The sequence below is a fragment of the Manduca sexta genome, chromosome 6 (assembly GCF_014839805.1).
Source record: "Manduca sexta isolate Smith_Timp_Sample1 chromosome 6, JHU_Msex_v1.0, whole genome shotgun sequence".
Taxonomy (NCBI): domain Eukaryota; kingdom Metazoa; phylum Arthropoda; class Insecta; order Lepidoptera; family Sphingidae; genus Manduca; species Manduca sexta.
Genome location: NC_051120.1, coordinates 881,653 through 942,600, shown reverse-complemented (window position 1 = coordinate 942,600; position 60,948 = coordinate 881,653). Strand labels below are relative to the sequence as shown.

The 60,948-nt window shown below is 34.7% G+C and overlaps 1 protein-coding gene across 1 annotated transcript; it reads right to left on the bottom strand.

Moving 5' to 3' along the window:
- Positions 1–882: 882 nt before the first annotated feature.
- On the bottom strand, positions 883–55,648 carry LOC115440954 (homeobox protein Nkx-6.2). The gene is made up of 3 exons (XM_030165486.2): positions 54,977–55,648; positions 40,645–40,844; positions 883–3,639 (listed from the first exon to the last, which is right to left on the bottom strand). Exons 1-3 carry the CDS (start codon positions 55,284–55,286, stop codon positions 3,436–3,438), a joined length of 714 nt encoding a protein of 237 aa, XP_030021346.1. The 5' UTR covers positions 55,287–55,648; the 3' UTR covers positions 883–3,435.
- Between the last annotated feature and the right edge of the window lie 5,300 nt (positions 55,649–60,948).

Sequence of the window (60,948 nt, the reverse complement as noted above, 5' to 3'; positions counted from 1 at the left end):
CGCTGGCCTAGTGCGGATCGAACTTCACACATCTTCGAAAATTCCTATAGAGAACTCTTCATTTGCAGGTTTCCTAACGAGTTTTTTTACCGTTAAAGCAAACGATAAATTCACAAAAAATCATACAGATTGTATAAAAGTAATACTTACTACTGAAACTGGGTCTCGGCAGTCCGCTCCACACTCAACTAGGCTATCGCCGCTCATCAAACTCGTATTATACTAGAACAAAAATGATGTTATCTATGGAGCCTACGGAACCGCAACCAGACAACATGAGTATAAATGCAGGGTTCGAACCTACAGTTTCCCTTTTACCACCACAAACTCTTTATCTGCTACGCAGTATTATAGCTTTATGATGACTACAAATAATCATATCAGCCCTGTAGTATATAATGCTCATTACTGACCACGATCTAGAGCGCGTTGGCAGACTTCATATACCCACGAAATTCTTATAGAGAATTCTAAGGTGTATAGGCGTTTTAAGATGATTCTTTTACTGTTAAAATGAACGGTAGTTAATCCATTATATAAACATGTAACTTCGAAAAGTCACAGGTAGCCTTGGGTTTTAAATCTGCGGACATTCGTCTCGGCAGACCGTTTCATTGCCAAATAGGCTATTGTCTTCATCTGTACCAAAATTATAAAGAGGTAAAGTTTGTAGCTCTGTTTGTTTGTAGGGATCTACTCAATCCATTTTAAAATTAATTTACTAATAGGAAGCTACATGACTAGACTAGACTAGACATCCCGAGAAAAAAATGTACTGGAAAAGATTTTCACGCTGGCGCAGCCGCGGGCAAACGCTAGTATATGATAACTTTAGTTCATTATAATATGTATTTTATCAGGTTGGTAAATAAAATAGTCTAATATTTTTACTAACCATATATTTCAACCATAGGTTCACTCACGCTGATGAACAGTCAGTTGCAGTTAGTTACTATCCCTCGAGAAACAATTCAGTAACTTTTGAAACCGATTTAAATGAACTTATGAAAATTCAAAATTCGAACAGTTTTAGTATCTTTTGAAAAGTATATTTTTTATTCTGTTTTTAAAATAAATACACGGTTGGTTAGGATAATAGGCTTTTTTGTTTCTCTAGGGATATTAATGTACCAATACATTAGGTGGGTTTATTCACAAAGCTTCCGACGTATAACTATTTATAAATTGTATTTTCCGTGCATTTACAAGCGTATTATATTACCGAAGCTCATTTATATTTTAACTTACATGATTGTTGTTAGTGTAACATTTACGACTTGTTGCATTAGCGATATTCTACGCCTAATAAAATTTTCACGGTATAGTATGCTAATTTGCCATCTGCCAATATTAAAGATAATTTTTATATAGTTTTATAACGTTACCAACTGTGATAAATTATATATTATTAGATTATTTTTTGTAGTTACTAATACAAAAAGTCGTAAGATCTGTTTGTTCAAGCATCGTAGTGTGTGAAGTCTACATTACATTCGTTAAATTCGTTTAAATAACTATTTACAGTCACTTAAATATAATGTACAATACATATTGCCTTCCATTCGATCTCAATAAAATAGTTTACCGCCTTAAAATTAATATATTTACAGTAACATAAGTAAAATAATTTTAACTGTACAAGAATAGTTAAACATATTAGGAAAAAATATATTTCGATGTTGTTTGATAATGTTTGATTGGCTTGAAAGCAAATGAACCATGATGTAGTCATTATTAGGTTAAACAAAGTGTGTTTCAGTAACTTCTGAATTTCTCGACACAAATTATTCTAGTAACTGTCAGAAATATCTGAGTAGGACAATTTTTTTTCAGTAACTATCGACAGCAGTCAAAAACGAGGCTCGTTTTATATTGCAGCAAACAGATTAAATTTAGTTACTATTCGATGAAACGCAAAGAAAAAAACAATCAAAAAATTTATTGAAATAGTTCGATGTTGATCTGCAAAATATAATATTGTATTTAAAATATGATAAACATACATATTTACATACTGTAGCTATCAGATTAATTGGCACTGGAAGTATATTCCACACATGGGAGCCGATTTAAAAGGAATATATCAAATCATATAAAACTTATCTCCAAGGAATATTTGAGATATGAAATTACGTTCTGTGCCAATAAAATAAAGAAGCGAATAAGAGTCATGGTTCTTATTCCGACGGCATCAAGAAATTTCAATTGTGCATACATTATTTTAAGAAAAACGTGGTTTTAGTATCATTGAATGACTTTTAAGATGTGGATCAAGAATTTATGACTCTTAATTTAGAAACCTATAGATCTATTTTTGTAGTGCTTTTTTATATGTGCGGCAAAGTTACTTCAATGCACCTGATGGTAAGTGGAGTGGAGTCCAATAGAATGTCGACTGACGAGAGATGATTACCCCTCGGCAGTTGACACAAGTATGCCGGCCTATTGGACCCGGATATACACAGGCTGATCCCGGAACGCGACACACTTACGTGGGCCACTATAGCGGGTTGTAACACCTTGTGAACGGTGGTCGCTATCCGGGCGGATATACAATATATCCTACCACCAGCAAAGCTATCTTCTGTCCCTTTAAAATCAGCTCCAAGTTTACAATATTTCAAAGTACGATGTAAAAGCTAAATTTAATAATAAATTACTTATTTATCACATCACTACTTATATAGATATATTTACAATTTAACTCTGTTTAGTATACTGATTAATCTTTAAGTGGTGTTATAAATATAAAAGGATTGTAGAGTTTTATTTTCCTTCTGCACATAATTTAAAATTTGAAAAATCATTCATCTAGAATGTAGATAGATAATTATATGTTTTATTTTCAAATTTAATATACCAAAAATAGCATATAATTTTATATAAATTGATTCAACAAATATAATTTCAGAGAACAATATTTATAAACAGTAACAACTAAAATCTTTCTCAGTAAATGTTATTCTTCTTAATCAGTATTCCAAACAGACTCAACTATAACTCTAACATTAAAATAACTGTAGTTATATTCGTAGATGTCGATGAGCCAGAAAGAAAAATTAAGATAATAAATTCATTATGATAGCCTCTTCTTAAATGAAACTTGATAAAATAGCTTATAAAATAACAAACACGGCTGTTAACAGACTAGCAATGAAAGATAAAGAAATCCTGTTGTTACAAAAGAAGAAAACAAAGAAAGACTTAAAAATGATAGTAAGCGAAATTGATAGGCTGATTATCATCGACGTTAAGTTCGGTATGTTCACTATCCACTGACTCGCTGGTACTCGGGACCTCGTCGCACTTCCTCACATACGAGAGATCGCACGGCGTCTCCTCGAACCGTCCATAGTCATACACATTATAATACTCATTCACTTTAACATTGTCCGTAAGTTCTGTAGCACAGGCCTGGCCGGTGCCAACAAGAGATCACTGCCGGTGATGCGGTAGATGCATCTGGTGGTGAAGGTCGAGCCGTGGTCGCTTGGCTTCCTCCTCGTCGCTGCACTGGTCGTTCTCGTGCGTCTCCTGGTCGTCGCACTCCTCGCCGAGTTCCTCTTGCTTGCGTTTCGCTGTTGCCATCTCGGCGGCGTGCTTTTTCCGCCATTTTGTTCTTCTGTTTTGGAACCATACCTGTGGAAGAAAAATATTGTTAGTTTTTGTATATTGAAAGCCAGGTCATCGTCACTCACGAAGTGGTTATGAAAAACTAGGTTAAATTTAGGTATTTGTTTTATGTCAAACTCAGTCTTTGTAATCGAGTAAATAAATTCTCTGAATTAAAATGAAATCATTCATAGTGTGTAATTCTCCGTAGTTGATATTACGTAAAAGGTGAATCAAATGTATGTATATACTTAAAACCACATATATTTCGAAAGGTTAACAGCGGAATATAGTCGAATACCTGCACTATTTGTAAGACAAACTCAAACATTGTAAAACGGCTTCAAGTTTGCCCAAATGTTTGTTCAAACGAAGCCAAATATAAAGAGAGAGTAAACAATTTTCAGCGCCATGTGAACCTAATCTGTACGGGCGACATCATAATGCCTCATTAAATACCGCCTTTTAAGTAGCAACACAAACTTATCGCCGTCCCGCTCGCACTCACGCAAACTTCATTATTTAGATAAAGACGGGCATAGTAGCCGTGTTCTACGGTAATTAAGGGTCGTTTTGCAAATTACACGGTACTTAACCAGCCATATAACGCTCATTAATCACTGGCCCGGGTTGCCGTGCGTCTCTTTCACTCTCGTTCGTCGGGCATATCTCCATCCCTATCCCACGGGGCCGGTTGCCCGACGGCGAACTTTAATTAGGTCATAAATACATTTTCATGATTAGGCTGGAATCTCTGGAAATTCGGTTGTTTCAGGGAGCAGATGTCGACGCTATTATGGACGTGGTAGAGGTTACAATTACACAGTTTAATGTTAATTTTTGGGAATTTTACAGTCGTTTGATGCGTTATGAAAATTTATGTTACTTAATAGGATTTTGTCTTGGGATTTTTGTGAGGGACAATGTGGGACTATGGTAAATATGAATTAAACTACACGTTTTAAAGTCTGAGGGCAGTAGTGGTGTACATTATTAAGAGAGACATTAGTCACAAATAAATAAAAAAGTGCGTATTTTAGCAAATTATGTAGAAACACAGTTAAATCAGTGTCCGGGCCATTTAACTAGACTGTATAATATATCTTTATTAAAATAACGCTGTATGTGACAAACTGAAGCGAGTGCGGCAGCGAGAGCGATAAGATATTGAGAATGCGACTGGGGCATATTTCACAGTTGAATTCTAATATGGAATTAGTTATATAAATTTGCCCTTGAATCTCGTTCTAGCTATTTTCTGTATCTTTTTGTAAAACAAACTATGCCATAAATGGATTCCTGATCAGAGCTAGTACACACAATAATCGTTACAATCACATTGATTTGTTCAATAGCAGACTTGGTGGATATAAAGCGCTTGTCAAAATTGTTAACAGATGGCATTGTTTTTTTCTGTGTAAGCAAACCTAATGTATATTTTCTACTGGTATATAATAGCTTATATGTAATTTTATTTCAACTAATTTTGAACACCTGAATGCTGTCCTCATTTTGGAAAAAAAATTGGCAAAGTCCAATATGGCAAATGACACGTGTGTGGTCTTTGGTACTCCAGTACATTATACGAAAATTAAGAATTGTAATCCCTTTATTACTTATATTACCAGCGCGATTGTAATTTTGTCTCTTCGCATTAAAAAATCTTTAAATAAACTAATAATGAGGGGACAACAACCATCTTTAAGTTCTCACAATTACTCCGAAATCTTAACACATCAGCACTCGTTAACAGACAATCTAATTTGAATTTTGCACCATAAACAATTAAATCACAAACTTAATTGGCAAATCTAACACATCTGATCAAAACCTTTTTTAGATACAATAAATAACTGTGAAGATATATAGCAGTGATCGATAAGTAAAAATGCAATCCGAAGTTCCAATTATAGCATATGTCATAAACAATACAGCTCAATCAATAAGGGATGCGGTCGCAGAACCAATTGACGATACAACAGGAGCTAAATCTGTCTCAGCTTTATTATCCTTATAGTTGCAATCTGTTGGACTTTATATGGGGCAGAGGGCTCGTAAGTTTTGAATTGATGATCTTGATATTTAATTTTAACGCAACAAATTTATATACCGACTTCCAAAAACGGAGGTTGTCATTTTATGTTGTATTTTTTTAATAAATTATGAGAAGAGCTAGCACGTCTATCCTTTTGGTGGTTACCAGACCGAATACGAAACAAAAATAGTTTCGTATAGCTCACATGTCACAGAAAATTATACGTACATGTTTAGTTGGTACAGTAACCGGTCTGCATACGTAAGAAAAAATATCTCAGCTATACAAGTTAAGATAATAGAACTCAATTTAGTTTTCAGTGTGCAACTCGCAATAGACGACTGTAAATACAATCTTTGAACCACAAACTATTACTTGCAGTAGATATCGCTTGCTTCGTCTCCAAATTGTTACGACTTAGTAATTAGGAAATGTAATACACAAATTTCTTACTTTGTAACTAAGTTCTGTTAAAACAATGCTTCTTAACAAAAAGGACCTTTGATAATTGAGCCATATTCGTCCGCCAACCGCTTCTGTTTTCACCAAGCATCCCAAAACGAAGGCATTAGCGGTGCAAGAGCGTTTGTAACGAGGTTCAGATGGCCGCAAGTTGGCACGCGTGTTAATTAGAGCCGTCCCTTCGGGCTCAGTCTACAGCGAGATATTTAGATCGGTGTAAGGCATTACGTTTGTACACGTATTACGAGATTAATTTGCAAGTAATACAATATATCGTAGGATGTAGACATGTTTGACGTAAATTCCGTTGAATGGCGACGGATAAAATCTCTCATTACAACTCTATCTCAATGGAACCACTTCACCGTATTTTTATATAAAACGGGTTGACGGAGTAGTCCACCCATTTTTCTGACCAAGATCTGTCAAAAAAATTATGTACTAGGTATAAAGATACCATTGCGTAAATTGAGATTTTCGAAGTCTCACACTCACACACCTTTCTTTAGTAGTCCCTATTAGTTTTTTTATAGCTACATACACTTTTATAGATTTTTCGTATAGTTATATATTGAAACGGTGACGTAGTGATGTTAGGTTGCGACTGCAGTGCTGGAGCAGTGATCTTGGGTTTTTCTACTCAATAGCCTAGAGTCTGAGGTTTATGCTCGATATGGCGACAGGTTCGTTCCCTATCACATCATGGGACGGAACAAGGAAAAGTGGGTGCCCTAGTTGCGCCTCTGCATATATTCCCTTTGTGGATAAAAGGCGTGAGTGTGTGTGTGTGTGTGTGTGTGTGCGTGGGTATATATTATGTAAAATAACATATAGTACATAGCAAATATATAGCCTGATATACCGAACATTATTTTTACATACATAAATGAAAAACAAACAAACAAAAGTGATTACAGTTCCTTGTAGCGCGACATAAAGTCGGCGGAGCGCGCGGAATAAACCGTCACAATAAAAAACATCATCTTGCGAAAACAAAACAATCGCGATGTACACATTATGATTGGGCCATTTGCTTTTATTGTAAATCTGGACTGTTTTTATCTACACTGCCTATATTGTGAAAGTTTTTTAACAAAGTAATAGGCAATTTTGTTTACAGCAAACAGTCGCGACTGATTTGGTACAATGAATACAGAATTAACTTCAAAACACATTCTTATTTCAATTCCTAAAGGTTGATAATGCAATTGCTAATTTATCGGAGATATCTATAGGTAACGGTGGCTTATAAAATGTATTTTATTTATGTTATACGCCATCTCCATAATACCCTCATAATTTAGTAAAAATGAAATGTGTTCAGTGTATTTATGATGAGATAGACATGGTCATCTCTAACAACTATTTAATTACGTATGGAAAGTGATGTAGAAAAGATCCTATTAATAAATATTATCAAATTAAAAAGATATATCAGTATCCAATTAGAACTAAACCACAAAAAAAGGAATCAAAAGTTTCACACAACAGGTTTATTACAACTCATCCAAATTAATTAGCAATAAAACAAAATGGCGGACATGTTAAGACGTCTTTATACGTCGCCACTGAAAGCGCATTAACTACGGCCCATAACGTCTCTCGTGAAAAATAATAGTTATACACATAATTACCGACCCTCCTCAACGAGATAGCTATATACATTACCCTCGCGGGGAAAAGGGATGGATATACTGAGCCAACGCCGTCTTCCAGCACTTAAGTAATTGAATAGAGTTAGGGTAACTTGGGGAATGAAAGAAAGGAATGTACAGGGAAAGGGACCGTAAATATAATGATGAACATACGTCAATGTGTTTGTACGGAGTTGTTGGGTACTTGTGTACTTAATGTTAAGTACATTAGGTGCTCGACTACTTCCAAACTTCGAATGTATATGCTCCGAATGAGTGTTTGAAATATTTGTGTCGTAGGCTTGTAACATCGAGGCATGGAAAGGAAACATTTTTTTAGTATCAACTTGTCCCAGAATTTTTAGAACAAAGAAAAATTTTAGTACAACGTTTATAATATGCTTACGATATTAAAAGGTTAGATTGCTGTATTAACACCTCTTTTACCAAAATAAGAGCTACCTGGTGATGAATTATCACAATATTGTAAATATAAGTGCACGGTAACCTAGTTGGGAATAGGATGGACTGTAGGAGATGGTCCGTAGGTTCAAAACCCAGGTCAAACCTCGAAACTTTTCGGAGCTACGTGTATTATTTGTATCGATCCCTTTGACCGCATTAAGCAAACGTAATGGACTGAGGCCTAACACCCTTTAAGTAATAAAGGAAACCCGTACCATAAATAATACAGGGGTAGGATTTTATTATTACTATAGACTCATAATTATATATTTAAATAGATTTTTCAATAACTCCATAAAACTTAATCTATACATATTACAAAACAAAGACCCATTTTCTGTCTGTCTGTACGTAATCGATTTTCTCAAAATCTACTGAACTGATTTTTTGAAATTTGGTATTGAGATAGTTTAAAACTCTAGGAAGGTTATAGGCTACTTTCTATCCCGGAAAATATAAAACGGGAATTTTATCCTAAAACTCCTGTTCGCTGGCGAAGGCGCGAGCAAAAGCTAGTATCTCATAATTTATTGTTCTTGTACTAAATTTCAATACAACAATGGCCACGTTTTGCAGCTCACACGCTGTCAATACCGCGATAAATCCCACTCACACCTGATCTATGGGGTGAACTTTAACTAGAAATCTACGTGACTCGAAATAATGTAAATATATAAACTTCTGTATGACGAATAGCTTTTGTGTATAACTCTTTACTATTGATGTGTTTTATTACGAAGAGTTTAAGGTAAATAGGTATTTATATTATTTTCTGCTTCTTTGGTGTATTTTAGGAATTTTAATTTTGATAATAATTATTTTTCATAATAGGCTATTTTACTATATGAGATTTGACAATAATCCTATGGGTAATAGCAAATAATATAATAAAGAAGCCTTTTTGTAGTTTAGTAAGTTTGTATAGCGCGCTAATTCTTTCTTTTGCGCGCGTCCCAATGCCCGATGACGCCACTAGATATCATTCCGCCTCGTTCTCATTTTTGACATTTACCCCGCCTATTGGAAATCAAAGACTCTCGACGCTTTTTTGGTGGAAAATTGAAATCGTGCTTTTAATGTCAGATTTTAAGCTATATAAATTTTCGATACATATAATTAAAAACATTAGTAAAATACTTTGTAATGAATATAAAATAAATCATTAACATAGCGTACTTTTATATCACGTCATATCTACGAACTTGTAATAAAAACAAACAGTCGAACCAACGACTTATCGTCCTTCTATCTTTTATTAACCTATCTACAAAATTATATGCTTCAGCTTATTCTAATGGTGACAAATTTAACCCCCTGTCTACCCTTTAAGGCGTGAAGCGTGAACACACATCATTAGCGGGTCACGTGCCACGATGTCATTTGTCAATACTATAACACTTTGTTTTTTTGTGTGAAGTAAGTACTTCGCCTACTATTCATTGTTAGAAGAAGAAACTAAACGTTAATGTTGTCGAGGTGTTTTCGTCCTTTTTTGTTGTTAAAGTTATCTTTTTGAGTCTTTATATGATTGTCCTTTGGCTAAACATTATAAATAGAGCGGCATGCTGAAGATATTTTTAACTACAACATGAATGGTAGCATTGACTGATGTAATAACAATATATCATTTATTTCAGATTACATAATCCATTAAAATTATTGTTGTTACATTCGCTGAAAATAAAAATTGAGTGAAATTGTTACTTAAATAGCATTTGAAAAGGTAATGACACTGACTTATCAAAATATTACAAATTGTTAGATTTCCCCGAATCCAAATACCATCTCCCTTATTTCCTCAATTCCCAATATTAAGATAGTTCTTATATTATGTTTAAATATCACCATCAGATGATCCATTCATTTGTGGTCTATACAAAAACCCACCCAGACAGAGCTCAGGCGATTAAACAAGGCATTAACTTCTGTGGGAAGCACAGCAATCAATACTGCATCAAGACCTCGCCATTGTACGTATATAATAATTATTAATCAGCTTCATGCTTCAGTTGGTCGATGGATTATGCTTTGAAATATGGCGCAAGTCATAGGCGATGCGGTGGTACAAGTGATGATCGGTTATCGTAAAATTAACTATTGTTTAAAATTGTTCTTTAGTCATTAAAATAAAAGTATTTTGCGGATTTTATCGCGGTTTTGATATTTAATTTTCTCCTGTTGTTTCGAAGACTGTAGCCTTCGTGGTTCGCCCCGTGACCTTCCAACGTTCGCGTAACCATAACAAATCATTATAGTTCTTTAGTGTCGTCGAAATATTGGTTAAGGAGGTTACTTAGTTGATTTGTGTCGTTAAGTTTGTGTGTTATATCATCTGTGAATATTTAAAAACAATCATGCCTCAGACTAAGTACCTACAATGTAATGTAAAATATACCTTAATAAGATTTACAGTTCCTTGAAACATCGTTAATTTGTTATACAATTTAGTTTCCTTCCCGAAATCAAGCATAGCCTTTTGAAGTAATACTAAATGTCTTGTAACCTCCACTCAGTTTTTAAAGTCACTCGCTTAAAAACGCTGCCGCTATCTCTCCTAACTTTAACCTTAAATTCCAACACGCTTCCGCTCTCTCTAGTACCCCACACCATACATAACGGTATATACAATGTATTTCGACGGTCGTTAGAGAGATGACTGCGCCAATGAGCCGACAGCCTTTATACCATCCGGTATTAGAAAACATTGTTAATTGCAATCAATTTGATGTCTCGTTGAATTGCGAACATTTTTGGCAGGTTTCAATTTCTCTACGTCACATCTCACGTCATTCATAACGCATCAAGCTGTCATTTGCCATCGGCTTACTGTAAAGGAACATACCTCGGTCGTTGTATTCATGTGGTAAAGAGTAGTCATAAGCCTAAAATATGGCCGTACCACTTCGATGGCTTCTAAATAAAATAACATATCAGAAATTCCGATCTTCACTTTTTTAGCGTTACGCTGTTTAGGTACTGTTTACTATGAAAGCCATTTAAAAAAAAATTGTGAAGAATTTTTTTTTGATACGATAGTTCACTTAGGAGCCATTGAGTCTTAAACATATACTATTATATAGAAAGGGAAGTGGGTGTACTAGATGCGCATCTACCTATCCCTTCTGAGATAAAAGACAAGAATTTGTGTGTCATATTATACTATATTTTCTATTCTTTCTACACACACACATATTTTTTTCCCGAAGAGATAGGCAAAGGTGCAATTAATGCCCACGCATTCTGGCGTGTCTCTGTCCCGTGATGTGATAGAGGGCGAGGCATCCCCTATATCAGCACAATTTATTGACTCCGGGCTAATATTGAGCAAAACCCAATATTACTATTCCCCGAGCCAGGTTTCGAAACGTCAAAGCAATGGTCGTACCGCGCATGCCACACAACTATGCCACCTAAACAGTCATATATTCAGTCAAATCATTATTGTTGAATGGGTCCATTTATATTTGTTTAGGGTAACATTTTTAAATATGTAATTTGATTTGTTTTTGTGGCAACACGCCTCCTCTTCCTTCTTCCTGTCACGGGCTGCCGGCGAGCAGCCACAATAATGTAGTTCATTAAGTTTAAATAAGATATCATATTAAATAATAGTGATCCGTCACAGTGGTTTTATTAACAATTATTACAATAACCTTAAACCCTAAACCGCGAGTTAAAAACACATAGTCGAAACGTTCACAATCTACAATGCAATTTGTTTTTTATCTTCGCTGAACGAGATCGGCCAGTCGTTTTGAAGAATTTGTGGCCGATGGGTAAATTGGAATCGTGTGATCGATGGCCCACACTAATGGACGTGGAAAAAAACAACGCACGAACGGACAACGCGTTCAATTGATATGCAAAAACTGTTTTTTGAAATGGCGCAGTGTTTGCTCAATTTGTGCGATATTTTTTGCGTTACTTTAAAAGACGAGGAATTGTGTTTTTCATTGGTGTATTTATTTAAAAGTATGGTATGTGGTAAGAAATTTATTATAGAAGCCCTGTTCCCTGTCCCGCTGCTACAAACGGGTCTAGTTTAGTACTAAGAGAGTTAAACCTTAACTCACTACGCTAGGCTAGTGTAGGTTGAATTATATTAAAAACGGAATAAAATACACTTATTTTATGAACACTCACATAATTATGTGAGTGTTGTTTGTGAATTATCGTTTGCTTTATCGGTGTAGGAAAATATCGTGAGGAAACCTGCATACCTGAGAAATTATGTATACGATTTTTTTGTGTGTGTGAAGTCTACTAATCCACACTAGGCCAGCGTGGTGGACTAAGGCTTAATCCCTCTCAGTAGTAGAGGAGGCCCGTGCGCAGTAGTAATACAGGGCTGGTATTATTTTACAAACACTTTTCTCAAATTTAAAATCTTTTTAACCCAGTTTCCGGCGTAATGAGTGAAGTCAATAAACAGTTTTAAACCAGCGAGAGTTTTGGCACTCGACTACTTTACATTGGCTTTAATTTAGAGTTATTCAAACCAGGAATATTACAGATATCCCACAATCATACAAAAACGATTACAATTACAACAATATACAATACTAAATACAGCTTTATCAAAACTAGGAACTCATACATTCAAAACAAAACAAATTAAATTAAACAAGAGCTAGTCCAAACAAAAACAAAGGGTTAAATAGAAAAACACCAATTTAATTATCTGGAACGCGTCGTAAATCTCCAAAGGATTACTCCGGCCTACAAATTTGGCGTTATTAAAAAAACTCATTTGCAAATTTTAAAGACAAAGAGATATTAAAACGATAAAGTGAATCGTCTGAGTCCTCGGTGGAAAAAACACACCCCTTTAGCGGGATCACTTGGAGTTGGCATAAAAATTTTAATGGAGGCAGTTTGCGCCAAGCAATAAAGCGCTGCTGTCCTATCTACGAAGCTTCTTCGCTGTTGTTCATAGATGGTAAATAAGACCTCTATGATTATGGACCTCGTTCCATAACAACCGAGATTAGAAGAGACGTATTGTTAGTCCAAAATTAAGCATACAGGTTTTAATATCATTTGCAATTTCATAAATTATAGATAGCTTACTTTCTTGGGCTTCTTAAGTTTAATAGACAATGCTAGAGAAATTGATTCAATACAGCCGATGTTTGCCTCTAGATTCTACTTAAAGAAATTGCAGTATTGAGTTATCTAGTATGAAGATCTAAGCTGGTTATATCTATTTCATAGTATCTTCGTTAGTGTAATATCCATTAACCAATTAGCCTTTATATCATAGCGGTGTAAAAGTAAAATCAAAATTACAATGTCGCCATCACATCACACAAAAAACATAAAATCCACCCAAAAAACAATTAAATGTAAAAAACGTAAAAACAATTAACCAACTAACTCAAAACTTTATCAAATAACATAACGCAACACCAACGGTGTGGGGAGCACAAAAAATTACTACAACTCCAAATGCAATCCAAACGAGTGGAAACTTTGCAAATTAAGAAAATGTAATTAGTTGCCACCCCACGTGCCCGGCGGACATAATTAAGGCGAATCTTGTTGTAATTTTGACATTTAATTTTTTTCCCGCCGTCACCCTTAATTAATTTAGAAAAAGTGCCCTTAAAATTTAATCTGTGCTCTTTCGGCGACAGTTTTCTTTTTTTGTATAATTCAAAAGATTTTTTTGATAGCGGCCACCCTGTACTTGGAGGTTGTTTTTTTTTTTAATTTTTTACTTCTCGCGGCTGACTAATGGTTTCTGCCTATTTTTATTAATTCGTAAAAGTTTGTTATTTTTGTGATTTCGCTGGCAACTTTTTTCTGAATTAGAGGTGTTTTTTTTTTTATTTATTTAATCCGGACACATTTACAGAATTGTGGAAGTTACCTTAAACGTATAACAAAATAAATTACTTTGGTTAGAAATGAATTTCTTAAACTACATAATTTTTCGGAATAATTTGTTCCTAACATTCAAGTTCCTCTAGTGACACACAGATTGAGTTCCTTTTTTGTTTTTTACAGAAATTAATTTACAAACTAAAAAAAGTAACTATAAAATACAAAAGATAAAGTAAAAGTAAAATTATACATAATGTTATATACACCAATCAATTTTGTGAAAATATTAGTTAACTTTAACGGAATAAACAAACTATTTATGTATATAAATCAGTTCAAGGAAAACAAATTAAGCATACATTTAACCAGAACATATTTTAATACCAAATTCATATAATCCGTGTACGTTATCAGCATATCTACAAGTTTAAAGCCGAGGGTGGGTAGAAGCCGGCAGCCGCAAGCCGCCGGCTTCGTGTAAGCCACCCTTATCAACGTGTAAGCTTTCATCGGCAAGAGCTTATGTTTTTAAATTGATCGCGCTGTGCCGCGTCATCGGGGGTCGCTTTGACAGGAAGTGTCTGGTTGTTTAATTGTATGTATAAAGGTATTAGTTACTTGTTAAGGTTTAAAAAAAATTGTGTATTAAGTTTGAATTTATAGAATTCACGACAAAACAAACAATTGAAACGTATGGTAATTGTGTTCATGTTTTAGGATCGAATAATAAAGTTTTTTTGTTATGTTATAACTGTTTCCAACTAGGTAGTTGCTAGGTAGTTGTTAGCAAAGCATGGGAAAACCAATACTGGTACATGAAGGTTCATGTACCAGTATTGGTTTTCCCATGCTTTGCTTTAGTCACTTATGAACAACTAGTTTTTGCCTACGACTCCGCCCGCGTGAAACAATTTTTCCAGGATAGAAAGTAACCTATAGCACTTCGAGTAATGTAGCTTCCTATTAATAAAAAATGTTTCAAACTAGGTTTATTAGTTCTTGAGATTAGTGCGTTCAAACAAAAGAATTCCTCAGCTTTATTAGGTTTATCGCCTTAGAATATTATGAATGCTCAAAAATTACCCGTACAATTTTTCGCATTAAATGCACGCACTCAAATCCGCTGCAAACATCTCGATGGGCGGTGCGGCGGGGCGTATCGTAATGATGTGAACGGTTTTATCGCCACACCACCGTCCGAGCTTAGATGTCATTTAAATTTAAATTAAGGTATTACAAAGCTATTCTGAGTGAGCCGGCGCCGCTCGTCTTATCAACGCGGGGTGACTGTAATTGAGGGTAAACATGTTTTTTGAATGATTCGTTTAAATATTAGAGTCGCTGTGGCTATTTGTTGAAGCTCATACAATACAAAGAATAATGAAGGAATTAAATATTTTATTCTTTATTCAAATTCAAATATAGATAGTATTGCTTCGTTCGTCATTACGATATAAAGAATAATGAAGGAATTTTAACATTTTATCCTTTATTCCAATTCAAATATACAGTTATCCATCCAAAATCAAAGGTTGTCTGAAATAGTCGCCGATTGCCGAAGACCGCCATTTTTACTTCCTGTTTGTTCATAATGTCTATTGTTTATATATTTTTCCATAAGACTTCATGTACAATAAAGAGTTTAAACAAATAAATAAATATAGAAATTGTTTAAATAACGGGCTTTCTATAACTGACGAGACGAGCCAGTATGTTACTATCTTTAAATAACGTCTCAAAAACAGTAGCACACTATCCAAACAATAAACAACAAAGTAGATACTTGAGTCTTGAGTTATTCGCACATAAATAAATAAATACTACGTTATGCCACATAGCGCTCGTTACCCTGAGATATTGAGGGCCTATTTCATAAGTTTCAAGTATATTTTATTTAGAAGCGGCGATAGCCTAGTTGGGTGTGGAACGGACTGCCGAGACGAATGTCCGCAGGTTCAAATCCCAAGGGCACACACCTCTGACTTTTCTAAAAAAAAAAAAATCATGTGTGTATTCTGTGTGAATTTATCGTTCGCTTTAACGGTGAAGGAAAACATCGTGAGGAAACCTGCACATCTGAGAAGTTCTCTATAGGAATTTCGAAGGTGTGTGAAGTCTACCAATCCGCACTAGGTCAGCGTGGTGGACTAAGGCCTAATCCCTCTCAGTAGTAGAGGAGGCCCGTGCTCAGCAGTGGGCAAGTATATAATACAGGGCTGATATTATATATATATATTTTATTTGACAATGATTATATGAAACAGCTAATGTAGACAGTAGGTACTCGTTTTATAACAGCATAGATTAGAGTGTGACTTGTATTTGGTCAGCTAACGGCTTATACATTTATGTGATCAGCATTTACTGAGAAATTGTGAAACGGGCTCTTAATGTCGATTCCTATAATACCTCCTAACTAACCACAATATATTATGCTTGCTGCTTAGTGCCGAAAATAGAAATAGCGATGATGTCTAGCCACACAAACTCTTGTATAAAATCTATCTAGTAGAAACTGCTTCCTATTATATGGAACATAATAAGCTGGCAGAATTTGGATACACCTCTACTCTTGAAAATTAAAAAACCGTGATGCTATGTAACATCTCCAAGAAATGGTAAACGTTAATATTTACATAACCACAAACCCAATCGATCAGGAGCCCCTAGCGGAGACCCCAAGGAGCCAAATCCGATAAGGACGAATCGCGGCCTCAACAAATTGAAAATTATCGATATAGCCGTGTCGGATTGACCGCTGCGCTAACCGTTAGGGTGAATTGATTTTGAGTTTTTAGGTATGTTTATGCTTTTTGATTTTATGTTTAATAGAACAAGTAAATAGGAATTGGGCAGTAGTCTAGCGTGTGTGTAATTGCCAAATATATATTAGGTTGGATTCCAGAGCGTGTGTAGTCCTTTCCTAGTTCTTTTATGTCCGTTGTTAATTATCGTCCGCTTTAATGGAAAAGAAAGGAATCATCTGAAAGTATTCTTATTTAAAAAAGGGTACGCAGCAATATCCTATTAAAGCAGCATGGCGAATTATATTCAGGTCAATTTAATACACAACTATTTTGCTAAATTTACCAACAATTTGCGTAGTTTCCAATTCATTTAGTTAGCAGCAAACAGTCTCAACAAATGACTATCTAACGCAGCAACTCAATTAAAAACAAAACCCAAAGTTCCACATATGTGTACATCACAGAATTTATTATTTATCAAACGCATTAATCCGGCGAAGCAATAAATCTGCGGGGACAAAATAAAAAATGTCGACTTTTTTTTGCACGGAAAAGAATCGGTCGCGGAAAGCGGGAATGAGCGGCAGATTAGGCCCGGATAAAGCCGGGTTATTAATGTAGCCAGATACAGTATAACAAATGGATTTGGCCTCGTGTGCGCCGCGCCTATTTTTTTAAAAATACCTCACGTGGACAGTTTGGTTCCATCGGTGATTCGTCATTTATTGAAGGCTGTGTTGATTTATTGTTTTTTATTTTCAGACATTTTCTCATTTGTGTACAAACTTGGCTAAAAATAATTAATAATATATTATTCCTAAAATTTTTAAGTGTAAATTTTCTCGTGTGCTATAGACCATTGAAGTAAACACTAGATACGTACTACATATTTCACTATTTTTGTTGCGAAGTAGCAGTATAAAGGTACGATTGTGTTTCGATTAAAAAGTACCCCTTATCAATAAACTACAATGTCATTTAATTTCTTACTTCAAATAATTCTAGAACAGATTAAAAATATTTAAAGCTATTTAAAAATAATTCGCATTAAACTAGTTGTGTGCTCTGTGCAGCTTATTCTATTCAAATGGAGTTTGAAACCAGTGCAATTTGCAGTTTATCCGACTGTAACAATCCGCAGTAACATTAGCATACGGACGTAATGCAGGTTACCGGAGCTCTATCGCGAGCGAATTAAGCGCTCTGAGCGTTATAAGCGCTGCGAGCGACCCGCTATTATAAGTTTTTCAATAACATTCCAACTGAATGTGGAAAGTATGTTTATTGAATTATGAGGCGAGTGACGTTAAGAAACACTGTATTCAACTTTATAAGATATCTTTCAAAACTTAACGTTTCAGTACTTGCACTATAATTGCTTGGCGGTAGAAATAGACAAAACGGTGATGTTTACATGCTATCATATGCTAAACATACTTGGTAAGTAGCAAACCCTATCATCAATGTAAGCATTACCAACCAGACTTTAACTAAATAAAACAGTAAAAGATTTACGCGCCCATATTCATAAAAACAGCGAGGTACTAGGGTAACATAAACGCGAGGATGATACGGCGCTACATCGTGACGCACTAGCTACAAGTTTTCCAATATCATTGTGTAGTCGGCGATACACTCGCGGCCGAACTGCTTGGACACCTCTTTGTTTTTATGTTACTTTAGTGTGGGTTATTGGGTTCTATATTTTATTTTGTTAAGATATATTTTTTGAGTATTTTTGAAGATATGCCCTGTACACAATACACATCAATATACTATAGTTTAAATAATAATACTTTTACGAGAGTCATATGTCGGCCTCCTAAAATAAAGGTAGAGTCAAAAAAAAAATTCACTTTGGCTTTTAAATATGAGAGATGATGACTAAGAATTTTTTATGATCAATTAATCATACATATAATACATAAAAACATTTTTTTATACTTAACTCCAAAAGTAACTTATTTTTACATCAATAAATGCCTGCTATGACTAAAAAATTATACGTCGCGAAGCTATTGACCGCGAGTGTATGTGAACCACTGAGTTTTGATACTTTACAGGATAGTGCGTGGGCGGGGCTCTCACTCCACAGGCACTCCCTTATGTTACCGCGACTGTACAAGGGGATCTACTTTGTACTTTAAACTCTGACACAAGAGGGAATAAATGGAGATTAGAAACGTCGCTATATACATAATGATTGCAGTTTGTTTGATCGTTTGAGGTTAAACACTTATGTAATTTTATAACTTATGTAATTCTATAAGCACAGAACTGTGAATTGTATGATCTAGTGTTAACGTATTTAGACTATGGATATTTTAAGGACCTTATTAATAAATAAACTAGTTTTTGAGTAAGATTTCAAGTGGACATTTAATTTATTGAACTATAGAACTTAAGAGCGGGTTCAGCTGAGTGGCTGCTGTTATAAACAAAACTCAACTGTCAAAATCCGTCATATGTGACTTGACATAGCATTTGAGAAGTTGTTGATACATGTTTATGAAATAGCGACAACCTTAAGATGCTGACTTTAATTTGACAGCGTCTGAGCTTATATCACACTTAAGAGCGAAATTAGGTTGCATTTATTAATAGATTAAATTTTATTAATTTTGATTAGGACTGGAGTCTTAGGACTGGAAACCGATTTATATGTTCTACTCGGGAAACATTTTGTATTCATTTTTAAAGTCAATCATTTATCTCGGAAAAGTTAGCATAAGGCCTTTTCCATATTTTGTTTTATGTGACTTTTATCTCCAAAAAGGTATTGAAGAAGGAACCACAACACCTAATATATCTATGTCTGCCAATATCCCAAACTAAAGGCTCGACATCAAAGCCATATCAGTGTTACGTCTCCACCGATATCAAGCGATTCCGACGCGGGGCCAAATAGACCCATGAATATATATTGCGTGTTCGCTATGTACTGCTCTCTGATACATATTATTTTCTATTGTACAAAGATTATTTTTGACAAGACTTTATCCGCAAGTTCTCGTGTAATTTCGGGAATATCTCACCGTATATTTTATAGAAAAACTGAGCTAAATTTGTTTCAAATCTATGCATTGGTGCATGTATTTTGTCTTAAACGTCGAACATTTCCACAAAATTTCGCATACAAAATAAATATTATTAAAATATGAATATAAATTATTTTGTAAGATTACTTTAACCCTTTCTTGTTTAAAAAAAATTAAGGAGACGTCAACAACATATTAAAAGAACAATAATTCTAACTTTTAAAATGAGATTTAAGTATGTAGGTGGATAGATTTATTATGGATTTGATTTTTATTTTTATATGTTAATTTAATTTAAACCCAGGGCATGTTGTGGTTGCCTGGCATTCAAATTGTAATTAACCAGTATATCTTTTTATTTATTTGTATTATAATATTGTTAATTTTGTTAGAAATCGTTATTAAATAAATTAAAATAATGATTAAGCTGTATAAAGTACTTCACAATAATTCAAACCGTTGTTAATCAATCTGAAATATCAAAGAAGTCGTAATCCAACAATCCATATTCGACAACAAACACTAACTTAAACTATCGATGTTATACCGATAATAACACGATAATAAACCGATACGTATGCGGCCCGCGCGATCTTTTATTATTATTTCCACATATTGACTTTGCGTTGTCTATCCAGAGCGTCCCCCCTATCCGCGGGGTGGTGGGGGAAGGGGGGTGTATGTAGTCGAGAAGTAGACACATGTAGCGGTCTCGATCGATCGGCTAATGTGTTTAGAATTGTCTTTGTGCAGCGGGTGTAGATTATACCGTGGTCCGTGTGATTTTGTATGTTTATGTGAAGAGGTTTTTATAAGTTGTACGAGTGAAGAAGTAGCGTGAAAGGGTACAGCAGGGAAGTATAAGGTCACAGAGGCGCTCATGAAGTTTTAGGAGTGTAGTAAAGGTGTGATAGCGTGAAAAGATACAGCAGAGAAGTACAAGTTCACAGATAGTCCGCACAAACGCATGAGTTACATAGGTTTATATTTTAGTCTGTAAAATATTGATAACGAATTTTATTGAATTATTATGTTTTTATTTCTATTCATTTATTGATTTATTAAAGTCGAAGAAAGTTGCTGGTCGCTTACAATAAGTCGATCTAGAAATCTTTGGCAGAGGCCCATGTTCAGCAGTGGACATCCTGCGGCTAATGATGATGATGATGACGATTATGTTTCTATTAGATGTAGCCAGCAAAAGTAAAACGTACATTAAGTCAGTGCCGGATCCATATTTTTTATGAGTGTTGGCCATTTTATTTCCGCCGCCCCGTGTAGGTAGTTTTATGTATGTATGTATGTTTCTAAAATACTTAATAATTTTCCATTTGTTTGTATTAGGGAAGACACTAAAGTTAAATAAACGAATGATTAGTTAAATCGTGTGTGCGTCCTCTGAAATCTGCCGCCCTAAGAGGCTGCCGCCCATAGGCCGTGGCCTAACCGGCCTATTTATAAATCCAGGACTGTATTAACTAATGTGACATAATGACCAATAAAAATAAACTAGGTCATTTTTATGATGTATCACATAACACATTAGTTTTACAACATTATTTCATGGTGTAGCGAAGCGCCCTAAACCAGTAGCCTAGTTTCTTTAAAAGCAGCCATAATTTAAATAATATAGAACTGAGTAACTTGAACATTGTGGCAAAACTCTGGTTAACTTCCATTAAGGAACTTTACGATAATACTTATTATATGTTATTTTAGACTATTTTTGTGGGACAGCCAGTACGTTGACAAACAATAAGATGTTGGCATATAAACATAGATATTATATACTGTCTTGAAGTTTCAAAAACCGTAATTTATTGCCTCTAAATTAGGAAATGAGTATTTCTTAAAATAAATATACGTAACGAAATAGTTTTTACGAAAATGTTTGTTTTTTTTTCTGTTTTATCCGGTTTTTTTTTTTGTTTGTCTTAATATATTAATTCTATGAAATAATATATAGAATGAATGTAAAAAAAGTCCTAATAATATTTCATAAAAACTTTTTTATTAGATTGAATATAAAACTATTTTCCAGATTTTATTGCTATTTTCATATTATTATTTTCTTCCGTCGTTTCGGAGACTTTCTAACCTTCGTAGTGACAGGGAAAATCCGGGATAATCGTTTTATTTCAATGTCTAACATTCGCGTAAACATAAGAAATCATTATTTTATTACATATTTAATTTAAGAAATAGTCAGTAACAGTCCTACTATAATACTGCATATATGTATAAGACATATATCACTAACAAACGTTAAACGTATAAATACTTCATAGTTACCGGCTTAATAAACAAAATAGGATAATATTAAAATATCCCAAAATTATAACAGTTGAGAAAAAAAATTAAGAAATCTAAAACCTCAAACATTAACACAATAATTTTGAAGGTCTCGCAACAGATACGTAGTGGCTTAAGGTTTAAACCCTATCAGTACTCAGTAGTAGAGGAATCTTTTACCCAATATATAATATAGGCAGTGTTTTATTGCTTTGAATGACGAGACGATCTTGTTTTCGGTAAGATCGCCTGATTGTTAGCGATATGACCGCCTATAAACAATAGAAACCCCATCTAACACCTTGAATTGCAAAGTATCGTTTAGTATTCCAGTGCATTCGCCATCTTGAGACGTAAGATGTTAAGTATTATGACATCCAGTAGTTACACTGGCTACAATCTCCTTCAGACCGGAACACAACAGTGACTACACACTGATACTCGGCGGCAGAAATAGACATTCGGCCGTACCTATCCAGGCAGACACACAAATGAGAGAATAGTAGTAGGGATAACATTATATTAAAGATATTTTAAACTATTTTAATTCCTTGAATCGTCATGACTAAACATTTACTTACATTAACAACTACCCAACGTTTGCCTTACACAACAGACAATGTAAGGTGGGTGTGGTGTGCGGTGGTATAAAAGAGAATAAAGACAGATAACACAATATCGATGCGGTGTCGCGACACGTGCGCAGCCCGCTCTACGGAACAACAATGGCGTAGAGATGCTTAAAGCAATAAAAAAAAGGTTTTTAAAATTGTTGGGTGGAACGGCCTGCATCGTAATTCACCCCTTACATAACTGTAATATCAGTATTTGATATGTTAGAAATTGGACATGCTATGAAAATATAATCTAAAGATTTTTGGATTAATTAATATGATATCCCTACAAGTCATGTGCAGTTAACAGCGTAAACAGCTAAAAATTAATGCTTATACAGCGTAGTAGGCCTTAATACAAAATTGCAGTAGCAATGTCACCAAGCTGAATCGTCTAGGTGTAGCCTCTCAAGAATCCTAATGTATTATACCTCACTCGCTTGATAAAAAAATAAATCTAATCTACTTAGTCTGGCCATAAATACTGTTACACTTAATTATAAAAAAATATTACATTTGAATTTCGAATCTGTCATTTTTATACGATTGTTCATTGTGTTTTCTCATTTTGGCGCCAATACATTGTAAAATATTTTGCGATATTAAAATGGTGTGGGGTGATAAAGAGAACCGAATCGCTGTGATAGCATTACACAAAGTAGGTATGGAGCCAAATGCAATTTTTAAAACTCTCCATACACTTGGTATTAGTAAAATGTTTGTGTACCGGGCTATTAATAGGTACAATGAGACCTCCTCTGTTTGTGACAGAAAAAGATCTGGCCGTCCACGTAGTGTTCGTACGAAAAAGGTGGTCAAAGCAGTAAGGGAAAGAATTCGAAGAAATCCTGTCCGAAAGCAAAAGATTTTATCTCGGGAAATGAAGATAGCACCTAGAACCATGTCGCGTATTTTAAAAGATGACTTAGGACTTGCAGCCTATAAGAGACGCACTGGCCATTTCTTAACTGATAATTTAAAGAAGAATAGGGTGGTAAAATCGAAACAACTACTGAAGCGGTACGCAAAGGGAGGTCACAGAAAAATTTTGTTTACGGATGAGAAAATTTTTACAATTGAGCAACATTTTAACAAACAAAATGACCGTATTTATGCTCAAAGCTCTAAGGAAGCTTCCCAATTAGTCGACAGAGTGCAACGTGGACATTATCCGACTTCAGTGATGGTTTGGTGGGGTGTTAGCTATGAAGGAGTGACTGAGCCATATTTTTGTGAAAAAGGTATCAAAACATCGGCACAAGTGTATCAAGATACCATTCTTGAGAAGGTAGTTAAGCCCCTTAACATCACCATGTTCAATAACCAAGTATGGTCCTTCCAGCAAGACTCGGCGCCGGGTCATAAAGCTCGGTCCACGCAGTCTTGGTTGGAATCGAACGTTTCGGACTTCATCAGAGCTGAAGACTGGCCGTCGTCTAGTCCCGATCTTAATCCGCTGGATTATGATTTGTGGTCAGTTTTAGAGAGTACAGCTTGCTCTAAACGCCATGATAATTTGGAGTCCCTAAAACAATCTATACGATTGGCAGTGAAGAATTTTCCCATGGAAAGAGTGCGTGCTTCTATTGATAACTGGCCTCATCGTTTAAAGGACTGTATTGCAGCCAATGGAGACCACTTCGAATAAGCTTTTTATATTTTTAATTGTTTTATATTTATGTATTAAACTGACACACTGTAAAAGTAATAAATGTTATTTGCAGTTAACAATTTTCTTTTTTCTTTATTACAATATTTATGGCAAGACTAGGTATAATAATATATAAAATTTAAGAATGAGTTTGTTGGTTTCATCTCGCTAATCTCAGGAACTACTACACCGATTTTGATTTTTTTTTTACTAATAGGAAGCTACATTACTCCTCAGTCCTTTAGGCTACTTTAATACCGGCGAAATATTTATCACGGAAAACCTTTTTCACACGAGTGGAGCCGCAGGAAAAAGCTAGTCATTAATAAACAACCTTTAAAGCGATTATACGAAGCCGTTTCCATAGAATCCAACACCTTCTCCGCAGTTTCCTATGTCCGTAACATCAAAGAGCGCCGCGTCTTCGTATGAATAATACTGAATGTGTCCGAAACACGGCACGTATGTAATGTCGACGTTCGCGAACATTCGCACGACATGCCATTATCGTCACAATATGCGGATGAAGGGCGGATTCGATGTACTTGTGTGTAATTGTATTATCTTTACTGACAAACATTGAACTATGTTAACAGGTTTACGAGTTTGAGAAACAACACACTTGTTATTTTGATCGTTTATTTAAAATATTTCTAAAGTTCCGTTGTTATTAGTAAATCATTCATCAGCTGGCTAGCTCAAACTACTTATACATTTAAGTAAGTTCAGTAAGAAGTCAGTCGTTTGTTTGCGTAAATAAGTTCACTCCGGGTTAGTTGTTTGTTTGCGATTATGTTTTGTTAGGTAGCACCGTATTGTCAATTTTTACGTGTAAGCACTAATACTAAATATTCCGCTTTGGATAAGTTACATCACCTTTCTTAGAAAAAGACAGCAATTGGCCGCACTTTTGTTTTGTCTCTCTCACACACACGCGCTTTTTATTCCAACAGGGATATGTAGACACAATAGATGCATCCATTTCACGTCATGTATCCCATGATGTGATAGGAGGCGAGGCTATCCCCATATTGGGCACAAATTCGAGACTGGGCTAGTACTGGGCTAGTACCCGACCCGGGATTCGAACCCGAAACCTCAGGATAAAAGTGTTAAACGTACGCAATACCACTGCGCTATAGAGGCATCTCTCACACTTGCCAATTCACTTAACAACTGCATATGAAAACCATTCCATTCTCTATATATCGAAAGAGTTCACTCCATTCTCCACGCTACCTGCGTGTTAAAAAGTTTGTAGTTTTTTTTGTCGTTCCAAGACGATTGACGTTTCCGGCTCAATCAAATCTATCGCAGCGACACGATTATATTAATTTAATTAATTTTATCGTTTCTTAAGTTCATCTATCGCTTTATAAGCTCATTGGCTTTAATTAAGTTGGTTTAACGCTACTTAGTATGTTTTTTTTAGTTATTGTAAGTTTGGTTTTATTGGATTCAAATTGGTTAAAGTTCGAAGCATTGCAACAAAATTTTGTACGTGGTTTATGAGTTAAATTGAGGTTACATAAATTTAATGCATATAATTGTTAAATTAGGTAAGAAAAACATTGTATGCTGAGATATGTTCAGCTTTTTTTTTTATTACAAACATAATCGAGATCCTTCCCCTTTATTTGAATACGGTTAAAAATACTATATACAAGAGTCATTTCGTATCGAGTACAATTGAATTTCTATGAGTGAAACGAAAACTTAAAAATGTTGTGTTGCTTCTTAGGAAGTTTATGGTTTATTGTTAAAATACATTGCTTAGTAGCGATTCTATTTAACTTTTGGATGAAGATGACTTGATCATCCGGTTTAGTTTATATGCCAGGTTAATAGGTCGTAGCTGAAAGACAAAGCATCGCAATTTTCAACTTTAAAGACAGTAAATAGTTTGTTACATATTGTTATTGTTGGGACAATAACAAAGAATTAAATTATTATTGCACAAGTAAATAATTTTCATAACACAACTTTTGACTCAACTTCACGTGGCACCATTTTTGACTGTCACACTTTCTTAAAACAAATCATGCCGAAACGACACTCATCCAAACAAACTTCAGCAATTAGTGTTAATTAAATCCAAACAACGTTGAAATTTGTCAATTGTCGAAACGGCGTCTCGTTACAGCAGATTACCTTCGCAAACATCCTACGAACCGTCCGACACGACGAAAACACTACAATTTTACACCGAAACAATTATTTATCGCGAAAAATTTGTAACACTCAAAAACACACCTTAACCCGACACGCTAAAGTCCTTTTCACCCCAACAACACACTAGCCGGCAAGATTAATCGAGCATAAAAGATAATACAATATACAAGAAGACACGCTGTTAACCGTTCCGTTTAAACACAGCCTTGAGTGATGTTGTCCGTCTTTTTCACTCCAATTTGTTGTGTATGCATCCGTCCCGCTCGCACGGTTTCAATTATCTACGTAATCCCTCAATTACGTCGACAGATGTCGCCCGCGTCTTCGGGGCTTACGCGCTTTAAAGTACAGTCCGCAGAACAATTGCCGCTGATCGGAGATTTTATTGGCTCTTGTTGCGTTTGAATAAAATTAAAATTATTGTTTTGTATATTTCACTGCTTTGATGGGAAAATGTTTGTGAGGGGTACCGATAGCATATACATCTCTACACTCGAAACTTACTTTATTTTTAAGAACGACGCTTCTTCTGTCGGTATTGAACTATTATGAACTTAATGTAGTGCAAACATAGGAATACGAACTTACAACTGCATATTAATAAAAAAACATCAGCCCTGTCCTATATATTGTCCCAGTGCTGGGCACGGACCTCCTCTACTACTGAGAAGGATTAGGCCTTAGTCTACCGCGCTGGCCTAATGCGGATTGGTTGACTTCACACACAACATAACAAAGACTACAATGCAACGAAGTCTCAACTACGCTACGAGTAGATATACCTAGTTAGCATTACATACCTTCACACGGCCGTACTTTAATTAATCAAAGCCTATATTCTGCTTTACAATTTACCCTATCTACCTGTGAAAATTACGTTAAAATCCGTTCAGTAATTTTGTAGATATAAGTATACAAACAAAGTAAAGAATAAACAGAAAAGAATTCTAAAAATGGTTGATTCGTGTGCCATAACTCTTAATCTTACCCTTTTTTATTACTTTTCTTTCAATATACAAATACTCCGTTTTCTACTATCACTTTACAACACAATAGTACTTCAAAACTACCCCCAAATCTAAACGTAACTAAAATTACATTCACAATCGAGCATGCGATCAGTACGCGTCCCCCGGGCACGAGTTAGCTAATAATTAATATTATAATGAATGTAACCATAACGCAAACCGCCGCGTAATCCGACAGAGCAATAACCGCCGGTTTACTGCCAATGTTTTTGTATGTAACTGGAGCACTTCATTAATTAAAACGCAAATGTCTTTGAGATTACGTGACGGGAATCGCATTGCGTTCGTGGGCTATGCCCTATAAAAGCTATTGTGAATGTACTAAATATCAAGTCTTAATGCCAAAAAGGGTAAAATAACAATAACCCATGAGTATTTCTAATGTGTTTTCATACGTGCACGGCTAAGTGATTGCACCTGATGGTAAGTGGAGTGGAGTCCAATAGAATGTCGACTGACGAGAGATGATTACCCCTTCGCAGTCGACACAATTATACCGGCCTGTTGGAACCGATTATGCACAAGCTGAGAGCACGACACACTTACGTGGGCCACTATGGCGGGTTGTAACACCTTGTGTACGGTGGTCGCTATCCGGGCGGATATACAATATATCCTACCACCAGCATATATGGGATAAATATAGAGGTTATTGTATTGGGCATAAATTTCATTTCAGCTTAACTGTTGTTTTGGATTGAAAACTCGTACAAATAATTGCTCAACATTTAAAATTAGAACCTAGGTTATTAGCGCTATGCAAAATGTCTTTGGTAAGGAGGCGTTGATCCGTGACTTACGTATTGTAGTATCTGTCATTAAGTAGACGTATGATATGTGTGTATGTTTATTAAATAAGTCAACAGCATCAGTTAATTGGATAAAGTAATCAAATTCATATCTCAAGTCAAAAATCTTTAAATGTAATGCTTTCCTTAGACTTATATTTTGTGAAGTATTTCCACACACATACATCACGCATATATCTTTAATGGGGAAAGGTTCTTGCAACAACGGCACCCATTTGTGCAATGTGTCTTCAATACCATGGATATGAAAGATCGGGTCTATCGCCATATCGGGTACTTATTCCAATCTTATACTGACATATGTACAAGACATAAAATACTTTACTACCTGTTCTTGTAAAATATTCTTTTCTGTTCAAATGTCAATTTTGGAGTATAGAATTTTGGTAAGGAAATGGCAAAAGATTCGTTCCCTACACAAGACCTAACATCTAACAAAATGTGATCTTGAGAAAGAATAATGCGCGATCGCATGCTACCTTTACTACCACAAACATACACTCGACAAACGTCAGTCAACCTCATGACTTTAAAAGGCGGCGTGTTTAATTTGTATCACATTAACGTGATTAAGAGCGGCGTGATGGGTATCGTATCACGCGGCCCATCGCGCACGACACGTGAGAACTGTTCGACATCGATGATTTATTTAATTGATTTTAACTTAATATACTTTTGATTGGCATTTGATGATCGTCCTTTAGGTTTTACTGTCTTGGTTAATATCTTTTATAGGTTAAAAGGTAATTTGTTTTTATTAGGAGTTCCGCAGCTGTCTAGATGCTAAATTGTAAAATAGTCAATAGCTGAAGTAGCAAAAACAACTGTTTCATGTTTCTGGGTAACAAATTATTAACGTCTGCGCTGCGTCTTAGAGTTATAATATAATTGTAGAGAAAATTAAGATTTAAAACTAACATACTAACAGTAATCAACGAGCTTACTCGAGCTAATTATTCTCAAACGTTTTCTTAACATTTCACACCCATCAGTGTCCATTAATTCAGAATTAACTTTCAAAGTTCAAACTAAGCTTCTAAAAGTATCCTTCACGATTACACTCTAAACTTAAAGCTCATGTAACGCTCGCCGCGCGACATCATCCGTAAGTCGTGTTATCTATGTCACGCGCTCCCTCCGCCCGCACCGGCCCCCTCCCCGCCCCCCGGCCGATTTAAAAAACTCATTAGTGTGTCTAATGTCATTAATGAAATCGTCGGCAGCTACCGAACAGCATTCCGGCCTGTCTCGCGCAATCATTACCATTTTGACACAATCCGCCATCTTGTGTTCTATCGACTCCTAACCACCCATAACATTGCATCGCAACTTGAACTCTATCGACCGATTTTAAAGTCCATTTCTCATTATTTATAGACATTCGTTAATTCGCTTCGCAGTTAAAGTTAAACAGAAATAATATTCAATAATAAAAGGTCGTAAATTAGTTGGTGGATGTTTGAATTTTAATCCTTTTTAACATGGCCGGGTAGTCGTGCTAGATTATATCGGTGCCGTTTCATTTGTCAAGCGTCGTGTGACGGACAGACGGACGGTCGGACGGACGGTCGTGCGTGTTATGGCTGCTTCACCGAGTGATGTATTAATCCCGATGTTATTAAGATAAAGGCGGCTAACTATTATTGGCAGCCAGTTAATTTAGTTCCAGTATCGTGATATGTGATGGGAATTAATTGATTTTTTTAAGTGTTCTGGGATTGTATCGATCGGAAATTTAGGTGGTAAACTTACTGGTGGTAGGTGTCTCATATGTGAGTCAGTCTGGGTAGGTACCACCGCAATGTCTATTTCTGCCGCTAAGCAGCAGTGTGAAGTTACTGTTGTGTTCAGCTTTGAAGAAATTGTAGCTAGTGTAACTACTGGACACAATAAGACTTAACATCTCATGTCTCAGGATGGCGAGCGCAGTGGAATACCAAACAATACTTTGTAATTCAATATGTTGGATGGTGTTTATACTGTTTATGAGCAGTCGTATCGCTTACCATACGGCGAACGGCAAGCTCGTCTCGTCATTCAAAGCAATAAAAAAAAAGGTTAGAATATAGCCTATAAAAAATGGGACGTTTTGAAGGTAGTTTTTCGTAAACATGTATCCCTTGCAAGTAAAAATGCCTAAAATAAACGCAAATGAAATTAAAAATCCTAATCATCAAACACCATCTTTCCTAAAAAATCAACAATTCTCAACTTGCCAAATCTCCATACATTGTAAAAGGTACATACTAATCCACGTACCTGGAATGACGTGAGGAATCTCAATCCCTCTCAACACGAGGGCGGAGGGATCCTCACAGATTTATACCCAATGTATATGTAAATAAGCGGTATGTACGATCTATACGCACTCGCACAATTTATACGCGTTTAGGTATATTTGTTTAAGCATCATTTTTGCGTGTAAAGTTGAAACAAAGACTATAATCATTTAATCGAGATATTTAATCTACTAGAATACTTTTATTTTTAAAGACTATTATACTATACATGCATATTTACTATTCCAAATTTAAGAAAGGAAAAAAATGGTGCAAATATATTATCATTTCATTGTTCGAACTTTTAACTAAGATTATAATGTATGCTTTTTTTCAAGTATCGGCCAGTCGCCCTGTGAATAGGCACCTAATATAATGGCAATACATTTAGCGTTTTTGTCGAAATATTTGCGACTATTGGCCATAGCAATATTGACTTTGTATTCGTTATATTAAAAGTTTATCTTGCATTGGTTAAATAACACAAACATTAAAATACGCCAAGCGTAGTGCTAGCATCAAGTAGTCTCCACTGTCCTTAAACACAATGTCAAAATAATCAGGAATGTGCTCCGGGCATTACAGGGAAACAGCCTAGAGGAGAGCCGAAGAGTTGGAACCCTGGAAAGCAAATATCTAACTCATAATTTAAATATCAAAATGCAAACCAATATTTACATCCAAAACAAACCGGTAATCCGGGACTGTCCCGGTCCTCGGAAACAATAAACGTGGCGAATCCCGCACGAATCCCGCAATAATAAGGAGTGCGTGATTGATACCGCCAAATCCCTTGTCGACACCGCCATTTGCATTTTTATAGGCGCCGCCCCTGCGCGTCTTGCTACAGTTCGTTTACTCTTATGTTATCATTTTGGAGGTGCGAAAGGTTTGGTTAATAATGTTACCTTATCTATTTATATGTATGAGTGTGTGTATGTTCTCTATCGACTCAAAAACGGCGGCGATTTTAATGAAATTCTAGGTAATTTTATTATAAACCTAGCGGATGATTCTGTGAAGTTGGCAGCGATTAGACCACCAGAAGTAATCTGGCTATAGATAATTAGTGCTACCCGAGCGAACCCAGGGCAGGTCACTAGTATCATATAGTCCTAAGCGAATAACTATGTAATGCTTAGTCGCTCATTAAATCAGTAAATTTGGATGAAACTTTGTGAAAGTTAGCGTAATTCCCGAATTACGAAGGCTACTTTCTACCTAGAATGTTCCATTTTCATTTTGGAAATGGCTTTTCACGCGGGTGAAGCCGCGAGCGAATACTAACTAATCAATAAATCGTAAACAAACATTCGATCATTCGAATTAGCGCCGTTGTGATGGTAATGCGGCGCTGATTGTTTTTTAATATCGCCGCCGCCTGCCGCTGATTATGTGCCCTCGGTACAGCGACATCTTGTGTCCGAAATGGGAAATTGATTTTCTACGGATTACCCACATGATTAATTCGGTTTACTATTGTATGTTATTGAATGAGATGATTATGTTCGAAACGTTGTAGGGTAGTACATACATGCATATGTATGTATACATCACTTGATAAATCTTGTAATGCCTATAAGTTTTAGTAGATGAAGTGTCTTATTGGCTTTGGAATTGATTAGTATGATGATCGTAGTTATTTTAGATCCAATACGAATATACAGTGCTCTATATGAACTAGATCGCGACTCCGCCCGCGTGAAAATATTTTCTGGGATAAAAATCCTGCTTTATATTTTCCCAGTATAGAAGTAGCTTTTAGCACTCAAGAATAATGTAGCTTTCTATTAGTGAAATGAAATTAATATCGATTTAGTAGTTTCTAAGATAAGCACGTTCAAACAATCAAACTTTTCAACTTTATATATAGTACTATAGATTAAAATACCTAATATGACGATTCAGAAACTCTTTTAGAAAATGTAATTGAAATTCTGCCTACTCTTTAGATATAAGCGTGCATAAATATTCATGAAAGACTATAATCGTATAAAAGGAGCCAAGAAAATTATATTATTATCACCCTTATAATACAATAAGTATGACAAAAACACAGGTTCATTTCTGATTTTCGCTAAATCTTTTTATTCAGTTTTTTACTTACTTAGCGTTTATCCCGCTGGTTCCCCTCATATTTCCATCATTAGGGCTTAGCTTTATCCACAGACACCAGGTGTGTCCATTCGTTCACACCTCACTCGTGAGTGAATGGTACTGTCAACACTTTTTATAGCATTAAATTTAAATTTTGAATTTCAGTTGATATTATAAAATATATTTTCCTTTCTTGCATATTTATGCTTCTTTTAAAATGATAAAGTATTTATGTTATACTTTAAACTTTTATAAAAGTCGATATTGTTCTTTTCCTGGTCTTTATAAAACCCATCGCTGGATATTTTTAAGGATTTTATCGAGTGATCTTTCCTTCTCAAATCGAAAGATGCATTTTTCATTGCCTGCCTTAGGAATGAAATCTACAACTTCAACATTCGGTGTCCAAGTATAATGTTTCCTCATCAAACTGATTATACTAAAAAATGTGCAAAAGTAGCTCATAAAATTTTCCATAACCAAAATATAGGTTCCAGTATCCACTCAGTAGGAAGCCAATATTACTATCGAAATAGACGATTCGTCAAAAAAAATATTTTATTTCGACACGTCCATTTTTTGTATGATTTATAAACTATTTCAACTCACACTAATCCATACCAAAACTACATACATCAAAACGTCAATAATTCACACCTATTTGTACATCCAAAGCTATTTTGTTTATCATTCTGATTAAACTGATGACAAATACGGAGGTCAAATCTGTACAACAGATATTGGGAACACTGCCGTCATCCATTCCCAACTCTACATCCAATGCAATATGTTTCAAATTTGATTGGACAGACGTGTCAACGGATGTCGAAAATGGATTTGGTTGTAACAACTCTATAACTATGAGTGTAAGGTTAAAAATAGATTGGGGTTGAGTGTCATCAATCGGCAGGTCAGTTGACAGCCAGTGATCACTAATAGCTAACAATTAGTCTCTACATCGAATCCCGGTCGATGTTGCCATCTGTTCGTTGTGTTGTTTGTTTTAGACAGTTTCTTTGACTCGATGACGTCATCGAGATAGTGGCCTTACTTAGATGGTAAAACCAATGGATTCGGACTTCAGGTTAAGAAATTGAAATTTATGTGATTTTGTTTCATTAGAAAAACACGTGTTAGTTCTCCGAGAATATGATCGTATGTGAAAAGACAAATACCTACTAGGTTTATTACCTGCATAATAGCTTAGTTGAGAATACAACAGTCCAGCTAAACAATCTATGGAGGATGAAAACCCAAATCACACACTTCTGAATTTTCGAATTTACATGTTTTTTTTATTCTATAAAAATAGTAATAAAAAAATCCTGTTTATCGTAATCAATTATCGTTCTCTTTAATTGTCCATAAGAATTTCGAGGGTTTATGCAGACTGTCAATCCGCAGTAGGCCGACGTCATGGTCTAAGACCCAAACCCACTCAGTCAATGAATATAGGCAATGAATAATACAGGCTAATACAGGCCTGGTATATATTATACATTACTGATTTGAAAATATTTTGTCGCCTGATAGTCTGCATTTTAGCCTTTGAATTTTTAGCATGACCCTATAAATCTGATTAATATTATTTAAAAAATAAACCTCTAATTAGATCATCAAACGTCCACCCATTTCTAGTGCGCTGAAAATAGGTCTAAGTAGTCCGTGGGCGTTTCCCCTTTACCCCGAGCTCTCAATGATTGGCGCACGTTAACAACTGTAGGGCAGGAGCGATCGCAACCAATCGCTCTGTTTATTGTCTATCAATTTTATTAATTGCCCCCTACGCTTTCATTGGGTAAAATAAATATGACCAAATGTAGGGTTGGGAAAAGTAGCTTATTTATGGTTTATAGTATTGCCAGAGCTTAAAAATTTCGCCAATTAATTGGACTAAATCAATCAAAATCCTCTGTCGTATACAAATTTTAAATTAAACGATGCAATAGGTGATAATATTTCATAATAATATTATTGATCATAAATCTGCTCTAAATGCATAAATAGTATGACACAATCCATCAAACAACGCGATGTCACCATACCAGGGGATAAAAACATCTCCCATCGCATATTATAATCAAATTATAATATTAAAATTGAAACGAATTAAAAAACTCGCGCGATTTCACGCGTCTATAATAACGTTTTATCAAAACACATTAATATTAAATTATAGTGTCATCCATCATGCAATTTAATATGCTGTAGTTACGGCGCTGTGCAGTCATTTCTGGGTTGCCAGTGGTGAAAAAAAACTTCTATTTGTTTATTTTTGTCGGTAAGTGTTCACTTTCTAATATTACCTTTCCCTTTTTATTGCACAACTTTATTTTGATTGCTCTGAGTTTTTATATGTTTTGTATAAAGGTATAATTAACTTTGTTTAGTCTAACGGATTAGGGGGGAAATAAAAAAATATAAAAGTAAAGAAACGAGTCGACTATTTAAAAAATAAAAACTTTAAACGCAATGAATATTAAAATTAAAATATTAATACACATTGTATAATTTACTTTTAAAAGCTAGCAATACCATATTTCTCTCACTCGTCTATCAATAGTAATCTACATGATTTTAAATGGTCGTTTATCTTATCTGTGACGTCATTAGGGCTAGGGCACCCCCAGCCCCCGACGAGGGGTGTCCATAAACAAAACACGTTTTATTAAGTGGCACATTATGCATTCAACATTTGTGTCGCCTTTATCTTTTTTACGCTTCATTATGCGATTAAAAAATATTTTGATGCATGAAATATAAACGCTTTGAAACAATTAGTCTGACCAGTGATGTTTGAAACATTTTGGTAGTATTTTTGAGACTTTCTTTTCAGGGTAACAAATTAGCTATGAGTTCCCATATAGGATATTCTATCATCTATAAATACTAAAGATAATCCGGATTTTAACATTGAAATAGTTTAATATAAAATCATTTTTGCGATTTTCTACTTTAAAAATATGTACAAACTACGTTAGAAGCGATTACGTGTCAATACTTTTCTTGGTAATACTTACATAACTGTTATAATCATTTTAATAATGTGATGATTAATTGAATTGTGTGGTAATCATGCTGTCTTACGTGAACTAACAACGAAGTTTTACAAGGTAAACAGGTTTAGTAATAAAACACATACACATACCTAAAAACGCGCCTTAATAAAGAGTCCAGTCTCACACCTTACATTACGAAATGAGATGCTTAGTTTCTTGCTCATTTTAGTAATTCTCTAGCATTCTCTAGTTGCACTCACAATTGCTCAGGTATTTATAAAAAAAATATGGTAAGTTTATTGTTTTCGACCATAAATTAATTACGTTTCCCATCATCGCGGCTCATAGCATATCTCTACACTATAGCAGCACCATAGAGCAATATATTACAGGCAATAATAGTAAAAGTTGCGATCGTCCACCTAAGGATTCAACCATCCATTCCATCTAAGGATTATCGGCTTAGCTGTGGCTAAATAAATTCTTTAATATTAGAGTTTTATAATTAAAATTGTAGACTTTAAAACATAGCTAGTAAAGTTAAGAATTGTAAAAAAACAATCATTACGAGGTATATTTTGACACTTACGGTCTGTTCCATAAAGTTCAACAAAATTTTATCTGCCAGTTAAGGATAAGACCGTCAGTGCATATCGTCTTCTTCTTTACCATTTATTTGGAAGATTGGCTTTTGATTTTAGTCGTCTTATATTCAACGTTTAGCGTTTACGTTACATTGTGAAAGCCCCTCACGTGTCTGCTCACATAACCGGATCGTATCATGCCCGTGCTATAAACATGTCAGGCACGAAAAGAAACAAGGACTATTATGCCTACTAGAACATATTAAAAATGCCTCGTACTGGTGCCCGGGTTTAGTGACAGCAGGCGGCACGGACAACATATTCTCGCTGACAATTGTTGACGGTCCGTGCATGATACGTGACGGTGTTGGTCGGTGACGGAACGGTGTAGAGAGTATAGACTCACACTTTTCAATACATAGCCGGTGCCCGGCATTAGTGACTGTAGCGTAGCGGCTTCGACAAAATATTCTCGCCAACAATTGCTGACGGTCCGTGCATGATACGTGATGGTGTTGGTCGGTGACGGAACGGTCTATAGGGTATACTCACACTTTTCAATACAGAGGATATATTTTTGTCTGATACGTTCCTAACACGGTCATAGTATGGAACAGTATAATGGGCAGACTCCTTATGGGTTTATATCGCAGGGTGACATGCGCAATGAAATGTCCCGCAGTGCTTTCTATCAATATGTCAGTGATGTTGCTACTGTTTATAAGAAGGCCTGCCTCTTAATATCAGACGAGTGATGTATATCATTGCTCGCCTCGTGAATAATTATAAAATAACCCAGAACAACAAACCGCAGGTGTACGAGTTACGTCTCTACCTACCCTTTAAGTAGGCGTGCGGACATTCATAAATGAGTCGGCTTAAATATTCTATTGATTAAAGGGAACAAAAGGGAATAAGCGTTATATTAATGATATATAGTGGTGCAAACAATCGTCGCGGATGATTGCGTTAAGGGCTGTGCACCGCTGCACTCTGATACATACGCGCCCTTGTGTAGGGTTGGCACGAAGAAGATAACCTTCAAACATTGTTTTATTCATTTCACAGTGTAATTAGGGTTATTAGGAAGATGTTTTCCTACATTAAATTTAAAATAAGAATATCATATTAATGGAATTTCAAATAATTTAAAATGGTGTACGATAAAACGTAGTATTTGTATGAAAGATGCATGTGGCAATACAACATAACCTAACCTAACTCCCAAATCATAGGAAATTTGAAGCGCCTTCTGTCTATCAGTGAAGCATTAAAAATATAAAGGCCGTTAACATTGCAAAAAAAATACCAGCCCTAGACGTGTGTAAATAACGCACCCTTACGATGTTAATCTTCCCTTCGGATTAATTTTATCGAATGCTAAACGAGCTATGACATCGATGCCGGGGAATTGAAAGCTCCTACCACCCTACCAGTACCGCCACTGCCATCTCTATTTCAATGGAATAAGGTTGAACATCCTGTAGATGGTTTTGAGTTATATTTGTCCCGTAATTGAGCATGGCGATGCCTTTTGAGCCCAATTTGTGAATGAAAGCATTCGTTTGTTGTGTGACGCGTATTTAGCTTTTGTGGATTGTGTTGGGCTTTATGGATTGGCTTGATCCTTGATTGAAGGCTTTTATAGTGAGCTTTTGGTTTTTTTCCAGAATGCATTATAGTTTATATTATAGTTTAGATGAAGCTGATTATAATTTTATTTCTGAAACTCGACACCTCAACTATATGCGCACATATCTTTATAAAATCTGATATATTAAGCGCTTCCTTAGCAATTTAATGAATCCCGCCAAATATTAAATCTCAAAAATAATTTATAACGTTCGTATATTTCACAACTCATCCGTAACAAGTTTAAATATTCTGAAGATATATGACTTTGAATACAGAAAGGCACAGTAACTCGCCACCCTTCGTCGCGTACTTTGACTATAGACGCGTTTAATGCACAAATTGTATTACACTAAGTGATACGTGCCATTATATAATAAGGCGGTGCACACGCAGTCAGTCGGCTTGACGGTGGACTGATTTGTTAAACTGATGTATCAATTCGAATCATAAACGCAAAATTAGGGAGAGATTATAAAATAAAAAAAGCATTTTTATAGAAAACATTATTTTTATACGAATCAAAATTGATATTAAAATTTAAGATTGAAGATGAAATGATATTAAACTGTGCAAAGAATTCTTAATGTAATCGAATAAATTTTTTATCGGCTATTTTATTTTATAACAAAGACCATGTCTGAATACTCAATTTATTAATATACGCTTTTAAAGGGTTTCAATATACACTGACTACGCAAATAACTGGAATAAAAATAAAATCATAGAATTTTTTCCATCGACTCTCAGTTTAATGTGTCCACTCTATAACCTAAAAAAATCCTATAAAACCAGCCTGCACGCGTGCAGCGAACCTCACATCATTCAAGGGGAGCGTTAGTGAAAGTTTGCGAGTGAAATCAACTGAACATAATGATATTAATGGATTTGATGTATCGTCAGGAGTCGGCCGAATGTTTGTCATCTTATAAATGTAGTCGTAAAATGTTAGCGCTTTGTATCGTTACAGTTTATGACTAGGAAGCGATGTTTAAATATTAGATCAGATGGATATATTTCCTTTTTTTTTATAAAATTGTTGTATTTTTATATTTATTAGTATCTTAATACTGTAGTATTTATTAAAAAGAAAAACGTTGCGTTGGTAAGCGTATGAAAAAGATTTAAGTAAAAATTAGGATTTGCAATGTACATGAATCACTAGCATAACAGAATTAGTTTGGAATCAAATAGACTTTATAGTTGACTTTATTTGTAAGTTAAAAATTAAAAATAACACTATACCCAACTGTAGTTTTAAAGCGACCAAAACAACTACAAAAACTAATCCAATTTATTTATTAAGCACTTAGTAGACTTTTAACCAAACTTAGACTAGTGCCAAGTCCAATGTTCTAAATAAAATAATAGACCAAAATAAAACAATTTCAATCTATCTCGGCATCTCGTGACCACAGGGTGAGGGCCGCTGTTGTCGTCCCCTCCGCTCCAGCGGCCCCTGCGAGCCCCCGTTTAGCGGCAGCTCACCGCACCCTCTCACACCCTAATTAGTTCTATAACTGCGCCTTTTTACGCCTATCCCGTGTGTTTGGTTTAATTGAAATACGTTATGATGTGTTTAGTTGAATGGGGTGTTGTATTGATTATTCTAATGTTACTTCTAATTTTGTTCAAGTATTGTAAGTATGTCAGAGTAATTGTTTGCACTGCAAACTGCACATTTGTACTATTAAGGTTCTTTGAAACACGTATCGATTGCATTTTATTAATAAGCGAAATAAACATAATTAAAAATACACTTGTACAAAGAAACAAATTAATAATAATAATCATGAAATTATAATATTATCCACATTGTTCAAAAACTAAATAGGTGAAACAATTACTGTTGTGTTATCTATATAATAGTCTATATATAAGTTATCTAATATATTCACACAACATAAAACATATAATAAAATACTTTAAATCACTCACAAAGCAACAAACTGAAACATAACCTCTAAATCAAAACAAATTCCCGTACTAAAATATCATGAGTCATTTTAACCGTCGGTACAAAACAAAAGTCCACGTCCACATGTCGGCTTAATCTGCAGTAATAGAGCGTGGCGTTTGATCGCCGGCTCGGCTAAGTGATTGAGTTTTCAATCTGTGTAATCGGATTATAGTGCGCGGGACGAGTGTCGCGCATCGGTGCCGCTACCCGACCGTATGCGGTAGCTGTTTTAATTGGCTTATTGATTTTTTTAATTGATTCGCCGTGTCGGTAGTTTATATGTTCTGTGACCGAGCGGCCTAACGTACTGAGGACGCTATTTTATTATTGTTTATTAAGATATCTACATTATAGCTAATATTATTGAATCGACATTACCGCTCGCTCATTATTGCGGTGTAAAACAAGTAAATTGCCTCCACTGTCTTGCCAGAGTATATAGATTGAAGAGAGATGTTTATCCCTTACCAGTCAACATAATTATACCAGTCTGTTCGAAGACAGATATACACAAGCGAATCTCGAAACGCGACACGCTTATATGGACCACTAATGACTGTTTTACTCTTTCTTTACACTCAACAATAGTCTTTATCCTAGGCTACAAATGTCCTACCACTATTATGAAACTATGGCAGATTTCCATCTGTACAATAATCATTGACACGACTACGCATATCCTATCAGTATCTAATTATATATCCTTACCTTAACCTGCGATTCAGTCATGCCAAGCGCGTACGCCAGCTTCGCGCGCTCGGGTCCGGCCAGGTACTTGGTCTGCTCGAAGGTTTTCTCGAGCGCGAAGATCTGCTGCCCGCTGAACGTGGGCCGCGTGTGTTTCTTTTTGCCATCCTTGTCCATGCCGCCTGACTGCGCTGCGCACGCGCTTAGGGCTCCGTTGCTCACTGGAACAAAGGATAGTATTATGTCTCTGTTTAAAGTTTTGGAATTAAATGAAATACGTTAAAGGCCTTCGGTATAGCAGTTAGATCGTGGTCTAATTATTGAAGTCATTTAAAATATTTGAACACTTTAGTATACTAATGCATGGTCTATGTATGTATCCGGTGATATAGTATTCATATTATTGTGATGGTGTAAATGCATTGCCATCTAGTATTTGTAATTAATGAGCTGTCATGAAGTAACTCAAACAAGCAACACGCTATTCTCAACACTTAGTTACATAAAAACACGATACAAATTCCCTTTTAACAAGAGATACATATCAAATATTCCGTGCAATTCAAAATGTCCGTCTAATTTGATATACAAAAGTTGTATTCGATTCCAACAGCCCCTTGTCATCGCGTCGACGTTTTCATCATTATTTTCATTTTTAGCCCCCCGGTGGGGGGTCGCCTCCTCCGGGCCGCAGGCTTCATCATAACACGCGATGAAAAATATCTACGACAGTGTTTCATGGGGTATTATGTTTTATGTATGTTTTAAATGACATTCGTGCTGATGTTAAGCTTTTATGTATTTGATATGAAAGGTAGAGTCGAAAGTAGAGAAGGTATTGATTTCTTAAAGATTTGTTTGTGCGGTTCCGGTTAGTTGTAAATATAATTGTCTAAAAAAATGTACTACAGTACATACCGACATTTATTTATTTACCATTTTTTCAACTACGCGCTGCAAACCTTTGTTAAATATATTAAGATTTTGTTTTTTCATAATCATTATTTTTCAGACTACTTCCAGTTATTATGGTTAATACTTGATGTATATTAAAGAGATGTTTCAAATATATATGATGTGGTTGTATTTTATTGAAATAAATAAATCGTTGAACGACAACCGAAATGAAAACAGTGAATATACTTTGACATAGCCGTCACAACTCCAAGATTAATTACTATTACTAACATGAAATAGTGGAAATTAATGCTAACATCAATATTGAGGATGTCAGCATTAGAAGAAATTAGGCGCCACGTAGAGGGTACTAATTTGTATCCGATAACACTAAATATTATAGGTATTTGCTCAGTTACTTGAACTGACATATTTACAGTAGTGTATTGTTCCCAAAACAGTTGACACATCTGCGCAGCGCCTTACATTGACCCCATAATTTTTGTACCTCATCTTAATCTCAAATAACAAAAGCAATATCTCTGAAAAGTAAATAATAAATAAACATGTAGAAGTATTTACGAGCAAACAACTTAAGGCACAAAAATTATTGCAATATATTATGTGCATGTGATGAATTATTTACAATACTGTCGGTGTTTACGGCACATTAGATTTATATGTCTCGTACTGGCAGATATAACGTTGTTATATAGTTTATGGGGTAAGTTGTTCCAATACTTTATTTTAATAGAGTTTCATTGTCACAATAAAATATTAAAACGTTTAAATTGTTTCATTTGTCGAGTTTAGAATGAACGCGGAAGGTTTTAGGTTATACACACACACAACATCACGCATTTATCCCCGAAGGGGTATGCAGAGGCGCAACCGAGGCACCCACTTTTCGCCAAGTATGTTCCGTCCCATGATGTGATAGGGGGCGAGCCTATCGCCATATCGGGCACAAATTCCAGACTCCGGGCTGATACTGAGCAGAAAAACCCAAATATCACTTTGCCCGACCCAGGATTCGAACCCAGGACCTCAGAGCGCTGTCATACCGCGCATGCAGTAGAACTACGCCACCGAGGCAATCCCATCCAGGAACGCAGGTTTTAGGTTATCAGACGAGAAATTGCTTTACGTTTGAGGAATATTATAGTAGAACAATCTATATCTTAATACATATACTTAAACAACTGTAGGCATGTTAACTCTATCAATAAATTATATTTTAATTAAATTGTAACTAGAATAAAACGGTTAATTTACATTATTGCACACATACACTATAATATAACCATCCAAGAATCTCCAAAACCAACCGACCATCACAAAACCACTTCCAAAGAGCAAACATCCGAAAAACTTCAATAAATCACCCTGTAAAATAGAGTAAAAAACAAGTTGGTCAACTAAAGTTCGATATGAGAGTGTTGGCCGGTAGTTTTTGCCGGCGGCATATTGCAGCGGCTGCGGCATGGACGGCATGCATTATGCAGGCCGCTGTCTGTTAATATTGTGCCGCAGCAAACTGACATTTGCATTAGACTTGTATGGGGATATTAGTTTTGGTGTCCAGTAGTTTTGGTGATAACGTATTTTGGTATTGTTTAAGTCAAAATGATTTTGAAATTAATACTGTGATAGGGACTTATTTGCGAAATGGTGCTAGAGTAAAAAGTATGGAATTTTAATATGTGTTTTGTGTATCAGCATAGAATCTGGAAATTTGTGCCCGTTATGGCGATAGGCTCGTTCTCTATCACATCACGGGATGGAATATGCACGGAGAACAATGAATGCCTACCCATACGGGGATTAAAAGCGTGTATGTTTGCGCGTGTTTTACATGATCAACGAAATCATTACATTATATCCAATTACTTCCGCAGTTAGCAATTTACTATTGTAGTATTTTCGTATCTAATAAAATATTAAAATCACTTTTCGTCGCACACATGCTCGCACAATGATTTAAATATGTCAATAGAATAGTTATATAATCGTTTTATTTTATTTATAATTTTATTCACTTTTCAATTTTATCCACCGAGAGATAAGTTAAAAGTTCCGATTTGATAAATGACTCAACATTATATCTATACTCCTAAAACATAGATAGAAATTTTAAAACAAGTTCATTTCAGCAATTATTTCAAAAAATTATTTATATATCCTAAGATCATTTCTTCACTGCAATTTTCGTAATCAAAATCAGATTTTTTATTACTACATACTCATAACATACTAATACATATTTTATAACGTATAACAAAGCTACCACTTAAAATAAAAACTCAAACATTTTAGCTCATTAAAAACAGTAACCCGCATGAAATCTCACAAAATCTGTGCGCTTTTAGCGACGCGTACCGGCGCGTGTCTCGCGTAACCACATGCCCCATTCTACCCCATGCCACCTCACTCCCCCGCTAACGGCCGTGTCTCAATTTGTAGGGGCCTAACGAGGAGCGAACGGCGGGGATGCGTTAACGTGGTCCCGGGAAGCCTCTTGCCTTTTTTGGGGTAAGGGACCGTTATGTATTTGAGGTTTTATGGTGATAAAGTTAGATATTTTGTTTTTAGGGGTAAACAAATTTAACTATTTCAACTGAAGTTTATTGTGATTTAGAATGTGTGAGTGTAATGGAATATGATTAAATATAACTCAAACAAAAACGGTATTAGATACAACATGTGAATGAATGAATCGTCCTAGACGAATTTTCGGCCACGATGGGTAATCTCTACGGAGATCAGCTACGCAGGCGATATTATAGTGCACAAGTGTATTCTCATACTTCACTCTCATATTCTGGTGAGACATACATGTACGATAATGGCGACAAAATTTAAGAAAAGCAAATTAGATAAGTGTGGGAATTGTTGTTAACACTTTAAAGAAATATAAACTATCTTTGTTGTGTCCAACTATTGTTTTTGTTCAATATCTTACAATTGGAGAAATAACCGTAAATGATGTTCGTTCAGGCACGTCTTTTATTCATTTCATTAAAATAAAATACATTTTCATTCAAATATTTTCCTGAAAACGAATAAAAGCATTAACCAAAATGCGGTTAACAATAACTCGTGGGTACAAATCTCAATACAGACTAGACAAACAAAGCTCTTACATTATTAATCACGGCACTCAAGGTAACGTATGTATCACGTACTCTAACTAATTCATACAATTGTCTACACAACAAACACGTTGTACCGCACGAAATCTGTGCTCTATCATCTACAAATAAATCCTACTCTCATTTAACCCCACCCCGCCCACTGCCGACCTCACCCCCCGCCGCCCGAGGGGAGACACTTCGCGATATTTACCGCGCCAAACTTGTTCTACAAGAATACACGTCAAAATAAAGTTGGTACGTGTATGGTTTTAATTGCCTGCCTGTTTTGGGACGCTTGGGTGTGCTTTTGAGCTTCGAGCCTGTCATTGTCAAAGTTGTTCGCGCGATTATGTTTCTATGTCTTTATTAGACGCATCATTATGCCTTCGTGGGGTAAAGGGGTGCTTTGGGACAGAGATGTTTGGCGGAATCTTCCTCGTGATGTACAAATTAAGTTTATAAGTCTCATGACGAGTGACTACAATTACTATTCCTGTTTATACGATACGCAAATCCGTATCCGTAAAAAACACTGTTAAATTTTATTCAGAGATTCCCAAGTTCGGTTATATATTCTAAAACTCTAAGTCACGCATATAAACTGTCCAAACAAATAAAAACAAGGCAACATTGTACCCCATCTGACGTCAGATTTACGCAGTGTTTTGCACGTTTGCGAAGGATATAGACTGCTGCGTTTCCATTCTTACGCGCCATTGTACCCCAATTTTATCTCACGATAAAGGTCCGATATTTATTGTTCATAACGCTGTGCCTCATCAGTTTTTTATCACTCGCTTCCGCTGAATATTGCTTAAGAACATTTCAGCCAGTGTTTTTATGAGAAATCAAATTTAATAATACTGTGATTCTTTTTGTTAATTAATTTGAAATTGGAATGATGATTGCCATAAATTAGTCCTAATGGGGTACGGGACTGTATAATTGTCACTTTAGGGGTAATTGCACACATAGAAAAATAATTAATTAGCGAATTTTACACTTATATTAATGGTATAAGTTATTTAATTATCTTGCGTTATAAAGTAAAACATATAAATGCTTATTGCTTATTTTTGTTTATATCAATATTTAACTGCATATTATTATCACTTTTCATTTTCCAATATCTGTCACTGCTTGTAATTATTAATTATTTTAAAATATATACATAACATAATATCACAAAATTATGCCTATACTTATACAATCAAAGCCAACAGCAAAGTACACACGCGCAATAATGTCGGCGATCATTACCAGATATCAGGACACGGCGATCGCTGTAATGAAGCGATAGCAGGCGTGTAGTGTGACATGCGTACCAACTGGCCAGTGATAACGAAAGGCCTGGCGCATATGAACCAGTGCGGATGGAATTAATGTCGGTTTTTGAATTTGGAACAGTAATATTCTTTACTAAGTAATTAATATAGTGGTATATAACGATGATTAAAAAAATAATATATTGCAATACTTCGTTCAAGATTCATGAAATAAAATTATTTGTGAGTGTAAATATAATAATATGTTATGTGGTAAATTATTTTATTACGTATAAAACAATTCATTCAATAACTTATTTTCAAATATCTTCAAAAATATTTTCACAATGAAACCCATCGTCGCATGTAGCAAGCCTACGCCGTAGCCCGCTACATCCAGCCGTAGCATATTGTAGCGTCGGTGGATCAAACAGCAGTATTGCATGTCCACTTCTGTTATCGACATATCAACCATACGGCTATATTATCTCATTATATTGGAAATGCGCTGTGATTTTTAATTTTGTACTGGATAAATTATGCGTACTTAACTACATATGTAATCCAGTTACACTGTAAATATTATGTAGTTATAATCTTATAATATTATTTTGTGTTTTCTTCATTCATGTGGCGCTAAAATAGTTCTAAAAATGTAGACAAAACACTATATAATATAAATTACAGTATAATAAGCACTGCAGTATCTAAGAAAATAACCATCTCAGTATTTTCTAAATGTCCTATCCTTAATCTGTGTTCAATATGTTTAAATACTAGAATCTTGTGTCATTTTTTGTACAAATCAAAATTAGATAAATACTTAGTAGGTAAAGAGCCATTATTGTTCAAACATCTACACCAGCCAGAAACTTGGTCTGTTACGTACTCGAAACTAAAGGAAACTATGTCCGATCTACACAACAGCGGTGCAGTCTAGGTCATTCCTCCCTATCTAGACATCTACACAGCACTAACACACTTGCTCGGAACAGTTTTGTGGCTTTTACAATCTCTTTGTGTTGAGTTGGTATCTCTTTAGAATCTATATGAGTACATCATGAAGCCATGCTACAGGTTACCTGGTGTACTTTTATCTTTTTATAATTTTAAGTAATAAATAATTTAAAAAAAAAAATCATTTTTACTGAAGCGATAATGATAATTCGTAAAATATGGTTTTAAAAGAACATAAGCATAAGTAACAATATTTATAGTTGCAATATAATATTAGATTGCATTTAAAAATTTTATATGTACGTCTGTTAATGAAACCTAGAATTCAATCTGTAATAAATTTTCGATGGTTTTCCTTAAATCTAATGAAAAAGTTGTTTTTAAGCTTCGCAAACGCTTTAGTAAAAACTAATGAATGCTTTATACTTTCTATATAATTTCTTCTTTATAAAATAACCATTTCTATAAAATAATACATTATATTTAAATATATATTTACACCTAAAGAATACACAAAATAAACGCTGTGGTAGCCCCCCCCTGCGCCCGCGGCCGCGCCTTCTCCAATTATATTATTCTTAATTTAATTTCATTAGACTTGAGATTGCGTTTCAGTCGGATTTCAGTATCCCGTCGCTTGGCGGCATTAATATTTGGGAATTTAATTATTTTATATGCGTCTAGGTACACAATATAAATGCAAAATTAATGATGTGTGTTTGCAATCATCGCTGACCTACTGAACCGTTTGATGTAATTAAATATGTAGTTAGCTAAAACCATAAACGAATAGGCAGTTTATATTTTCAGATTAAAAATACACTTTTTTAACAAAAGATCTTTTTCGTTTTTAAAACCAAATCATTTTTCTTGTGTTCTCAGATGGATTTCCGCAATATTGCACACAAATATGTAATACCACCCCTGTATTATATATTGTCCACTGCTGATCTCGGGTCTCCTATACAATTGAGACAGTTTAAGCCTTAGTCCACCACGTTGGCCTAATGACTGACTTTACATACTTTCGAATTTTTTATAGAGAATTCTCAGGTATAATGTAGATTTCCATTCGACGTTTTCTTTCACAGTTAAAGCGAACGATAATTAAGCAAGACACAAATAACATCAATAATATCTAGCCCTCAATAGCACATTAGTTTATTAACACCTAACTCAATAATGTAGTATTCGAACGAATGGCGGACACGTGCCGGACCACGGATAAAGGCATTGCGCGTGCAGCCTCGTCACTTCGAATAGGGTCATTGAGCTTACATTGCATGCGATTTATAGCCATATTAATAAGCCACTTAGGAAGTACACCCATTTTGCTGGTGGTAGGATATATTTTATATCCGCCAAGATAGTGAACACTGTATACAAGATGTTAAAACTCGCCATAGAGGCCCACGTAAGTGTGTCGTGTTTCGGGATCAGCCTTTATATATCCGGTACCAACAGACCGGCATAATATGTCGACCGTCGAAGCGTAATCATCTCTCGTCAGTCGATTTCTTATTAGACTCCACTCGGCTTAGTCTTACCATTACATTGATAGTAGATACCATCTTATTTATTATGTAGTTATTGTCTTATATATTATGTTGTAAAGGTCATTCTTTCCATTCTGAAAGTAGTTCTGAAAGTAGTAGTAGTATTACACGAAAACACTCCAAAAACTATCCGTAATAATTTAATTTGTCCGATGCGCGTCCATGGTACAATTGAAAACTGCAAAACGTATAACTGGAATTTTAATTCGTGGCGACATATGCCGGCGTCCCCTGTGGGTGGCAATTAAAAAAACGCTGCCCACTGCCCATAGCCCACTTCATCGCAGTCGCCGCCGCACCGCGCCGCCGGATTTTGGGATTTTAATAATTGTCTTAATTGTTTTGTGTATTGGATACTTATGAGTCAGTGCTTGAATGTTATTGTAGAGCAAGATGATGATAGAGTTATAAACGGTTACGAATCTTGAGACTTTTCTATAACGATTTTTATGTATATAAAGTATACTAACACGCGTTAAAGTGAAGGAAGACCTAAACGCCCTTAATGTTAGGTGATCGTTATATTAAGTAATCATCTTCTTTTTTTATAACATAACTTCTTCGAAAATAGGGCATGGTTAATAGTAAAATAACATAATAAAGAGTTTAGGGCAGTATGTTAGTGCCTAGGTGACAGTTGTAATGCGTACGCGGTACGAATACGACTACCGCGCTGAGGTACTAGGTCTGAATCCCGGGTCGAACCAAAAAAAAATATGAGTGGGTCCATCTTAAAAATTACTCAGTCGCAGCTCGGAGTTGGGAAGTTGGCAGTGTGATATCGTAATACGAACAGCACGTAAAGTCATTGGTCATGTGCCTGATCTCTCCGGTCATGTCGGATTGTCATCTCACCGGACTATGAGAGTGAAGTAACAGAGAGAACACCTGTGTATTGCGCACAAAATTGTGCTCTATAGTATCGCGTGCCTAGCTGATCTCCATTGAGATTAGTCACCGTGGCCGAAATTTGGCTAAGAGGGATTCATTCATTCATGTACATACGTGCCACATGAGGTTTGGTAGAGTGATAGAGACCTGATATATTTCAGGAATTACTATTTTCATTAGTAGTTGATATTCACCAAAATATACGGGGATATAGCAGCGGAACTTTATCTGCGCTATTAGACCACGACAGACCCTCATTTAACTGTTTTGTTCCCTAGATATATTTTATAATTACTGATTCTAATGTTGAAAAGAAAATGATTTAATAATCAATAATGAAACATTAAACAAACAGCAAACGTAGCTCTACAAAGACCTTATAAATTGCACGTAAAAACCTCTATGATAATACTTTTGTACGAATCACAATATAATTAACTGTCATGAGAAGAATATTTTTTGAAAAACTGAAGGGCGACAATAAGCGCAGGGGCGCGTGCGCTAACACTAGAGCTATAGGCGTTACTTACATTGCGCTTCACTCTTATCACTTAGTAATGCGTCTTTTCATTACATTGCGTGTTATCGCATCCCGGGTAAAAACAACGCAATGTAACTCTATGTACATAACACTCTATTCTTATCGTCGAATGTCATAAATTAATATACGCAAGTAATTCCTCATAAAACATCAAAGCAAACATTACAATATTGTTACCTATCAATAACTAAATAACTTATCTTTTCCCACTGGTCTATTACAAAATTACTTAACACGGCACACTCCTTAATTCTACAAAAGATAACCCAGTTACATCAAATTTATCAGTATACAGTGTTGGGACAACTACAGTCGGATTCCCAGCCTGGGACCATTCATTACGCGGCTTGATCACTTTATCTAGTGTGATAAGGTGTTTGTGTTCCCTATCAGTTAATAAGCTCTGCTCATATTGCGTGGATAATGCGCTTTTATTAAAATCATCGAATCGTGACGCCCTTTAATCAGCTTTATCGAGTAATGAAATTGAAAATGTGTTATTTTGTGGAAAAATTTATTGGTATTGTTTTTAATTATTTTATTTTGTATTTCGAATTATGGTAGAGGATGAGCTTTTAAATGTAGAGTGGCGTAGTCTAGAGCGGCTCTACGTTGATAAATATTATTTGCGCATGTCTTTTTCTGCGCGTGAAATCTTTGAATGATAATGTATATTAGTATAATATAAACTTTGTGAATATATAACAAAGAGCTTGTCAGGTTGACACCCTTTCAATAATAAAGACAATTTAGAACAAAATTGACTGACAAGCTGAATAAAATTATTTTACCGTATTTTTAAGGAGCATTAACTGTAGTCCTATTATTTGAACCCCGATTTTTCTCTATGTTAACATGTTACTTAAAAAACGTACATCTACCAACCTTTTTTTTATAATCAGAAAAAATATATTAGCATGTAGAAGCATTGAGTTATAAATAATTTGAATAAAAAATATTAATATACATCTAATAGAGATTTGTCAGTATTATCGCCAATTATATCTCGTGACTAAAAAAAAATATATCCATAGATGAATATATAACTAACATTAATTAGCGTTCATATTGTATATTGCAAAATAATATATTACCTTTAGGTGCGTACGCAAGTATTATATAATAGTCATTACCACATTTTATTATAAATAATCTTAAAATACGAAATTTATTATTATATGTTACTAATTAGAAAGTACTAACAAATTGCTAATTTCACCTCATCGATTATCGCATAACCTTTTACTTTTTATACCTCCTCAATAGATAGCGCTATTATCAATATTCATCCATGAAAGAACGTAACATTATCGGCCTTTGTGTATGGGTTGTAACGCATGATAATGTGCTACATTCTAAGAATTTGACGTATAATCCATCCTAGTTAATTAATACACAAAATCACAGAGACAAGCGGGAGAGTTGAATAAAGAGCGTGAACACGCAATATAATGATAACCACCTAAACTTACAGTTTTTTAACAAGGTTCAAAACAAAATTTGTCAAATAGTAAAATATTCTCATACATTTAGCGTTAATCTAAAATATCTGAATTAAAAAGTCATCGTCATAATTATTATCGAACCTAGGACCTCGCCAGTTTCATAACTTAAATACACTACCACTAGACCAATGTAGCATTACTGAATTATGGCTAATCACCTAAGCAACAAAATTGCTATGTTCTAATATTAAAATTGATACTATCTAACAATAGGAGCGGAGCGTATTACGCTTGTATCTCTAGTGGGCAGATTAACGGCATATCGACAATTATCGAGTATCGATAAGGGACAGTTTAATGTGCTATTCATATCGACATCGAGTTATCGAATGCTAATAATGTTAGTATGTGTTATATTAACATAATAGTGATGTCACGATAAAATGTACTTTTTACTAAGTGATATATTGTTTAAGCCTTCTTGAGATTATAAAACTGTTTATATATTTTTTCAATTATGTAAGGATATTTTATAAAAAGTGACTTTGTAATCAATATAATATATTTTTGATGCTTCCATGTTAAAAAAATTATGTACTTTTACTGGCCAGAATGGACTTCAACCCGAAGTACCATAGTGCTTGTGCCAAATATCAATAAAGAAACCTTTTTATAAAGTTTTAATATTTGCTGCATATATAATCTAATAAATACGCATACAATATATTATAAAATTGCAATAATAGGAAAGAAAGCGATGCTAAAAAAAGCAATTTCCTTTAGTTCCATATTTCAAGTTTTAAAAAAGGCACAATGTTTGTTAAACATATAATTGACTTACCGATAAACTTATTAATCAAAGTAGGGTTAAGTCATTTTCTTCTGCCTTCTACAAAAATTTTAATGTACAAAGTAAATTATAACAATACAATAATAGTACAACTTTCATTATGTCCTATGATTCTATGTAAATACTTTGTGAACATATATGGATGTTTTTAAAAAAAAATTACCTTTGTAGAACATGATTTTGTAATATCACCTACATTTTAGTAGACTTGGGTTTAAATTTTTATATTCATTAGAGCCATTCGTACTACATCGTATGTTAATCAGTGTTAACAATTTTATTAACAAAGTTCTCCATAAAATATCGACAAATTATATAGATCTCAACTTTGTTATATTCAATGAAATGTTGCATGGCGCTGGCGTTTATTTTAGCATTGTTTATTACCATTAACCATCAGGTGCAAAGAAAGGATAATGTATATTTTAGTTAAAGTTATTTAATGTAAAAACAACTACTACTGGCAATATTATAACAATAGCAACAACTCAAACTGTATTAGTAATGATTCTGAAATCCAAATCTTAAATAATTATCTCTTTCAAAATAAATCGTCTTCATGATTTTTATTAGTGTTGAGCAAAGGGAACTTTATCGCTGCCTTATTTTAGAGGACTAAAAGTTTGCGTAGAATTTTCTAAATTTGCTTGGGACTGAATATTCTAAGAAAAAATCGATGTCAGTCATTCGTTTTGATATAAAAATTAAATAATTGCAACATACTTAATAAAGTGGGTTACTCCGACTCTACTTTGAAAGAGTATAAGGGCGTATGGAATTCTAGGCAAAAGCCTTAATCGGTTTCTCGTGCCCAAGTATTTTTATACACCTGAAAAACGAGAAAAGCAAATAGTTTGCTGTATTTTTGCTACGTTTCCATTTACTTAATTATCTATAAGTAATTGATTTAAATCTGTTAGTGTAATCAAACCTTATTACTTATTGATATTTTTGACGAAAAAAAATTCCCCCTAAAATCTCTACCTCGAATGTCTCACTTCTCTACCTAGTAATAACTTTAAACAGCACAATAACGTTAAAATCATCCCCTCACAACCCTTTGCATGTCCAATAAATATTTATTAAACGTCTGATATTACTATTGAACGTAGTTTCTACGTGTTACAGCGCGTTACGCGCCGTAATAACGCCGCAAACGGCCGTTACGTAGGCTATAACTCGGCTCCGTCGGTGCGCCAGCCGACGCCCGACGGCGGCGTCTTAGCGAACAAATTTTGGGGAAATTTTTCGGAAATAGGTTCTATTTATGGTAATAATTTATTGATTTAATTAATTAAATTGGTCAGGAAGTGCAAATTTCGACTGTAAAAATATTGTGATAAATATTTTTTTTATCTTAATTCACATTTTATTGATTAATTTATAAATATCTTACATTCTTAGAAATATCATAATATATATAGCAATAAAGCCTCTCGTTTGCATAATCATTATTATGTAAAAAAAACTTATGTTAAATTCATATGTAATAAATTACATGAACAACATATAAAATGTTCTCTGCATGTTTTAAATAATTCATTTACGATTAAACTTAATTAATATCATTTAACCCGAGGTTCAACAATTATAATGTGCTGTAAAACATCACACGGGTAATTAAATGAACGAATCAGAATTTATATCGCAATAAAAACTACATTAAAAGAGGTATTTCCTCTGTAATATATTTATATTAAAACGGGAAAATAAAGAAAAGAATTTTAATGTATAAAGTTAAAAACGTATAAAATTAATTCTATTAAAACATCCAATGATATAAAAAATATTGTCATCCATACTTCCTTTTAAAATAGTAATTTAATTTTACGGCTATCCGTTTTATTAAACGCTTATTTAATTTTTTGCGTTATAAAGTTCTTTTTTATTTCTCATTAATATTTACTTCGTTACTTATTACAAGAGTTAAAGAAATATAATTACTGTGTGGTAAAACAATTCGGATGAAAATATTTATCAGCTGTAATACTCATATTATATTCATTTGGTTTATTTAATTGTTAAAATATTTATAATGCTTTAATCGTATAATCAGGTGAGTGAGTTTACCGTGCCCGTGTCAAAATATCTGTAAAGTCTATCGCTTATGCACATTTTTCATATATTAAATTCTATAAAACTCACGTACCCACCTATTATATTTATTATAAGAGTCTTTTTAGCAATAAGACATTACAAGTAAATTAAAATATTTTACCTTTCAAATAATACTTGATTTTACAATAGATTAACTCATACCATTAATGCTATGATACAACAATGAAACCTTAATACAGTCACATTCTAATAGACTGTTTAAAATTAATAATTATTTGCAAAGAACTCGATGGGTATAGATATATAAAACAATTAAATAAATCAATAATATTAATAATGTTTTATCAATTGCACATTAGAAATAAAAGTAACGCGTTGAAATCTTTTATATGAATTACATTAGAAAATGTTTGATTAATTATTATAACTTACAGCATTAGTTAAATAACTCCTTATGTCGATAAAATACAGTAAAGACTTTAAAAAAAGCGAAATCTGCAAATTTGATTTTAATAAAGAGTTACTATGAATTAATTTGAGATTTACAAATAAAGGTAAATATTTGTAACAAATAAAAAAAAAATAAGCCAAATAAATATATAAAAAAGATAATAACAATTGATTGCTAGAACTGACAAACGTACTTATTAGTTGTATTAGTATATCTTTCTTAATAAATCAATAAAAAAATATACAAATAGAATTTCTTGTTACTACACACAAACAAAACATTTACAAACGTATATCAATTGTACTTACTAGATTGCAACCGGTCACGCCAGGCCATGGGATTGGAGACCAGACCCTGGAAGCCGGGCCAGTAGAGCGGCTTGTGCTGCAGATAATGCGCCATGCCAGCCGCCGCCGCGGCCAGCGACAGCCTCGGGGCCAACAACCCGGCACCAACATTGGATCCTACCGCCGGCCGCGACAGGATGTGGTCGATGCCGTGAGGGTTGGGCGCTGGAGGAGGCGCCTCCGCCAACGAGCTGAGCGCGGCCAGCGGCGCTCCGAAGCCGTTTTCCAGCGCGTTCCGCGACAACGGCGGCGATCCTCGCAACTCCGACATGTTCACAACACGACAGCCTCCAACAGTCAATACATCACGAGCTCAGTCACACATGGCCGACGAGCGCCCGCGAGCGCGACCCGACACCAAATGAAAAGCTCTCGGCGCAAACAAAAAAGCACAGAATAGAGAACGCCCAGTCAATCTAAACCTTATATCTTTGACGCCGCCCCTTAACAAACGCTCGGCTCGAACTATACCCGTCCTTGTTCGTTCTGTACGGGCGGGAAAGGGACGGGACATCCGCGGTGTTAACACCAGAGCGTAGATTTAACGAATCGCTATTTGATGGCGCTTCTTGTCTCTTTATAATTAAGTCGGGCGCAGTTTTTGTGGTGCCCCCCTCCCTGCCGCGCCGCACCTCCCCCCCGCGCCCCCCGGCGACGAATCGTTGCAATCGTGCATTGTAGTGCGAATGGTATAATGCGAGTGTAGGTAAGCGAATGAGTATTGTAATCGAATGAAATGCGAAAGATTAATAGCCTATCGATCAGGACATCTGTTATTTATTGAATTTTAATTAGGTTATTACATTTGCAATACGTTATCGTTTGATAGTTTTCTCAAGATTTGTAATATTTATTGAACGTGAAAAACTAAGCCATTAAATAAAATCATTAAAACAGTTTGTTTTTTATTAAAGTTTAATTACATTATAAATCTAGAAAGCTATAAACGGCTTTCAAAAAAATTGTATTGCTATGAAAAATCAACCAAATTTCACACACAGTAATTTCAATTTTTCCTTCTCAAGCCTAGTTTACCGTATTGTCTTTCCTGTTACGCTTTCTAGAGATACTTATTACAATAAAGAATGAGAATTCCGTAATATTTATTATTTGATAACATACATACTTAGACCATCAAACACAACATTCAAATACCGATGGGGCAAGCAATAAAAGTAGATACTTCATCTTATTCAGTTTCCAACCCAACAACAAAACCTATTAATTTCCTCAAACTTTATTTGTTATAAAAATCAATATCCTCAAACCGAGCATCGAACTCCGTCCCCATGCATTAAACACAATGAGAGCGGAACCATTTGTCGTCGAGTAATTTATGTGACAAATATTTTATTAATTGACAACAGAGAGTACTTTTGAAGAAAATACACCACCCATAGAATTAACTGCATCTGCCGGCACACAATGCAGTTAGTGTGATTTTACTGTTATATATTATGGGATATTAATGTCATACAATTGACTTCGTGCGCGCAAACTAATTGTTGATATTACGGGTAATTGAATTTTGCGTTGATTTTCGTTAATCGATGCAATTATAGTAATAGAGTAATCTAAAAATATTATTTGTCAAATTTTGCACGAAAGGTAGAACAGAAATGGTAGAAACTTTTTTCACTTGAAGTCGTCTCGTCATTAGTACCACGCCTTTCCTTAAACAGTAATTAAATCTTGAATTAAAATTCATTATTTCATTATACTACATCCTATCACTTCAAAACATTAGATATATGATTGCCAATAATCATAACATCCTTTATACTAGTACACAATTACGTACACAGTACTTGCGTACAGCTTAGCAGCATAGACAAAGTAGAGGTTATAGGTATTCTCTTACACAAGTGACCTATAATCTTGTAAAAATATATAAAGTATATCACATTTATTTATACAATTTATTAGTGGTAGGTCTCTCATATGTGAGAGTTCACCTGGGTTGGTACAACCGCAATGTCTATATCAGCCGCCAAGCACCAATGTGTATTCACTGTTGTGTTCCAGTTTGAAGGATATTGTAGCCAGTGTAACTACTGGATATAATAAAACTTAATATCTCATGTGTTAGGATGTCGAACTCAGTGGAATATCACACAATACTTTATAATTCAAGGTGTTGGTTGGTATATTTACTGCTTATGGGCGGTTGCATCGCTTACCAACAGGCGAACGGCAAGCTCGTCTCGTCATTCAAAACAATAAAAAGAAGTTTTTAACTTCCATGCAATACAAAAATATATTCAATATTTATAATCATAATAAATAATAATATCAGCCCTGTATTATATACTTGCCCACTGCTGAGCACGGGCCTCCTCTACTACTGAGAGGGATTAGGCCTTAGTCCACCACGCTGAACTAGTGCGGATTGGTAGACTTCACACACCTTCGAAATTCCCATAGAGAACTTCTCAGATGTGCAGGTTTCCTCACGATGTTTTCCTTCACCGTTAAAGCGAACGATAAATTCACAAAGAATAGACACATGATTTTAGAAAAGTCAGAGGTGTGCCCTTGGGTTTTGAACCTGCGGACATTCGTCTTGGTAGTCCGTTCCACACCCAACTAGGCCATCGCCGCTTTATTCAATATTTAAAAGTAGTTAATTTCCTTGCAATCTATTTGTCTGTACATCTGCGCCTGCGTTGTGGTCTCATTAATTTCTTAGAACACTCAATCTTATCACACGATTAATTGTTTACGATTTCTCAAGTCATGCGACTTACAGTAGCAATTAAATTAACTGGCAATTACTCTAAGATTGTCTTTAAACCATGGGGTTAGAATAACAAAATATTTTGACACTGGTTTTTATAGATTTCACTTTTGAAGTTTAAAATGTAGATTGATCTAAAGGAGGGTCTATTTGTGAAATAGGACAATCATTCAAACAATAATAATTGAAATTAACGGCAATACTACTCCGTGATGTCGCGTTTCCTCAAGACAATGATCTTGATCAAGATCGTCCCACGTTGGACTTATTTTATTATAAAACTAGCTTTCCTTGTAATATTTTTTATGTATTACATTAACAACACTTATTTATATAATTATACAATTTGGGTCATTAGACGGACCTGTTAACAGTTGTCAAAATAATATCCGTATTTTTTATTTTATAATCCACCAAGATGTAGACTGAATATCTGACACCTGTCAAAATATTATGTTTCATAAATTACTTAATTAATGATAATCGTCTTAATCGATAAATGTGTTTCTTATTCACTAGAATAAACTAGAAATCGGATAAATGTTCTCTATGGATTAAAATAATTCGAATAATTAATATTAATATTTTGAGGCAGGAATGGCTTAGTGTTGTGCCAGGGGGACTCAACCCCTGCTGTTGTCCTCTAATGATGTTTTTTTAAATGATCAAGAGTGTGTAAGTGATATTATTATTTTATCAAAACAATTTTTGTCTTTTGTTACGCACGCTTTATTTTTTATATTTGTGTGGTTGTAATTTTTTGTATTCAATGAACGGAAAATACAATTAAAAATATTCAGTTTCCATTATTTCCGCTCAAAGAAAATTTAAACAGACAATCATAATTAAAATTTGTCAAATTAAAACTGCATTTTTTAACTTATTGTTTTTTTTTATTTTATATATTTCGTTCACTGTCATTGTTTTTCTAGCTTATTTTATAATGTAAATCCTGAATTCACAAATCTTACTAACTGCACTGATACTAGTCCATCAACATAACACAAAAATGACATTCTAAGCTTATATAAGAATGTTAATTAGTAACCCAGATGTATCCGAAACCCGCCAAATCCGATATCCCTGGCCACCCTAAAAATGCACATTATTTTTAATACACAACATATAAATACAATAAACACATACAAAAAGCGAGACCACATTTTAATACCCCATTTTGGACCCCTAATACTAGATTAACTTTGAATTAAACTGAACCCCAGCAAATGTGACCGCAAGCGTTTTTCAATTTGTAAAGAAAAAAACAATTTACAAATAAATGTATTTGTGACATCCATTTACGATTCGAGTCAGATCTTTATCTGTCAAATTGTGTACGTTTAAATACTTGATTTTTTTGTGCAAATAAATTAAATATTCGCTTTAATAAAAAACTCGTTTGAATTCTCTTTGCAAAATTATTACCGGATATTGATGCTAACGGGATTATAAGAGGAAAAGCTTGTTCTGACAAACCGCGGTCACCTCGTTCTACAGACAGGCATAATTCTAACGATCGAGGGAAGTAATGCCTCTAGTTCGATATTATCAAACATTGTATTTTGAAAGCAATTTTGCTTTACCAAGGCAGCATAAAGAATACACTGAAGGATCTGCATACCTGACGGTTCATAAAGAATTTGTTATATAAGAGGAACCAAATATCCACTAAAGCCACATCACTCCACACAAGTATTTGGGGCGTATGTAAAGTCTTCTCACCCACATAAGACGTGGTGATTAGAAGCCTAATTCATATTAGTAGGAATCCATGCAACAGTAGAACAGTGAGCAGAACATAATAAGAGACAGGAATTGATAACGTAACTATCTGACGTATAGAGTACTTATTGTAAATGTATCAAATATAATTACTAAATTCCACACGTGCAAACCGAAAGAAATTAATCACCATTTTAAATTAGTATTATATAAGAATTTAATCATTATAAAAAAATAATACTCTAATAAATAGAAAAAAAGGTAATGATATCTATACAACCGGAAAAACATAAAAATAATAATTTCATCGACCTTCCAATTTCAAAATTACAAACAGGAAGGCAACATTACAAAAAAGCAAGATATTTATCTCTAATTCCATCGCGAAGTCAACATTCTGAATATGAAAATAAAATGCTCAATGAACAAATCCTTTAAATGTGTACAACCGGGGGTTGGACCGGGGTGGGGGGTGGCGGGTTCGGTTCCAAGCTCTTTGTTGGTGTAACCGGATGTGTAACATAATACCGGCGCGCACATCCACTGAGCGACGACTTTTGCGGCATGGTGCTCATGATAGCGATTTAAAATTAATTTGAATATTGTTGTTATTATGCCGTCATATTTTTTTTAAAAATTAATACAAATATATTTGAAGCAACATTTATATAATATTTTTTATTAACTTTCTCTGCGGTAATAAATAAGAATATTTTTGTTTTCAATGAAATTATATAATGGGGATGTCACTTTGAAAACTAAGGGACAATATAGTACTAAGCGATGAACGCAATATTATGCAGTCAATTAAATTGAGATTACGTACGTATTTTTCTTATTTTTACAATATGCAGTCAAAATCAAGATAAAAAATGTACATATTTGTTTTTATTATTTCTGTACTAAAATTAACACTGTTTCAAAACATACTACCTTGTTCTTGTTAACTCAATTAAGTAACCTACAACTGCCTATACCTCAACTAAATTTGCTATAATTTCCGCTACACGCTCCGCCACCCGCGCCGCTATCATCCCCGCCGCCACTGCCACCATGCCTGCCGCTTCCCTAACAGCGGACGGCCATTCATCCGCGCGTCAATTAGACGAACACCTTTGCATTGTTCACATTTTATTATCGGATTATTATACACTGCGATTGACGTTTACTTTATGAAAAACACGTCATTTTCAGCCTTACTACCACGCAATAAAGGTGTTAAAACCCAAAGTTAACCATAAAACATTTATTTATCAGTTATAAATATTAAGTATAAATTGGGTCGTAAAGCCGTTACGAATCTAGGATTCAACTTAATTGCTCTTCGAGGCGTGAGAATGGTGCGGGTTCGATTTGGTTATAGGAATGTGTAAATGAAAATTGCATGAGACATGACCTATCTTTTTCTAATTTATTACAAAAATTTGCCTTTTCTCGCTGCTTTGTCCGCAAGAAGTTTTCCGAAATAAAAATC

Coding starts and splice junctions, on each gene's coding strand:
- LOC115440954 (XM_030165486.2), bottom strand. CDS start 55,286: ATGTCGGAGTTGCGAGGATCGCCGCCGTTGTCGCGGAACGCGCTGGAA. Junction 40,845..54,976: donor GCGTGACCGGTTGCAATCTA/GTAAGTACAATT, acceptor CCTTTGTTCCAG/TGAGCAACGGAGCCCTAAGC. Junction 3,640..40,644: donor TGACTGAATCGCAGGTTAAG/GTAAGGATATAT, acceptor TTTCTTCCACAG/GTATGGTTCCAAAACAGAAG.